Source organism: Saccostrea echinata, unplaced genomic scaffold (assembly GCF_033153115.1).
Source record: "Saccostrea echinata isolate AGI-Se365-2 ecotype Australia unplaced genomic scaffold, CSIRO_AGI_Sech_v1 ptg000022l, whole genome shotgun sequence".
In the NCBI taxonomy this organism is placed as follows: domain Eukaryota; kingdom Metazoa; phylum Mollusca; class Bivalvia; order Ostreida; family Ostreidae; genus Saccostrea; species Saccostrea echinata.
The window spans coordinates 15,963,241-16,018,498 of NW_026889771.1; the positions used below are offsets into that span (position 1 = coordinate 15,963,241).

General features: G+C 33.6%; 4 protein-coding genes and 1 non-coding gene across 6 annotated transcripts in view; 1 reads left to right on the top strand and 4 right to left on the bottom strand.

The window, feature by feature from the left end:
- The window catches only part of LOC133190543 (uncharacterized), a 15,636-nt gene extending 14,194 nt beyond the window's left edge, over positions 1-1,442 (top strand). For both annotated transcript variants that reach the window (XM_061326228.1, XM_061326227.1), the window contains one exon: positions 382-1,442. In XM_061326228.1, coding sequence (XP_061182212.1) covers positions 382-1,248 — 867 coding nt within the window. In that variant the 3' untranslated portion in view covers positions 1,249-1,442. The remainder of the gene's footprint in view (positions 1-381) is intronic.
- A 12,085-nt stretch (positions 1,443-13,527) lies between these two features.
- On the bottom strand, positions 13,528-14,436 carry LOC133191001 (uncharacterized). The gene has a single exon (XM_061326667.1). The coding sequence runs from the start codon at positions 14,434-14,436 to the stop codon at positions 13,528-13,530; it is 909 nt and encodes a 302-aa protein (XP_061182651.1).
- A 2,970-nt stretch (positions 14,437-17,406) lies between these two features.
- On the bottom strand, positions 17,407-20,731 carry LOC133190969 (uncharacterized). The gene is made up of 3 exons (XM_061326650.1): positions 20,178-20,731; positions 19,057-19,921; positions 17,407-17,815 (listed from the first exon to the last, which is right to left on the bottom strand). The coding sequence occupies exons 2-3, from the start codon at positions 19,908-19,910 to the stop codon at positions 17,569-17,571; spliced, it is 1,101 nt and encodes a 366-aa protein (XP_061182634.1). The 5' UTR covers positions 19,911-19,921; positions 20,178-20,731; the 3' UTR covers positions 17,407-17,568.
- Positions 20,732-25,890: 5,159 nt separating this feature from the next.
- Trnag-ucc (transfer RNA glycine (anticodon UCC)) lies at positions 25,891-25,962 on the bottom strand. The gene has a single exon. It is a non-coding gene; the product is annotated as a tRNA-Gly (tRNA).
- Positions 25,963-35,336: 9,374 nt separating this feature from the next.
- LOC133190544 (L-sorbose 1-dehydrogenase-like) lies at positions 35,337-50,439 on the bottom strand. Its single transcript, XM_061326230.1, has 12 exons — positions 50,330-50,439; positions 45,621-45,760; positions 45,149-45,357; positions 44,830-45,019; positions 44,586-44,720; positions 44,356-44,477; positions 43,589-43,756; positions 43,307-43,454; positions 42,917-43,071; positions 39,828-40,005; positions 38,224-38,446; positions 35,337-35,518 (listed from the first exon to the last, which is right to left on the bottom strand). The coding sequence occupies exons 1-12, from the start codon at positions 50,404-50,406 to the stop codon at positions 35,383-35,385; spliced, it is 1,881 nt and encodes a 626-aa protein (XP_061182214.1). The 5' UTR covers positions 50,407-50,439; the 3' UTR covers positions 35,337-35,382.
- Between the last annotated feature and the right edge of the window lie 4,819 nt (positions 50,440-55,258).

Below are 55,258 nucleotides of genomic sequence, written 5' to 3' on the forward strand. Positions count from 1 at the left end.
CACCAAATGGTTCTCTAAACATATATTATGTATGATCATTAAAGTTACTACATTGCACAAATCAAATATGGGAAAAATATATTTTCTGTTCCAATTAAGACAGTATGTATGTGGTATGTGAGCATTATTTAAAGAATGCATTGAAAAACTGAATAACATGTTACTAAGTAAAAAGATGGAAGTATTCATTGGTTGATACTGAGCATCAATGCACATAATGGTACTATCTACATGTATCTATTGAAGTCTGTAATCGATTACTTACCACTGTGTGTGGCTGTATAGTTAGTGGAAAACTTGTCCCGTGACCAAAAAAAAAAGCTATTGTATCCATGGTATTACTATCTGCTTCTTTTAAAGTATCCTCTGTTGTGCTTTCAGATGCCCAGGATGCACTCCAGCTCCACCCAGTGCTGCCTGTGTGTGGTGGGAGTCTTCATGTTCCTCATGGGGGTCATCATGCTGTCAACTGGAGTATGTCTTATACTTAATTATGGCTACTTTGACAATGCATTGTTCCCCCCTGAATTACAGAGCCAGGAAGGCAAAAGAACTGTTGGTATTATACTAACTGTCTCAGGATTTGCTGCTGTTTTTATAAGTGTCCTTGTGAGTTCCATATATTTGTGTTCACGGAGTAAGACACCATCTGTGCATTCAGATGAACTTAATAATATACCAAGTTCTGGTAGAAAATCCTCTGCTGGAAGTAGAAATAAAGTTGCTTCTACTGATGCTGCAGCTCCAGTGAAGCAGAAACCATCATCCAATGCTGCACCAGCAGCATCAAAACCTCAAAATAAGGGCAAGGACATGCATTCCACAGCAGTGCCTCGTGCCCGACATCCAAGAAAACGCAAAAAGCAGAGAATACTCCAGAAGAGCAAATTAGAAGGCATCCAGGAGGCAGATGCCATTTCCAGAAAATTCTCAGAAAAAGACATCAATAGTTCTATTGATGCAACAGCCATCGATGAAGTGCACAGCGAAAAAAACTCTCAGGAAGAGAACGTAGAAGCCATAGCAATGCCAGAAGTGTTTTATAGTGCAAGTGATAATACTGTGTTAGTCTCATCTTCAAATTCCGTAGCATCTAGTGATGACTTGCCACAAGTGGACAATCCAGCATATACAGAAGAAAAAATCAGGAAAGACTATGACCAGTCTTCCACATCAAGTGGATTTACTGGGTCAGAGAAAACAGACAGTCTCTACAAAGTAGAGGCAAGTATTGATCACCCTATGTGATTGTACAAGGCAAGGATTTAAAAAAAAATTAAGGGGGAGGGGGAAACATAAAACTTCACTTCATGTAGTCTACTGCAGATTAAGAAGGACATTTCTTCATCAGCAAGGAAGCTGGTCTTCCTCCCCATAAATATATATAAAAGTAGTTCATATTTACCAAATATATATGTTTGAAAACTTATAATGTGATAAAAGATATCAGTGCTATTACATGTACATGCTGCATATTGCTTTATATGTGATAGAAATCCCAGTCCACTTGAAATGGAAAGTGATAATATGATGCTGTGCATTATAAGTAGTGTTATAAACTTCACATTGTTTTCTTATTGATATGGCATTTACAAAAAAATCATTTTTTATGGAATTAATATAAGCTGGCCCCAATCTTTTCTGCTATTTTTTCAAATTTCAATATCAGATGAACTAGGTAGATATTTTCTGAAGAGTTACTTGTCTGTTATTGATATTCTAGTGTAGGCAATATTGGAGGATGTATTATTTTAGAAATACTGCTTATTTTAAGTGATTTAGTAGATTTATTTATTATTTTCTTTTTGACTTAATTCAGATATATTTTTCTTTGGTTAAGTAGAAACGGTTAAGTCACCGTTAAGTGTTGCATTCTGTACCATATTATACTCTCTGTGACTCAAGAAAAGGGGGATGTGAACTTCCTGTCATTTTTTTTTAAAATGATAATTGAGGATGCATCTTCCAATCATGGTTTTGTCTCAAAATAATGATACTAGGCTGTCAGCATGATTTGGCATGGAGTTGTAAGTATTTGTATCTATATACTGCTGAAGACGACAAGGTCACTGCCAAATGTAGTTGGTGTGTTGTAAATCCAGTTGTTCATTTTGTTTTGATGTTGTGTACATTTCTTTGATGTTTGATGTCATTTTTGTTTTTGTTGTATGTTGGTGAATCAATGTGTAATCAATTCTAATAGAACTTTGTATACACTTAACATACTGATGAGAGAGAGACTCCATGTTAAATACAGGTCCTGGAAGCAAATTTTTTTTTGGGGGGGGGGGGGGGGCAACCTAACAGAAATTCCTTGAAAAAAAGGTAATCAGGTGATAATATTAGAGGGGACACAATCATAAATTAGTTTTTTTCTATTGTGTAGTATATACCATACTTTAAAAATTATTATGGGAAGGGGCACAACCCATACCCTAAAGGCCAGACAAATATCTCGAGTATGCCTTTGAAGGGTGTAATCTACAGATGCATCTGTCCACCATGTTTCAAAACGGATTGATTTTCTACTGCTTCTTTTCCTGCTACAGAATTAAAACCTGTATTTGATTCATTATCTTTATAATCAAAACCAACATTCTGCTGCAATGATCCTGTAAAATATGTAGTACATGTCTAAAATGTGTTATATATGGTTTTAAAACACATATCTATTGTACCTTTTTCTCTAGATTAAAGTATTGCAAACATTTTTTTTTGTTTTAACACTGAGAATCTGATATGCTCCACATCCTTATTGTAAACTCAATTTATTACTTTTGAAAATTTTCTCGAGCATTTCAAAACAAGAAAATATTGAAAATTCATTAAATTCCTAAATGATAAATACAAATACTGTGGTTATACAGGGATAAAAATTATATAATTACATGCTTTGTTAAATTTTTGTTCTTTGTTTAATGTTTTTAGTTTTGTTTCAACAATGAAAATCATAGATTAAGTTCTGGACACTGATTTGCCTATGACTTTGTCATGAATATAAAAAAAATTGTGATATTTAAAGTGGACAGCCATGTCAATGCAATGTTTCATCATTTGAAAATTTTCCCTCTACACACTAGTGACAATGCATGTTCCAATATCAAAACCTTTGTATTAGCCATTTTCAATGATACACTGTATGAAACATTAATCATTTATTTTGCAATGTCTTGACAGGGTTATAGAGGCTGATGTATGATTGTTCTGTCTACAATTAATTTTTTTTTTTTGTTTTATTTATTTTTTTTTTGGAAATGTACCTTTAACAGTGATAATGTTATTGTTATTATTTTTATGAAGGAAAATAAACTCGAAATACTACATTTTGTTCAGTTCTTAACATGCAGGGAACATTTTTAATAGAGTTCAGTATGTTCATAGATTTGCAAGTGTTGTTTGAACTAAGAGGAAAAAATACAGTAAAACATGTTTATTATATAGTGCAAAGTGTCATAGTTGAACAATCTTGATCCATTATAATAATAATTGGTTATATTTGATGTTCATACACATGTAATAATAATACAAAGGGAATGGAAATCGCTTCACTGTCCATTGAGTCAAAGGCTCAAGAGAGCTGTTTCAGTAGAAGAGTGTCCGTACTTCCATTTGTTGTGTTTTGTCTGTAATCTTTTCACATTTTCAACTTCTCCAGAACCACAGGACCATCTCAAACAATTTTATCCTAAGTATCCTCTAGCAAATAAACAGCTATGCCCTTCAAAGGAAGGTAGAATAGATAGAATATAGTGGAGTCATTTAAAAATGTTCATCTCAAGAACCACTAGACCAGAGAAGGCAGGGCTTACTTAGGGATATCCGCTTCTCAGCCAGGAATGATTGAAATTATTATTTAATTTAAAAGTCTCAAAATGAAGCTAGAATTGGAAATCTTTTCATGCAAAATTTTAATTTCATGTATCTCAATGGGATCCAAAGTTTCTTGTAAATAAGTTGAGATTTATATCCCATATAAGTACAAGTAAAGCATATATTTTAATTAGGAAAAATGCATAGCTTGTGCTTTTATTTGCGTTTCCTGAAAATATACCCAAGATTTGATAATTTTTCCTATATAATATGATTAACTATAGTGATATACTATGAAAGAATACTATATATATATATATATATATATATATATATATATATATATATATATATATATATATATATATATATATATATATACTTTATGAATTCAGAGACATTTCTGTGAACATTTTCAATCACTTAACTGCTGATTTTCAGTACCTGAGGGTCGGACTCCCTGAAGTGAAGATTCAAAGGATGACTGCACTTAACGCCTGTTTTTGGGTCTTTTTCGGTTGCTTTTATATCTAAACTTTATTTCACTTTTGTATGTTTATGAGAGAATCCTGTCAACTTGAAACCAAATTTAAATCTTAAAATGATTTTATACTGTGATACAATAAAATTATTCAATGTTTTTTGTCCTTAGTGTTTTCCAAATATAGTGAATTTACAGTTAACTGCCCTTGATTGAACATTTAGATATGCATGAGAGGTGGAGCTAACATTGTAAATATGGGTCTTAAATTAGACTTGATAAATAACAATGACATGTTTGAAATAAAGAACATGATCACTCTTTCCAATCTCCCTCTCCATTCTGAATGGCACAAATACACTTCTGACAAAGGTTTCAAAACGAAACTAACAATATGAGCACGTCAATGTAATTTAAGCAGATTTTATATCAATGCCAGATGACTTAACGTGTTCGAACACAATATCCTAGTTAGCACAAAACATGCTACCTTACAAGTCACGTGACGGAATTTGGTATTCACAAAGTTACCCGAGGCAGGACATCACGTGGTGAATTATAATACTCAACATGTCACAATCCTTGGTTACAACACAGAGAGCGAGTGTAAGAAGAGGCAGTTTTTTCTCTTTTTAACCATGAGCGCATGTTTGTCTATTAATCTCCTTTTGACACATTATTATTTATGCAAATATACAACTACTGTGAAACGGAGAACAATAGACAAACATGCGCTGACTATGTATAAAGTCAGTAAAAAAGTGGGCGTCCTCATTATCGTACGGAGATTCAAGAAATTGTGATGACCCCTGCCTTTGAAAACAGATTCAAACTTCGTAAATACACACTTTTATTAAACGTAATTACATAAAGTTGTAGATTGGATGTTGACCATTCTTGCAATGAAAAGGAAAATGCTTGTTTTGAAAGTTTATTTTGTCGCTAATTTCGCATGTCCTTAAGTGCAGTCATCCTTTATTCAGTTCATGGCCATAGGGGCTAGGATGGGGCCACAGTAAGGGGTAAAAGTTTATATAGGAAAAAATCGTATATCTTCATAGGAATATCGAGGGAAAAAATCTCATGGATAACAGGCACAAGGTGATTCATGTGAGTGATGTGGCCCATAGGCCACTTTTTTTCTTTTCAAAAAATCGCACACACATCAAGAATTCATTAGCTTGTTGAACTTATTTATGCTCATCAGACCTTTTCTTTATTGATTAATTTGTTTATGTGAATGAAATGCCTGGAGCTTTTTATGAAGTATTAGATAAATATACCCGACTCAAAATTATGGCAGGGAATTTTACCCAATAAAAACTGATGTATATTTCATTAGTCAAGGATTCGCCTTGTAAATGGGTAGAGATCGTGGGTTACACATATAGTTATTTTATTGCAAAATCAAGCACTGTTGTGGTGAATAATTACACTTGGTTGATCATTGCTTCACTCGTGTGGCTATTCGTAATATTGACCTGGGTATGTTGATAGGGAGCGTCCCTGACAACGGAAGTTCTGCACGATGTGTTTAGCGTTTTGATACTGTTCGTACAGATAGCAATGATAACCTTTTGCATTTTTACGGTTGAATTAGTTTTTGGCTGTCAGCAGTTTTACAAGGCGGTGGTCTAAAATGGTGCAGGTTTGGGTTTATCCTTTTTAAAAACTTGTAACATTACTTAAAGGAATAAAAATATATACATGTAACAAGTACATATTACATGTATAATTTTAATGAATTCTTTTTTTCTGTATTTAGAATTAGTGAAAAATACAACTTACCCAAGTTTGTTACTATGGTCTCGATTTAAAGAGAAAAAAAGATTGTAAATTTTAATTAACAATAGCTTCTAATTTTGTGGCAGTACCTCATAAGTATTTATACATGTATCTGTTAATCAAAAGTTTGAAAAAAAATTTTCTCTCTTTTTATCCTAAGACAACTACGTATCTATACAAAAGGGGGTATCAACAAACGCAACAAGATACCAAGATTATTTGATAACATTACTGAATAGTTCCTTATGAGACGAAAAACAAAGAGAATGTTAAAGTGAAATAAATACTGCAGTGGAAAATGAAGCCCTATATTATTTAATTTGCAGCTCTCCACTGGCAAGTGGTGGCGTCTCCATATGAGTGAAAACTTAGGACGTTAAGCAATAAACAAACAAAAACAATTCACAAAATAATTTACTGAAATCCAAACACCGTAATATTAAAATATAGTACCAGATGCTGTAAAGTGCCTCACTCATTTTATGTTTGCTCAAGAATTAAGCGAGATATATATGTACAATTGACAATATTTCATAGGTAGCTAGGGATTCATGAGATAAAACGGGATGTGTGTTTCTTGAAAGTCTTTGTGTTTACAATAGAGGACCTCTGAATCTAGAGAGTGTCATAAAACCAACAGAAACAAACCACAATCCGAACTAAGAAAGGCAAACAAGACTTAACCTTTCCAAAGTCAAAACTATATCTCCCAGAGTAGTGACTAATAGTGTAAATAATGTAAATAATTGGAACTTGTGTATTTAAGATATATTGACCCAATAAACTATAAGTTAATGAGGAAACATATCAAGGACTATACAAGACGGACCAATCCGGCAGCTGCCAACTGCAAAATTATCTTTAAAAAAAAACAAATGCAGAAGAGAGTGTCCACAATATTTTTAAAGTCATTCATTTAGCATACTGAAATATAATGTGAAAATTGAAACATGCAGGACTAGGTTAAAAAAAACATAATTATGTTCAAGTAATATTCCTTTGCTATTTCATATGCACTTAGCTTAATTGTAACAAATGATATTTATAAATAATTCATAGAAAAAATGTTAAGGATTTGATGCTGGAATTTCAGCAAGGTGTTTGTCTCATTTTAAAAAACGGAAATTTAATACAGCTACCACGATAAACAGATAATCAAGCGTCATGACGATAAAACGCATCAAAACAAACTTTGGAAAATCCAATTCGTGAAATCGCAGCGAGGAACAAACGCAATGCAGAGATCATAAATGTATAAATATAGCAATGACTTTTAGTCCAGTTATATTTGCCTGTGCTATTTTCGAAAAGTGGGCGTCAAGCTTATGAAGTTAATCCAACTGTTATTGATAAAATTTACTACTTTGACTAAATAGGAGAATAAAGATACGCAGGAGATTGGTTTTGATTTGAGCATTTTTTTAATACCATTTTTATTTATTTCAAGTTCGAAAATAAGTTGAACATAAAAAGAACTTATAAAAAGTATTTGCATCCATTTCCTGAAGTCTTGGAAAAATTTACTAAAAACTTAGCAATCGACCAAAAATGACTTCCCTCATCTTCAGAACCCACGGGTTTTCTCTCCGTGGGGTTCCGACGATGGACTTCCCTGTAATTACTAAATTATACAGTGCTGTGTAAATGAACCCCTTCTAAACCAGCTAATATTTTTAACAATTCAATTTTTGTTAACATTTTTATGAACAAGATGTGTTTGTGAAACACTGATGCCCCCGTATGGCAATTTATAGTGAAGGTTAAACTTTCTCAAATGCAAATCAAATATGTTGGTACCCAAAGTAAGTTCTTGTCCCGAGGAATATACCTGTGAAATATGAAAGCCCTAGCCGTAACCACTGAAAAGATATGGAAAAGGTTTTAAATTTTCAAAGGTAAGTCAAACATCGAGGTCAAGGTCAATGATCAAAATTAATGGTGCCCAAAGAAAGGCCTTCTCACAAGAAATACACATGTGAAATATGAAAGCCCTAGCACCAACCGTTCAAAAGATATGGCCAAGTTTAAAGTTTATCAAAAGTAGGTCAAGCTCCAAGGTCAAAGTTGTTGGTATCTTTAAGTAAGGTCTAGTCACAAGGATTACATATGTGAAGTATGAAAGCCGTAGCACCAACTGTTCAAAAGTTATGGCCAAGGTTAAAGTTTTCCAAAAGTAGGTCAAACTCCAAGGTCAAGGTCAAAGGGTCAAAGTTGTTGGTATCCAAAGAAAGGTTTTGTCACAAGGATATGAAAGCACCGATCATTCAGTAGATATGGCCAAGATTAATTTTTTCAAAAGTAGGTAAAACTCCTAGGTCAAGTCAAAGGGTCAAAGTTGTTGGTATCTAAAGGAAGGTCTTGTCACAAGGATTACACATGTGAAGTATGAAAGCCCTAGCACTAAATGTTCAAAAGTTAGGACCAAGGTTAAAGTTGGGTAAAATTTTGTAAAACTGGGTCAAACTCCAAGGTCAAGGTCAAATATGATGGTACCCAGAGAAAGGTCACAAGGAATACACATGTGAAAGATGAAAGCCATAGCTCCGACCAATCAAAAGTTATGGGCAATGTTGAAGTTTTCGCGGACAAACAGATAAACAGACAGACAGACGGACGGACATGGCAAAAACTATATACCCCCGAATCTTCGATACGGGGGCATAATAAAAAAGCTATCATTAAATCAATTACGCACTATTATTGAGAGTGCCCTTATTGTAATTTACAACACGATCTTTTTATGAGTTTTTAATTTTAAAATCAGGAATAGGCCTATAAACCACAAAGTATCATAATCACATAGAGCTTAAGTATATGTATAAAACCACTCTCTTGATAAAATAATTGCAGAGTTCTTGTCTTTTTACTTAGACTGTATACAGGGAAATTTCGTACCGTGTTAATTTCGCCCTTTCACATTTGCAAGCAATTTTGCCTCGTTTTAAATTCTCCCAGTCACAGTTCTGTTAAAGAAATTAAACTGTTCTTTGAAATCGCTCGTTTCAAATTCGCCCAACTGTGAATAGGGCGAAATTGGCGAAAATAAAACTTGGGCGAAAATTCCCATGCATATAATATTTATCTAGATAGCAATGCAAAGTCCATGCTAAAGCAAAATCGTCTATCACCTCTGTGTTCCAGTTTATTTTAAGATGTATGTTATGTCATTCGATAAGCAGGGATCAATTATATTGACACATTCTACTATTGCTAACCCTGTTTTCTGTATCGTCATTTGCAATCCATGCAGAGCACGCTTATTTTACCTCGCACCGATGTTATTTTGGGGACTACTTTGTGCATAGGCTGTCATTTCAAAGTCTACGTTACTGAATAAGTGGCTTCCACTTGCAATATCGTCGTCTTCGCAGATGTATATATCGCTTATCCCATAAACCCTTTCGTCGTCCACGTTGTTACGGAAACACCAACAACAAATATTTCTCTTGCGTCGTTCACGCTGGTAAATGACAATAGATATACATATAAGAGTTCCTCCAAATAATATCAAGAGCGCACCACTGGCGACCAGCGTCTCCAAGGACACAAGATCAAATATCAAAATCTGCTTCAGTCCGTATATAAGCAAGAAAACACCAACATTTGTAAAGAAGATTGCAAGTAATGCAAGACAACCATATACCTCCTTTGAGAGAAATCGAATTGTTTTCTTGGCGATTGTTTCAGACCTTCGTCCCCGGGGAAAAGTTGAATGTATCATATTTGAATAACTATGCTGTTGATTTTTTCACGTGCCTCATGTATAATCTCATTGTTAAGTATATATACATATGTATATTGTAGACTGAGATGTATTTTTATATGGAATGTGAATGTACTTGTGAAGAAACAGCTGTCACCCTCAAGATAGAAATCAATGGAATTGACACTGTGACTAAGCCCATTTGTCAAAAGATATTTGAAAAAAAAATAATGTCTAAGTCTGCATGTACGATGTGTAATAATGTCTATTTGAATGGAGTTAGAAATAACTACATTTATAACAAGTTAAATTAATGCAAAGCATCAATCGGCCGCAAAAATATGTTTGGCATTTTAAAGTATTTCCACAAGAAAGAGACCAAAGAAATAAATTCTAAATAGAAAAAGTGTATGATATATTTTTACACTTACCTTGCATGTACTTTTCTGTGCATTTTTTATACTTTAATTTTCAGTGATCAATTGTTAAATATTCACGAAATAAATAAATTCATGGATATGAAAATTGGACTGAGATAAAAGATAGGAAAGTATAATCTATTAAATTATTTGATTCAAAGACAAATGCAACAAATATCTGAAATGACTGAATGCTAACAAAAAAAAACTTCACGTACTGATACCATGGATCTTTCTCACGTGAGAATACCGATCAATGTTGTGTTAGATATGTATCAAAGTAAATGTGAAGTGCAGAAAGAAATTTCATTGTGTCATTTGCAACTGCAGTGTATTCAAGTCAAAATTCAGTTCTTCTTAAACTTTTTACAATTTATTTAATTACTCTTAGGCACTGTAATTCATATCCGGAAACTCAATACGTTTTATTTTATATCTTTCGCTAGCCCATGTTGGAGAACAGTTCATGTAGCAACTTTTTTAAAAAATCATAAATTGATAAATATCTGATGAGAAATGAAAAACAAATGGAAAGTAATAACAACCATTTACACGTAGTATTAAGCAAATTTTTAGAATTTTTATTCCCAACTTTTATGTATTTTATAAATAAGACATTATTCCAATGAAGCAATGAAAAAAATAACGTCTCCTTTCCCCATGTGCACATTCTAACACAAGCACAAATAGATTGGCCGCTGCTGCGGCCGATAACAAACATTCTGTCAGCGATGCGAATAAGTAATATCACTTATTCAACGTACATAAGTGATATCAATTATTGAACCTAAATAGATGATATCACTTATAAAACATTTATAAGTGATATGTATTATTTAACGTGAATATTTGATATTACTTATTCACATAAATCTATTAGATGATATCACTTATTGAACATGAATTAATAGATGATTGAACATTATATAAATATTGCATGTAGTTGAGTGTAACGTTGAAAATTTTCACCCCAAGAAAACTATATTATTTGACGTGAACACTTGATTCACTCATCGAACACGGAATAGTTAATATCATTTATTGGAATAGATTGTCACTTATTCAACATGGAATAGATGGCATCACTCATTCATCAATAGGTGATGTCACTCATTTGAAGCGGTATGTCACATATTCGAATAGGTAATATCATCTAATCATATTGAATTGGTGATATCGTAGAAAAGAGGATATCGCTTAATCCAATAGAATATCATTGAATACATAGAGAATAATACATACTCTTTTCCATATCACATCCTGTATCACCCCGAGACACCGATATCAGCCACCAGGCCCGAGGGCTGATATTGGTCGAGGGCTGATACAGGATGTGATGTGGAAAAGGGTATGTTTTATTATGTTTATTACATACTTAGTAATAAAATGCACACATCAATTCGAGAGGAAAAAAACAATAAATAATCATGCACTGACTTCTGACATGTACATAGCATATTGTATTAAAGAACAGAAAGTACCAAAAAATATGTGTATCACCACAAGTACTGTTTTTAAGGTTTAATTTACTAGGGGTGTGATATTGATCCATATCGGCCCTGCAGATCCATATCAGCCCTTCAGGGCTGATACGGCTATTGTGACGTCAAGCATATCGCATATACAAAAATTCCTGTATTTATTTACTAAGTATGTAATAAATAGAGAATAATACATGGCAAAATCTGTATCACACCCTATATCAACCCGAGACTCCAATATCAGCCCGAGGGCCGAAGGCCAGAGGGCTGATATTGGTCGAGGGTTGATATTGGGTGTGATACAGATTTTGTCATGTATTGTTGTTTTTATTATATATTTGAAAATAGTGTCAAAAAATCATATATAAACCTGTAAATTGATTAATTCTTAATAATTGAATATGTTCTTTTTTTTCGTTGAATTTCCTTTCTCATTATTTTTTTCCAAAGGCAATGTTTACAGTGATAAGAAATGAAATAATTATAAATTAAACAAAGAATTATTTTGAATAGCATAAAATATCTGATGAAAATTTACAATTTAAATAAACTTTATAAACAAATAATAGAAAAAGATCCGAGGTACTCTGAATGAAAAATACAGAGATGTTCCGGAAAGGTGTAATAAAGGATGTGATAAAGGGTAAAATAAAGGGTGTTGATACAGGGTGTGTAATACAGGGCGCGTGCCTGTGTTCATATCAGGGATGCAAAAATCCTGTATTATTGAACAAATATATAATAAAAGAAAATATCCAAAAAAGCACCTGAGAGTCGTTAAATGAAGTATAGAATGGAACCTCTGTAAATGCAGGCACGATAATGCCTCGGTTTATTCATCTCGATTTCGTATTTTTTATTATTATAAAAAATGAAGTTAGAAATATGATGTCAAAGAGAAATTTATTTCCTCGGTTGCAAAAAAATGTTGCTTCGATAATGTAATGCTTGATTAACTTCATTCGAAAGGCTGATGAATCACTGGAATCGATATTGAATTACCCACTGCATATAGGAAGCATGCATGCAAAACCATGGATGAATTACTTTAACTAAATCGGCTTTGAGTAAGTACAATTGTACTTAATAATATGCGTCATTTGCATGGTCGGCACCCGTATACGCTGCCAAAAAATGAGGTTACTACAAGACGTTATAAATGATTAGTATCTTTATTGTTCCGTAGAAGCATTGATTTTAACTGAAGTAATAAAAAAATCTCACGAATCTATTCTCTGGGCATTATATACTAGATGTATGTTTAGTCGACTTGAAAGACCAAACTAAAATTCGTTCACCGAATGACACAGCTAGAATAAATGTTGACCAACCTTTGAATTCTATAGCCCAAGAGTTTTAAGTTCTAAAACACGATAGGCATTTAAGGGATGTGTGAATGGTTGGACAATTTAACGAACCAAGATCTATAAATACTCGTAATTAAAGGTGAAAATCTGTTTCAAGGAGGATGCCAATTTTACAGTAATAGACTTTCGTTGATGTATAGGCCCTTTGGTTGTGTACCAATATAAGACTGATATGGAAAACGATTGATCAGAGCGATCTTTAAACAAACACAGTTCCGATCTTTGGCGTTCCGGGTACACTGTGTTTGATTTGTATTTGATTTCCCCTGATACGCAAACATAAACTTATCTTAAATAAAAAAAAGATTGAAAAGCAAGTCTTATTAACTTTTAGATTTAAAAAAAAAAACACGTACATTAGATACAAATCAAATTTTATTTTCCATGGAAAGTTTGCATTTGAAAGTAACATGAAGCAGAGAGAAAGACTTCAAAATAATGACAAAATGCAGTTCTGGTAGCTAGCTCTAAAAGTTATTTCTCACCATATATGTAAAACCCCCAACTTTATAGGGTGTGAACAAATCACGGTTGTGTTGGAGGGTGGTGGTAGTTTTTGGGAAGCACGGCGGTTGTAGGGTGGTGACAGTTTTTGGGAAACGGGGTGGGTTGAAGGGTGGGTTGGAGGATGGTGGCAGTTTTTGGGAAACACGGTGTATTGGAGAGTGGTGGCAGTTTTTGGGAAACACGGTGTATTGGAGAATGGTGGCAGTTTTTGGGAAACACGGTGGGTTTGAGGGTGGTGGTAGTTTTTGGGAAGCACGGTGTATTGGAGAGTGGTGGCAGTTTTTGGGAAACACGGTGTATTGGAGAGTGGTGGCAGTTTTTGGGAATCACGGTGGGTTGGAGGGTGGTGGTAGTTTTTGGGAAGCACGGTGGGTTGGAGAGTGGTGACAGGTTTTGGGAAGCACGGTGGATTGGAGGGTGGTGACAGGTTTTTGGGAAACACGGTGTATTGGAGAGTGCTGGCAGTTTTTGAGAAACACGGTGTATTGGAGAGCGGTGGCAGTTTTTGGGAAGAACATTGGGTTGGAGGGTGGTGGCAGTTTTGGGGAAGCACGGTGGGTTGGAGGGTGGTGGCAGTTTTTGGGAAGCACGGTGGGTTGGAGGGTGGTGGCAGTTTTTGGAAAGCACGGTGGTTTGGAGGGTGGTGGCAGTTTTTGGGAAGCACGGTGGGTTGGAGGGTGGTGGCAGTTTTTGGGAAGTACGGTGGGTTGGAGGGTGGTGGCAGTTTTTGGGAAGCACGGTGTATTGGAGAGCGGTGGCAGTTTTTGGGAAGCACGGTGTATTGGAGAACGGTGGCAGTCTTTGGGAAGCACGGTGTATTGGAGAACGGTGGCAGTTTTGGGGAAGCACGGTGTGTTGAGGGTGATGACAGTATTTTGAGCATAAATTACCTGCCACTGAACAAAAAGAATATCAGTAATCTGGTAAATTGAATTCAAAATAAATTTCCTAGCACAAAGAAAATGTACTGTATTTTTTTTTTCAAATAAGTCTTTGTAATCTGCATGTGAATTATATATTTTTTTTTCTGTAAGTTCGCTTGTCCGATTATCAGGTCGAAATTAAACTATTTTAATTTTTTATGAACAGATTTCGAATTTGTATATTTTTGTCTAAAATAGAATCAATATAAACTGATATATCGAAGGATTTATTTCATATACAACAAATAAAGCTAAAGAAATCCAGTGGGCCCAGGCAAATAAACCCCCGCAGTTTGGGCTATTTTCTACAGAATTTACCGTTTAATAGGGGATCAGTGGAGGTATGCTATATAGCTTTACATATCATTTTAAGTTAGGAAAAGTAAAATTCAACCATCATAAATCAGGTGGTATTTTATTTCATAACTATTTATACGCAGTTCTTATGTATTTTGCAACATCTCCAATCCTGCCTGGTTTCTTAGTAGTCATAAACAGTGATACGCATTACAAAAAGTGAAATATTGCAAAATATCAGCGTTTAAAGATCAATTTCTATTTTCAATACAATACTGATTGCAGTGATGCAGAGTATTTCATCCAATCACTAACTCGTCAGTACATAGAGACTTAAGAACGATAACTCTAACATAGCTACCTTTTTAAGAATCTCCTCCGTCCCCTTACTTTATTTTTGAGATTTCGTTTGGTGTTTTGTTTGTTTTTTGCGTGTGTGTGTGTGCGTGTGTGTGTGAGGGTGTGTGTGTGTGTGTGTTGACTTGCAAGTACAACAGGGCATTTTTTTGAAACCATGTAACAAGAGTATTTTAATACATGAAAATGTATGTGACAAAGGGGAATAGTCGACATTAAAGAACAACAGGCACTTGGCATTTTTTCTCTTCTTATTAAAATTTAAAAAAAAATCCATACTATTATAGTAAATTAATTATAGAATGGAATTTATTTTCGGAGGAGAAATTATTTTTTTTATTTATGAAGAGAAATGTGCCTGAGCATCAAAGGTCTAGTTATTAGGATGACATGCCCGGAAGTTAATACACTTGGCAATACATCACACTCACTTTCATTCTGACCATTTAACTGTATAACCACCGAAAGATCTAAAGCTTACTGGAGATCAATTATTCTAAAAATGAGAAATGAGAAAACAAACTGAAATGTACAGAAAAAGATCATGTTGATGTCAGCTGTGTTCCTTTTCAAGGTTATTCGTAAATAATTACAGACACCATTTTAGAAACTGCACTTAAGATCACAGTATTTTGTACTTTATAGATATTAAAAGCTGATCATGAGATTCAAAGAAAAGAAAAGCATCTGAAAATAAGTCGATACTTGGTGTGAGTTAAGAGAACTGAGAGAATATTTACTGTTTTGGCAAAAAAAGAAGAACAAAAAAGGGGTGAATCCTCAATTTTCTTATTGTATATACTACCCATATATATTAGTTAAATATCAGATTGGTCAGCAAATTTATGCAAAATAATTAATGAATGGCCGATTTTTGATGTAATGCGCGTCTCTAACACACACTCTCTCAGAGTCAGTCTATGTGACTATACCAGTAAGATACACGCCTCTTGACCAAAACGGTGTGCAATGGATAACCCATTTGTTCTCTTACTTGCATTGGTGTTTGAACATTGATACTGATTTAAAGACAAACCAGAAGAATCAGCTAATATGTCCAACTTTTTCTGCATCCTCACAACGTCAGGGGTCGCGAGTTCACACGTGATCCCATGACCAAGTGTGGACTCAGGACACCTGACTTATATGTAGATTGACAGCAAAAGCAAATACAACCAACTACTCAAAGATTAAAAGTATAAACCATTCTGTCCTAGGGTAATAAAAAGCTTTTTCAAACTTTTTTTCTTCTATGCTTTGATCTCAACAAATGCGAAGGATAATGAAAAAATCCGAAGAAGCTGGTTCTCGTTAGATTGCACCAATATTGATTAATTGATTGATTAATTGTTGTTTTACGCCGAATCGGCAATATTTCAGCCATATTTCGGCGGTATGAATTTAAATATTGTAGGAACGGTTTTGAAAGTTTTAGGGTTTTTCTGGCGGCTCCAAATGAGCCTACTCTTTTTGGAAAACCAGGCAATTGAAAAAAAAATGGTTTAAACACCAACTGAATCGATTTTTTTTTTTGGTTGGTTGGTTGGTTGAGTGTAATTTTCAGTTTTGGTTGTGCAGTGATCCCAATTTCGTTATAAAACAGGGACGCAAATGCCCCTATTGTATGTAAAATCATCCTTTTTAAGGGAACTTCTAAGAGACTGTCCAAAATAAAATGTGTATTTTCGTATACTAGCTGTGGTAAATATTTCAATTTGTAAACTAAATTGTAGTCCAAACGACATGACAACAAAATATCTGATTTAAAAAAAAAATAGGCCAATCTTTTGATCCGCAATATTCCTGTCCAGTTCTCCATCAGGCCAACCCTGGTCCAGGTATATAAATGAAACCATTCCAAATGTTTTTTGAGTTATTGCCAAGAAACCAAAGAAAGATGGAAGGACATGGCTGATCCTTTGTGATGTGATTGACTAATTTTTTTTAAAGAGAATTATGAAGCTGCAGGACCCTCGAGTTTTGTACTGTTTTCGGAACCTTATGATGGTATGTTGGCCAGCTATCCATCAGAATCAAAGTTCAGGATAACAAAGGAGTTAACTTTTATAATGGAAATATTTACTTTAAAATAATCAGGAAAAGGTTATATTCTTTAAAAGCAATTATACTAGTATTCACTACATGTGTATAAATTTAAAAAATATATATATAGAAAAATCTATATTAATATATATATATAGAGAGAGAGAGAGAGAGGTAGAGATTTTGTTTATAAGACATTTAGAAATTTTTATTTACAAAAACAATCATTATGGCATGTAAACAACAGATATATCACAGATTTTTTCAAGTACATGTACATGTCTGTTGTGATCAGGACGGATGAAAACTACGACGAGTGCGTCATTTGAAATGTCACCATGAGATAAATAAAATTTCTTTGGTTTGTGGACAGAGCAATTTTGGCTGCATACAGTTCAATCAGAGTCAACCGGATGGCCGCTATCCGAATCGGATGGATTGCGATTCATGACGTCATCATTGACTGGTGATCCGAATGACTTGGAGCGGCTATTTGATTGGTCACCTCCAGTATCCGATTTGTCGTGAGATTCTTGTCGCATGGCACTCAATGTTTTTCTTTTCTTTCGTCGTTTTCTTTTCTTTATTGAATCTGATGTCTCCTCATTCAGCAAACTACAGTTTGAAGACTTGACCGACTCTCTGTCAATAAAAAGGAATAATGAAAAATGATGCATTGACATATACCAGTAAATCATAAATCGTTATATAAACTCAAAATTTTGATTCATGTATACCTACATGTATATCAAATATTCTTATAGTTATTACTCAAAAACTCAAGAATTAACAATACTTACAGCTTACAATATTAAATGACTTAAAGGGTAATATGTTGTGAGAAAGAGAGAGATTAAACAGAATGATGCTTATCAGGTGCAACTATTGAAATTCATAATTTTCCTTTAAATGACATATTTCAGGCAGAACTCAATGTTGCAGAATGTGTAAATAGTGTTTATGCAACTAAAGAATTTCTATAATAATAAACAGAAATATACTTATAATAAAAATCAATTAACACATACACACTCTCTCTCTAATTATATATGAATAATTATATATAGATACATCCACCAAAGTTTCTTTCAGTTTATTTCTTTATGAAAACTTACTCACCAGATTATAACTTGTAATCTTTGGTGTTCTCCAATAAAACATGTATTTCATTACTAAACATAATCTTTGATTTAACACTGAAAAAGCTTATATGGTGTACTATTGGTCTGCAATATTTTGTTAAGCAATTCTAATTCATCCCAAATTCATATATATATATATATATATATATATATATATATATATATATATATATATATATATATATATATATATATATATATATATATATATATATATAAAAGAGGACACACGGAATGGAATCTTAGTTCAAACAATAAATTGCGAACTTTGAATCTCTTTCCATGCGTATAAATGCGTTAGGACAAGAAAAATATTTATTTTGTTTTATTTTCTGACCCTAAAACTTAACCAGAACTCAGTATGACCCGACCCAAGAGGACACACGGAATGGAATCTTAGTTCAAACAATAAATTGCGAACTTTGAATCTCTTTCCATGCGTATAAATGCGTTAGGACAAGAAAAATATTTATTTTGTTTCATTTTCTGACCCTAAAACTTAACCAGAACTCAGTATGACCCGACCCAAGAGGACACACGGAATGGAATCTTAGTTCAAACAATAAATTGCGAACTTTGAATCTCTTTCCAAGCGTATAAATGCGTTAGGACAAGAAAAATATTTATTTTGTTTTATTTTCTGACCCTAAAACTTAACCAGAACTCAGTATGACCCGACCCAAGTGCTTGTATCAGCTATAAATCAGTGTTGATCAATGTTGTGGTCATTGCAATACTGACCCTGAGGCATTTTCATCCACTAAATGCTCTCTAGCTTTCTGTAATTTTGGCAGTTGGGGTTCCTTGGCAGTTTTCTTGGTTCTGTCCATCATCTCATCCCCTCTCTTCACACCCTCTTCTTCGTTATCCTCTTTCTTATGACGCTTTCGTCTCTTTTTCTTTTTTCTACAAGTCTCCATTTCGCCAGTAGATCGGCTTTCCCTGTAAATGCCCTGTCCATCATTATCAGAACAGGGTCCACGACTCCGAGACACGCCCACTTTATCCGTAGTTTCTATCGGTGGTAAACGACCTCCCCGTGGGGATGGGAAAGTATAGTCTTGCAGAGGGAAAGCTGATAAATTATCATCTTTTGTATACCTCACTTCATCTTGTTCTAAATATCTGATTTCACTTTCATTTGAGTTTGAAACATCGATCGATCTAACCATTTCTGGATCTTTCTGAGAACACAACACAGTTTCTCCGGTCTCTGTAGAACTGTTTTTCCGCTTGCTCTCCGTCACCTCTTTCTTGAGATTTTCTCTTTGTATTCGTTCAATTTCTTTCCTGTAAAATGACTCACTTCTAAAGGACTGACGAGGAGACAATTGACGTTCAATGTCTGGAAGTATAATGGGTTTCCAAATAAACTTCAAGATGCACCCAAAAACGATCAGGAAAACTGAGATAACTAATATAATGAGTCCAGTTATGTGCAGTGGTCCATACACCGGAAACGATTTTTCATCACTAAACGCCACGAGTGTTATAGTTAAGCCAGGTATGGTAAGGGGAATCGAAAAGGTAATCATACATGGTCCAACCATACTTTTGATTTGGTCATTCCAGTACTTGCTCTGTACCACATCCATATTTCTGGAGCCTGAAACACAAATTCAATACCGAAAATGGCAATCTAACGGGGCAAACTTTTGTAGACAGTTCAATTAAAAGTAGGAATCGAAAAAAAATGTTTACAGTTCAAAATCTAGATCCACGTATTGACATTTTAACAACACCGGATGTCATTCAACGACTGGGTCCTGGTATTGCGTGACCGTATTTAGCATTACGTATACATCCTATTTCTCATCTACAGCTCAGAAATCGAACCTTACCGCAGAAGGAAGCGTGCTTACCTGGACTCTCTTCGGCACTCTGTTCAATTATTCATTTCTTCCCGGTTAAAATTTGGTCAACACTGCTGTAAAGATAATCTAGCATATCGTAATAATTTCCATCGTGGACGAGGGTACTTAGTTCTTTAACATTAAACGTAGTCACAATGTCATTCGATCAATAGAATTTTTTTAGCTGTTTACACACAGCTGAAAAGCATTTAAAAATGTTGGGTGGGTGGTCCATTACACAGAACGCAACACTCTGGTTCGCAATATTGGTTTGTCTTTGAAATATAGGAAAGATCTCGTTTCTCCATGCTATTTTCTCTTAGTTCGATATACTGCAAAACAAACTGTACTTGCCTTGAAGATTTTATCCAATATGGAAGGTTCTTTCTTTGTAAGACTCCATGTTTGTTTTTATTTGGCGTAGAATCCATAGACCATGTCTATCTATTATTAGGCCTGCGTTGAAAGACGTCCAGGTGAAACGGTGTGCATGTTTAACTTCACGTCGTCATAGGAACTATTATAATTCAAAACCTGATTGAAATCTGTCGTTTTGGCGGGACTTCATTCCAAATAAGTTTCAAATGTATATCAAACGGTCAACTGATCCACAGAAGGGGCGAGAGAAGCTTGTGTATTTAACGGATGTACTTTAATATTCTTAACAACGAATTCGTCTTTGTATACAACTCTCCTTGCAGGATTTGGTCCCTTATATTTACATTTATCCCCCAGAAGAGAAAAATACGGACTGGACATGAAGCCACCTATGAAGAAAAATACAGCGGAGAGTGTAAGACATACAGGTCCGATGATCCGAAATGATAAAATAGAATCCGTCGGATCTTTTTCCGTGTTAATTACAATTGTCAGTATCATGCCTATCACAAACAATGGTTTACAGAAAACGAAGATGACGGAGCCAATGGTTTCAAGAAGACGACTTTCTGTACGCACTCTCTGGGAAATGTCCCTATTTCTGTTCCAGCGCTCCAAAAATCCCATTTCTATAAAAACAAGAGGACTATGGGTCACAACGCTCACCCGAGTCACCCAGCTGTAGATTTAAATCCCCCATCTTCATTCACAAGAAAATTTCTGACCCCATATTGTGGCCTAAACGTAGCCCCAAGGGGTCCTGGCATAACTACCTTGAATTCACCCATTCTTGGGATGGTTAATTATCAATATGACTAACATGGCCTTGCTGTTCTGGAGAAGAATATATTTCTTAATTTTTTTACTGATGCATGCTTTGGGTAATATTTCAGTATTCCAACTGCAAAACATAACATGCTTACATATTGATTTCATTAACCATGTCTGTCATTAATAATAATCATTAATAATGCTGTTCAGGAAAAGAAGATTTTCCCTATATATTCCCACGTAAAACTTTGATCCTCTATTGTGCACCCTAACCACCCTCCCCTGGGCTGGGGGCACAATTTGAATAAACTTCAAATTTTCAATCTCTACTGCCTGAGGATTCTTGCACTAACCGTGGCCCTTATCTGTTCTATAAAAAAAATTAAATCATTTTGGAATGTTTTCTTATATATTCCAATGTAAATAAAATGATCCCTTATTTTGGCCTGACACTAGTCCCAGGGACATTGATTTGAATAAGCTTGAATTTACACGGCCTGAGGATGCTAGAAAATTGATATCACTAATCATGGCACTGCTGTTCTTTTGAGAATATTTTTAAAATCCTTTTCGTTATATATACCCATGTAAATTATTGATCGCCTATTTTGGCCCCACCCTATCCTAGGGGGTTATGAATTGAACAAATTTCGATCAGTACATGATTTGAATAAATTTGAATCTCACTACCTGATGATGCTTGCATATAAGATATCACTGACCTTGCTGTTTTCAAGAGAAAGATGTGAAAAGATTTTTTCTATATATAGCGTACCCTAACCGCAGGGGTCATAATTTGAATAAACTTGAACATACACTATGTCAGAAAACTTTCATACTAGTCCAGTGGTTCTTGAAAAATATTTCAAATGATACCACCAAATATTTCCTTATTTCTTAAATTACACGCATATCCCCTTGAAAGACTGCATGGTCAATATGAATCCCTTTTACCTAAGTATACTTTATGCTAAGTTTGGTTGATATTGAATCAGTGGTCAAAATGTAAAGAGTTTACAACGACATCGCCAACACCAACAACAACGACATCAACGGACAAATTTTCAATAGAAAAGCTCACCTGAGCCTTAGGCTTTGGTGAGCTAAAACTTTGATAAGAAAGAAAAAATATACGTTTTCTTCGGATTGACCAATCTAATCTAATTTATAATTATGGATTAATAACCCCATCTTCATAGGAAATATGATTAGATATGAATCAGACACATGGCTAGCGAGGATACGAATCGAACACTTGGTAGTGAAGATACGAATCAATCCTCTAAATATGAGATATCGTCTTAACATAAACTCTATACTAAATGGATTTTACATACATTCTCCTGGATTTTGTTTATTTTCAAGCATTTCTCTCTTTACATGAAACAAATTTAAGCTTGGCTCTCTTATTGAAGAAATCAAATGCCATTACAATTAGACATTAACAGATTAACAAACCTCAAATAAATAAATAAACAAATAAATAAAAAGGAAAAAAACGAACAAACATGATATCAAAGTCAACATCAATTCAACTATACAGAAATCTTTAAAAATCATTGTATAATCTGAAAATCATTCCTTCAATATTGCGAGTTTTCTGATAACTTCACAGTAAATTTAAATAAACAAACTCTTTTTTACATATATCTACCAACTGTTCATGTAATAATTTTTTCTGACTGTCAATCGGGTTCTTATACATATACATGTTTGGATTAGCCATGGATTCTCATTGAAATTTTAAGAAAACCCAATCATTTTAAGTGCTATGCATAACTCAGTATTAAAGTTAAAGTCCGTGCAGCAGAGGGGTAAATCTTTGCAAGTCATTATAATGACTTTATTGACTAATGTGAACTTGTTGCGTTTAAAGGCATCAGTTTCATTGACTTTGTACATTTAGAAGTTTAAAAATTATAACAAAGAATTTTACATCTTCTACACCACCTAAATGAATTATGATTCAAAAATCGTATCTTTCTAAGGGTCATATCACAAATAAGATTTAAATGCCTCTACCTGTCATAAGCTGAGTGGTGTAGTGGATCAAAGAATGAAAACTGATACTCAGGATTTTTATCGCTTGAGTTCAAATCCCCAAAATCTTCTTTTTTATGTCCCTGGATCGAAAGATCCCGGGGGTATATTGTGTTTGTCCTGTCTGTCTGTTTGTCCGTTTGTCTGTCTGTCTGTTGTCAACTTTAACCTTGCCCATAACTTTTGATTGGTTGGAGCTATGACTTTCATAATTCACATGTGTATTCCTTGTGACAAGACCTTTCCTTGGGTACCATCATATTTGACCTTATGACCTTGACCTTGGAGTTTGACCCACTTTTGCAAAATTTTATGAGACATTAACCTTGGAAATAACTTCTGAACAGTTGGTGCTTGGGGTTTCAAACTTCACATGTGTATTCTTTGTGACAAGATCTTTCATTTGGATACCAACAACTTTGACCTTTTGACCTTGAACTTGGAGTTTTACCTACTTTTGAAAAACTTTAACCTTGGCCATAACTTTTGAACAGTTGGTGCTTGGGGTTTCAAACTTCACATGTGTATTCCTTGTGACAAGACCTTCTTCTGGATATCAACCTCTTTGACCCTTTGACCTTGACCTAGGAGTTTGACCTACTTTTGAAAAACTTTAACCTTGGCCATAGCTTTTGAATTATTGGAGCTAGGGCTTTCATACTTCACATATATAATCCTTGTGACAAAACCTTCCTTTGGATACCAACCACTTTGACCTTTTGTCCTTGACCTAGGAGTTTGATCTACTTTTGAAAAACTTTAACCTTGGCCATAACTTTTGAATGGTTGGAGCTAGGGCTTTCATACTTCACATACGAATCCTTGCGACAAAACCTTCCTTTGGATACCAACCACTTTGACCTTTTGTCCTAGACCTAGGAGTTTGACCTACTTTTGAAAAACTTTAACCTTGGTCATAACTTTTGAATGGTTGATGTTAGGGCTTTCATACTTCACATATGTAATCCTTGTGACATCACCTTCCTTTGGATACCAACCACTTTGACGCTTTGACCTTGACCTAGGAGTTTGACCTACTTTTGAAAACCTTTATCCTTGGCCATAACTTTTGAATGGTTGGAGCTAGGGCTTTCATGCTTCATATATGTAATCCTTTTGACAAGACCTTCCTTTGGATACCTCAACTTTGACCTTGACATTTACTTACTTTAAAAAAAAACTTTAACCTTCGCCATAACTTTTGAACAGTTGCAGCTAGGTCTTTCAAATGTCACAGGTATATTCCTCGAGACAAGACCTTTCTTTGGGTACCAACATTTTTTTATCGTTTGGCCTGGATTTTGACTTGCATTTGAGAAACTTTAACCTTCGCCATAAGCTGCCATACGGGGGCATCAGTGTTTCACAAACACATCGGTTTATCTTTTTTTTTTTATCTTTTTTTTTTTTTTTTGGCCATAGCATAATTATTGCCGAGAGAATTTTTCCGCAAAAATTTTGATTGTCATAATTCTATACGTTTCAATAATTAGAACTTTGCTCCATGTATAGATATATGATAGTATATGTATCTACATGCATGTTTCTAGGTATTCACCACTATCGATTTCTTAAATTTAACACATTTAGCACTTGAACCATAGTAATATTGATTCATTTCATTCTGATTTTATTTCTAATTGTCAGGTGTCCAATTTAGATAATCATCACCGCTTTTATTTTCGGGAGGTTCGGATCGATATCACCCGCGGTTTATGATTTACATAGACCGAAATTTAATCGTAAGATACACTACTGAATTACTTGGTATAGTTTGTGATTTTATTTCAGTCTTTAATACACCCGAATCTCATTAGGTAATGAATTGATATAGATATAGTCATATTTAAAAAATCCAAAATAATCCTCAAATGAAAGTAGAAATTATTGATCTAAATAAATTCTCGTCCTCCATAGAAAATCATAGATTATTTCCGCGTCTACAGACGAAAAGAAAGCAATTGTTTTAAGTGAAATGTGAAACATAATTTAAATAAAGTAAAAATTATGGCTAAGTATACGGGAATAATGACATACCTTTAGCCTGCAGCCATGGATTGGACACGATCCGATAGGTACAATCCAGGAATTGTGTGATCGATTTTGTTATGTACAATCGTCAATAAATGCTGGTGATGTTCAAATGAAGCGGGTACAGTACTGTCGCAGATCTAGAGATGCAGAGTCAACAGCAGACAACTTATCGTACAAAAAAAAATATACAGTTTTTTTTTTTATTTATTTCATTATATGATTAAATAACTCCCATCTCTCTGATTGGCTGAGATTCACATTGTAGAAAAAAAATATTCACCTGCACGTGACCTTCCAGGTGAAGGGCGAGGTGAATATTGAACTTCAATGACAGAGAGAGAGAGAGAGAGAGAGAGAGAGAATTTTATTTTAATTTTAATACTTACACAAAGCAGTAGCGATTGCTTTCTGAATACAGCATATACAACATGAAATCACTAGATTGCTTTCAGACTCTCCATCCAGAGCAGGAAACAAAAGAAAACAGAAAAAAAAATCATGCGTCGGCCGGGAATTGAACCCGGATCGACTGCTTGGAAGGCAACCATGCTGACCATTACACCACCGACGCTCATGTACCTTGCGTTCATCTGGTAATCTTATTATCCTGAGGGAGAGATAGATAGGGTGATTTTTGAATATCATGCAAAAACATTATTTTTTTCATCTGTACAATCTATACAAAGAATAAAAATTCTTCACTCAATCAATGGATCACAAAAAAATCTTTTCTTAAGTTAATGTACAACGAAAGATAACTCTGATTGAGAATGGCCCAAGAGCCCTCACAGTCACCTGCTGCGTGCCAATTTTTCTGAGTCAGTTTATTTATTCATTATATATATATATATATATTATATATATATATATATATATATATATATATATATATATATATATATATATATATATATATATATATATATATATATATATATATATATATATATATATATATATATATATATATATTGTACATGAGAGCCCCAATGCCTCTCCTCGGCAATTACATGTATCTAGACAAGAAGATATAACATAAAACACATATATAAATTTGCTAAGTGAAAATTTATGAAAATAAACAACCTAACGGATTATTTTGGATTTTTAAACAAACTTCCCATCAATCTGTTTTTAGATTAAAATGAACAGTTTAAATCGTCGTGAGTATATTCTTTTTATGGTATGTTATAAAACTCATTGGCCTCCATTCTGGAAGTAAAATCAAAGGACATGCAGTTGGTGTCAGGGCTTTCATATTTCATACGTGTCTTTTCCATAATTGTGACAAGACCTTCTCTTGGGTGCCAACAATTTTGATCTGTTTCATTGACCTTGGGATTTTGACTTGCATTTGAGAAACTTTAATCTTCGATTACTGGGACATAAAAATGCTATTCAAGCTTCACCACACATAAAAGAATATTTATTGAAAAATTAACTTGACCGTTCAACCTAAGAGAATTTATTATTAATACATATGTATATAATACAAATTTGAAAAATAATATAAATCATGAAATAAATTAAAGATAAAATAATTGAGTAAATAAGTAATATCGTGTTATTTACATCCATTTACATTTTTCCTACACATAATTTTCAAATGTGTGCAAAATGAAAACAAATCAAAATAACAATTTCCCACATCAATTCTGATTTTGGGGGCGTCATGATCCTAAAGCTCTGTTATTTAAACCCTTTATATTTATATAATAGTACAATTCCACGTACACTTTCCTCTAATGTATACTATATACTCTTGTAAACATGTAAATATACCCGCACTTTCTAAAGAATATTACAGTCCTTCAATCTGGACATCACGTCAAACTCTTCTTAAATTTAAAGCAGTAGCCAATTCATATTTGAAGTATGACTGGTGTTGTCCTGTACATGTGCAATTTTAATTTTCATCCTGGAAGCCAGTATGGGTCGAGAATGTTGTTTTTCTACAAAAACCTGGTTCAAGAACTCCTCTTACATTTTACGCAGTAGCCAATATATGAATGATATAGTGTCATGTAGCTGTTCAATAAAGGTTTCGAATTCATCAGTAACATAATTAAGATAACACACATAAAATTTTGTTAACTATAAACAATTTGAAACAGATTAAGCATATTTGTATGGATTCTATGATTTTATTTATAGTAAAAAACAAAACAGACATAATTTTCATTTAAAAAATATTATTATTTTTTATTGTAACTTTCAAATCTGATAATAAGCTTAATACGATATTATCCAAAATGCTTCATTATTACTGAGTATATCACGTCAAAGAAATGCACCTCATTTAAAAAGAATGTTTAGCATTTCTTCATAACCTCATTAGAGAGTGTGTGTTAAATGTCACGTAAATAACGCATGAAGATAACAGATATATTGGCAAAAAAAAAAAAAAAGAAAGAAAGATGTGTTTGTGAAACACTGATGCCCTCGTATGGTAACTTATAGCAAAGGTTAAACTTTCTCAAATGCAAATCAAATATCTTGGTACCCAAAGTAAGGTCTTGTCTCCGACGAGAAATATGTCTGTGAAATATGAAAACCATAGCAGCAACCATTGAATAGATATGGAAAAGGTTTAAGTTTTTCAAAAGTGAGTCAAACATCAAGGTCAAGGTATGGTAAAAATTAATGGTGCCCAAGGAAAGGCCTTCTCACAAGAAATACACATGTGAAATGGGCTTTCACATTTCACAGGTATATTTATTGAGAACAAGTCCTTTCTTTGGGTAATGTTCAACATATTTCATCCCTTGACCTTGGAATTTGACTTGCAATTGAGAAACTTCAACATTCGTCAAAAGCTGTCATACGGGGGCATCAGTGTTTCACAAACACATTTTTTTTTTTATTTTTTTTTTTGGATAAAGCATTATACATTCTGCATATAACGTAAATATTTATAGTACCTAAACAGCATAGACGCATTCCATCTGTGTCTAAAGAACAATTTTAATTAAAAAAAATAAAATTAAAACAAAAATAAAACAGGTGATAAATTAATACTTCTTGAAAGCAATAAACGAAATGGAATAGATTCAATTTTGTCCCGTTTCTAGGCATCCAACTGCTCAAGAGTAGGTCAATTTGCGTCATAGAAAACAGTGTTGTTCTCTTAATTTGTGAATAAATACTAAGTAGATATCAATAATAACAGAAGGGCGGGGGGGGGGGGATCTTTGATAAATACAGATAAACAGTGTCTTTCGTACCATTACATTGTTCTTGGTTTTCAAAATTTATAAATAATCATATCGTGTCATTTTAGCAAAGCTACAAGTCCATTTCACTACACAGATGGGAAAGTACATGTTTTGAGGCGACATCAAAATTCGATCATTAAATGATTTTTTTTTTAAATTTGTGTCACGCATATGTATGAAGAATGTGATATTCGTGTAATATAGCTCCAGTATAGGACAATGTTGCTAAGAAAGAGATCCGAAATCGATTTCAAGCTATTTCTCAATTCAAAATAAAAGCGATCGGCGACAGTAACGTAAATATCGATTTCTGCTATAAAATGTGATTTTCCTCTAAGACAGTCGATGAAGTTACAACAAACAAATGTTGTATTTTAATCAGTAACCAACAATGGTTCATATAACTGACAAAACAAAAAATAAATAAGATAAAATAAAATAAACATTCTATAAAATCATTACAACCTTAAATTACTTTGAGAATCAGCGTACTTGAGTAGGAGTTTGGTGAATCAGAATTTCGTAGAAAAACAGTTTTCGAAGCCCCATTTGGCCATCAGGATAAAAATGAGAATTCCGAAACCTTATTGTTCAGCTAAATGACACCAACATTCATAAAATGGCGTTTTTCTACAAAATCCCGGTTTCCAGAAGGTGAACAATTGTTACTTAATATTTTTTTTTTTTGCAGCTGTATGATTTGAGAATTGAATTGACATAACAAGTAGAATTGTGATTTTTAAAAAATCTGAGTGTTTCTATTTTGAGCAGTATGTTTACTTTATGAAGTTTTAAGTATTATCGTTATTAAGCGTGTTTTTTTTTTCATTTTCTCGATACAAGGAAAGAGAGAAAGAGACAAGCTCCAGACAGCTCAATATTATATATCATTATTTGTAGGAAATGTAGTCCCGGAGAATCACCAATGGCACTGTATGGAGAGAGAGAAAGGACTACCACGTCGGGTAAAAAGACGGCTCTGGATGCTGAATGCCGAGAAACGGGTCAAAATGTAATCCATTCCCTTTCTATTGCTTGCAAGAAAATTACCAGCACCTGTACAATGGGATTACGTGTAACAAGTATTCACATTCTGCTTTCCTGGTTTTAAAACGAAACAACAAAGTCAGTATGATGCTACGTCGAACAAGGGTTCAAAAATCGATACATGATTATCCCAATTTCCCAAAAATACTTTTAGTAATATTTTCTCAGTTGTACGTATAAAACACAATTTCTTCTCTAATACTTTTCTTACCTTTTTCCCATTACATAATATATATTATGTCCTGCAAGGTGATGAAAATAAATACTTCGTTATCTAACTGGACAAAATTAAATTTGCCAACACCCCTCCTCCTTCAGAATGATATGATCATTGCAACGTCATGACATTGTGACGCTCCTAAATATTTAGAAGACGAAGCAATGACGTCATAATACATTTGCTTTACAACAAAAGGAGAAGAGTAGAAGGTAAGTTTTCATAAGCTAAGCCAAAAAGAAATATTTAATGTACGTCATGTTGGCTTCTGTAAATTTATTTTCAAAAACTGCATCTTAAAACAAATATATAATGGGAATTCGGGGTTATCGAATCCTTAATAATGAAGGTTTTAATTGATAAAACAACTTGTGTTTGATCCTAAATTTATGTAGACCTATAAGGCAATATTCTTCGTAACGTCATAATATTGTGACGTCTCAAAGGTCTTTGACGATGACCTAATGACATCACAATATCATTTGCTTTGCAACCAAAACAAAAGAAAGGCGTACAAAGTGAGTATTACAAATGTGAGATATGCAGCAATTTTACGAAGTTGTATGCTTACAGCTAAATAATGTCGCTGTTTGCTTTCTCAAGGGAGCTAAAGCTGGCTATTTATTAATTGATAAGAGTCCTTAGTACGGTTCCGTACCATGCATATACATTAATAATTTAATATTGTACGGACAACGTCTGGGTCGCTTAAGTTTATAACTTACTGCGTATACTGATACAAGGCTTCAGTTATTTATTTGTATATGTAGTTTAAATATTTCGTGATTGAATAAAACTAAAAATAAAATAAATTAAAAAAAAATAAAACTTAAAATAAAACTTTGACTACACGAGTAGGCAGATGCCTGGAGTGGTATAAGCCCTAGGGTCTGCTAGTAAAGCTGAAATTTTAGTGTTTAAGTATTAACACTAAGGAACCAAACCCTATGTAAATGAACCTCATCCTGAAATCTGCATCCACAGGGTAGACTTTGATATCAATGCTATTGTTATGAACGTGACAAATGTAATAAACAAATCTGTAACACTGCAAATAATTTTTAACTACAATAATATAAATGCCAAGAAAAAAAGGCATTTTTAAAATAATCTTTTAGCATGAGACAGTATGGCATTAAGTATAATGGAACCATACAAGGTAAAAAAAAAAAAGCAAAGGTTTTTTTATCTATGTGTTACAAGGTTCTGCTTCATATCCATATTTTATAATAAATTATTGTGTTTATTGACAATAAAACAGCAATTACTCACGAATTGTCAATCTTTCTTGTAGATTTCAGAATGGCATTAAAAATAGATTACGAAGAGGTACTAGATTTTGGCGAGGAGGCAGCGAAAGATGTAGGAAGATTTTTTAATATTTTTTACTTGTTTATTTATTTAATTTTATTTTTATGTTGAATCGATAATCATTCACGGAAAAAGGTCCCTCCTCCCTCTTATCGTTTCATACCTTTATAAGATACATATACGTATTTCATATACGATTTTTAAAATAATTAACAATAAAATCTTAATAATCTGTAGAATATTATCAAAAAAAGTATTGGATCTAAATCAGTGCTCCAATGACTCCCAAGTTTGCATTTGTACGTGCATCATACAGTTGCTGCTTTCACGTTCTGGGGATCTTTTTAAGGATTTAAGGAACATGAAAAACTTGTAACCAATTGATACTGCCACAGTACCCCAACATTTTCTATCTTATCTCTTTTCTAGGACGAAAAGATGAAAATATTGAAATTTGAATACAGCTGGGCGGATGTGATGGAAGAGGCAGTGAAGCAAAAAGAGGTATTTTAACAGAAATAATCGCAACAGCAATATACATTACAAACATTTTTTTTTTAAATTACAATGTATTTATCTTTCAATGGTGATCATCAAATTAAGGAAATTAAATTTATTTGCAGACGAAAGTTGAAGTGATAAAAACACGTGACCCACAAAAAATACTGAAACGGAATCACGCAAAACGACTGGTAAGAAAAGAAATTCACACATTTATCTATGTCATTTCAAAACAGTCTCCCGTTCTGTTTATGAAGTGGTGAGGTTTTAAAAGACAAAATGTGTTGTTGTTTATTGTAGAGAGAAATTGAAGACAGGAAAATACATTCCTTTGCATTAAACCAAGTCCATAAGGAGTTGCTGGTAAGCATATAAAATATAATATGGATATAAAAAATTATGTTTAGAAAGTTGTTAAAAAATACTTTTGTAATTAAACCGGTGTTTTTCAGTAGAATTAAGTCCCATTTGTTCAATTACAGGAATTATTCAATGCTAAAAAGGAACCAAAAGCAAAAAGAGACCATCAAAAAATATTGAAGGACAAACACGAGTTACTACTGGTGAGAAATAATACTCAGACGACCTTTTATAAACATTTTCAGAAAGAGCAGAAAATAAGCTTATAATTTATTTAAAATCAAGCTGTGTTGCTTTTTCCCTTGCAGAAAAAGATTGAAACAAAACGTGAGACTGAAAAACTGCTCATCGCTGCACATGAACAACTACTGGTAAGAAAACGAATCTCTCGATAAATGTACGCAAAATACTCACAGTAGTTTTGGAAAATTAATAATAGCAACTGTGTGGTTTTTCTCTTGTAGAAAAGGATTGAGGCCAAGCAAATACATAGAAGTTTGCTGAAGAATGTGCACAACCAGCTACTGGTAAGGATACATTAATATTTACGTTTGACATTGCTATAGATGGTGTAGTTATAGTTTGCTTTATTTAATATCTATCCTTGATCGAAAACTTCTGTAGATCATATATACCGGTATATATATAGTATTAAGTTCCAAATTCCAATCTTGTTAGCTTCAAACGTCTCTTTTATAATTTAGAATGTAATGAAAAAAGAAGATACGGTAACAGCTTTATCTGGAGGAAGGAGACCGCTGTTAAGTACCTTAAAGGTAAAATTTTGATACAGAGAATATAAATTATTGATGTATATTTTTTCTGACATTATTGGATTTATCTATAGAGGAATATATTACTTTTTCAGGTACTGGCAGACAAAGGAAGAGGGATGATTTACGGAATAATGAAGTATTTTGGATTCATATGAAATTGCTTGCATCCCTGGAGACATTATATTTTATTAGCCTTTAAATATACTTTTTTTGATTAAACATAATTAACTTTAAAATGAGTTTTTATTTTTTCAAGCATTTGTTTGATGTGTTACGAGAGAATTTCTATTTTTAGTGACCATGGCAACATCGTTCATTGAAATCAAAAGCTGTCATATAGTAGTCTTCTTGTGTGCCAAGTTTAACTGAAATCAGAAAAAAACTGTAGGAGTAGCGTTTTGAAAGTATTTTACAGAAATTTTTATTTTTAGTAACCATGGCAGCATTGTTCATTGAAATCAAAAGCTGATACACAGAATGCTGTATCTTAGTGTAGTCTTCTTGTGCCAAGTTTAACTGAAATCAGACCAAAACTGTAGGAGTAGTAAATTGTTTACAGACAGACAAACAGTAAGACGAGCGGAGAGCAGACATCTTACTATCGCATAAGCTCTTCTGGTCTCTGACCAGTAGATCTAGCTAAAAAAAATAAGAATGGGAGGGGGCCCATGCCAAGTGCCTTTGGCCCTTGCTGCTAAGAGTAAGAATTTCTAAGAATTTTCCTACATGTATCTACCTTTTCTTACGTAAAGAATTGAATTTTATTGTGGTCCTGGAAACAGATGTTGGAATGTGTTCACATGCAACTATTATAGCTCTGTGGCTTTTTTTGATAAAAGGACAATTTATAACATTATCATTTTTATCTTCATTATTTCAACGTAAAGACTTGAACAAGATTACTGAGCAATGAACTTTTGACAGGGTGTTTTGGACATAACTTTAGAAATCGATTGTGATGAGTTCAAACTTGAGTATGTTGATGCTTTTACCAAAAGAAAATTAAATTTTTCTTCTAATTCATGATCAACTATTTGAAAACTTCAATCTTGTTTAAATAAAGATGTTTTTATTTTAACCGGACACATTGTCACCTTAATATAGTCATATGTTTATCTTATTATTTTGAAAAACTTTTTTTGATAAATAACACAATTACTATAAATATTCGTATCAGTATTTGTGAGTTCAAGTTTCATTTAAGCCAGACTAATATTTGGATTTGAGTTCTTCTAGATTCTCAAAATTAGTCTGCAAATTCTTGTTGTCAGGTACGTCTTAACTCGCTTAATTATTATATTTGTGTAAAATTGTTGCTTAGACGCAGAAGGAATGATTATGCTTTAAGGTACTAAATATTTACATGTAGAGTGTATATTGCTGTATAAAAAATACTCGTAACATGCAATTGTAATTATTGACAAAGTAGATATGTTTTTAAAATTTTTTAAATTTATTTATTTATTTATTTTGAGGGACTGGGGGCGGGGTTGAGTTTTTGATAAAGCTTTTACAAGCAGTTAATGGTGGAAGGAGAGACATAGATTAAATCAATTTTCATTTTAATTCTTTGTGCAAGAACACATGCATAGAAAATGAAATTCAAAAAATCCAATTCAATAACTTCTTTTTGGCCAAGATACTTTTTGTTTGTATCTATGTGTTATATTTACGTGAAATTTAATAATCAGTTCAGTTTTTGTAATAAGGTAATATTGAAATATTTTACTGTTTTGGTTAAAATAATATGCATTTATTTGACCTGATAAATACAGAATCAAATAATGAAACATTTTGGAGAATTAGAAAATAACTGTACTCTTATTTGTTATTTGCGACCGTTAAGGCCTATTTAACGGTAGGAAAATGAGTTTTACCGGCGACGCGTAGGCAAAAAGGGCGGCGTTTTTCCCACTAAAAAACGTGGTTTACAGAAATTACATATTACGCTTTAGCCATATCAACTTTTAGAATATTTTTGTATATCTAAGGGGCACCATAAATCATATATTAAAGGATGAATTGGCTCCTACCTCAAGTGTAAGAGGAATTTGAGGAAGGATATTGACAGACAGACGGACCAGGATAACAACAATATACCCGAAATTTCAACAGAAAGTACAACTAGTGCAGTATACTGGCTTGGAGGGTAAGTGTTTAAGTTGAATACTTGTCTAGCAATATATCATTTATTAATTATAGTTAACCTTGGAATTTTTGTTTTCCCTTTTTTTTTTTAAAGAGAATCATCTTCAGAAATATTCCAGCATATAGAAAACCTCCAAAAATACCGGTATAAGACAACATTCAATCTTTTTTTTTTTTTTTTTTTTTTTTTTTTTTTTTTTTTTGAACCAGGAAGGAGATTCAAGTTTATTTTACTGTATTTATCATCGATGCTTAATTTTTATAAATATTATGTTAAGATTGTTTATTTGAATACCTCATGCAAACAGCATCATTGTATTGGGTTGAAAAATGATTTAACCATCATAAAAAGTATTGGAGAAATTATGAAAGGATTGCATTTTATAATAAAAATGGGCTAAAATTTATTAGTAAATTTATGCTTTATAAGCACTAAGTATAATATCTGCTGCTTTCTCTGCAACCATTATGACTGGAGCATTGGTGTTAGAGGCGGGCACAAAAGGCATTATGGAGGCGTCAACAACTCGTAGTCCGGCCATCCCCCTTACTCTGTAATTAAAAAAATATATAAATTATAAATACTCATTTAAAACATAGGTAATCAAAGATTACAGAACTCACTTCGACGAATGTCATCTATAAGTAAGGCAAATCTCAAATCATATTTTTTTTCTAGTTAGTGTACATCCCAAGATCAATATCTATGCAAGTTTGGTTTAAGTCGGACTTATAGTTATTTGGAAATAGACCTGCTCAAAAAACTTTTAACCTGTTTACTAATCAAGAAAATTTTGGTCAGTTCCAACATCCAAAGCAAGTCTGAAAGTTTTCATCCTTAGATACACCATCTATGCAAGTTTTATCATAACACTATATAATAATACTATATAGCTACTCCAAAAACATTACCCTGCTCACTCATCTGGAAAATGTAGGTCAGATTCAGAATCCAAAGCAGATTGGTTAGTGCACATCCCCAGATGCATCATCCATGCAAGTTTGATGACTTTGTAGAACAATCAAAGACGCTTTTCAATACTGCTTAGCAGTACTTGTTTAGTGAGATAAGCTCATACTAAGTGCTTTAAACGCGATATTACCGTTATTTACCCTGACTAACACATGCTCATTTGTGAATGACTCTCTAACGTCTTTTATATAGTATACAAACCTGTTACTCGTTAGCATTGCTTAAACATTTACATAATATAAAGCAGAAATCAATGATCGTTTTGTCTACGTTGTTCAAAGGGACATAATTTGATTATCGAACTTTGAAACAAAACTTACATTATGCAAATTTCCAAATAAACATTCAATCACAAGGACAAATTGTATCTAAAGGCTGTCTTTGGAGGGTGGATGGTGGGGAATATTTCTAATACATTGACAAGTAAAATAATTGTGCTTGTATAAATACAAGTAGAATTGCACCATACTGCAATCTGCTGCAATAAAATGCGATACATTGTGATGTCTGCCACATTGTCCAATCAAAATTAACTTAGTCAATTTTTTTTCCTTAATTGAATTTAAAAAAAACCGATTGAATACAAACACTTTTTTTTTCATTTTATGATTTAAAAAAAAGGTTTAAAAAACAGACTAGAAAGCATTTCTTTTATTCTCACATTCTTAAATATTTGTTTTCTTCGATATGAATCAAAATTAACAATCAGTAATTAAGTCCAAGGACTTTCGCAAAGTTACATGTTGAATTTAACTGCCTTGTATTACACTGCACTACAATGCAATGTCAATCAATAAAATGAAGTCCATTTTTGTTTTACATTATAATATTGAAAATAAGGTGTAAATTAACATATTTTCTAAAAAAAAAATTATTTTTAAAAAATTTTTGAAAAACAGACTGGATGAAATATTTTCATTTACATTTTCTTATATGATTGTTCTCTTTCATATGAATCTAAATTAACAATGCAGTAATAATGTCGAAGTATTTTTCGACAAATTTTTCATTGCTGTTTATTATGACTTGGTCAGGGAATGGACCTGCTCCAAAAACTTTAACTTGGTCACTCATCTGGAAAATCTAGGTCAGATCCAGCATACGAAGCAAGTATGGTAGTGTCCATCCCTAGATGCATCATCCATGCAAGATTGGTCCAGGAAGGGCTTATAGTTAGGTACCCTCTTCAAAAACTTTAACTTGATCACTCATCTTCAAAATCTAGGTCATATATAGCATCCGAAGTCTGGAAGTATCCATCCCTAGATAGTAGATACATCATCCATGCTAATTTAGTTAAAATGTGGCTAAAATTTACTCATGTGGAAAATTTAGGTCAGATCCAGCATCAAAAGCAGGTGTTGTATTGTCCATCTCTAGATGCATCATCAATGCAAGTTTGGTCCAGGAAGGGCTTATAGTTCCTTGGGAATGGACCTGCTCCAAAAACTTTAACCTGGTCACTCATCTGGAAATTTTAGGTTAGATCCAGCATCCGAAGCAAGTGTGGTAGTGTCCATCACTAGATGCATCATCCATGCAAGTTTGGTCCAGGTAGGGCTTCTGGATACTTGGAAACGGACCTGCTCCAAAAACTCATCTGGAAAATCTACGATAGATCCAGCATCCGAAGCAAGTGTGGTACATGTAGTGTCCATCCCTAGATGCATCATCCATGCAAATTTGGTCCAGGTAGGACTTAAAGCTGCTTGGGAATGGACCTAATTCAAAGCCTTTAACCTGGTCACTCATCTGGAAAATGTAGGTTAGATCCAGCATCTGAAGCAAGTGGGGTAGTGACCGTAGTGTCAATCCCTAGATGCATCATCCATGCAACTTTGGTCCAGGAAAGGCTTATAGTTAGGTACCTGCTTCAAAAACTTTAACCTGGTCACTCATCTTGAAAATCTAGGTCAGATCCAGCATCTGAAGCAAGTATGGTATTGTCCATCCCTAGATGCTTCATCCGTGTAAGTTTGGTCCAGGTAAGGCTTATAGTTACTTGGCAATGGACTTGCTTCTAAAACTTTAACAGGGACGCCGACGCTTATGCTGACACCGACGCCGGGGGTGTAGCATAAGCTCATCACGACTGCGTCGAGTAGAGCTAATTTTTTTTGTTATTATACTTACAACTCGTCACATATATGCATAATCACTTGAGGTTTGCATTCGTTGAAAAAAAATCGTGTTGAGGTCATCATTTTTATTTCAGAGATCATAGCGAGAAAAAAATACATAATTTACACGTATGTCTTAAAGAGTGATGTTCAATAAATCATACTTTAAATTTGGATCCACCACTGCTGACTTATCATTAGATGCGCCCATTGTACAGGTGCTGGTGGGATGGTAGTTTGTTAGAGCGTAGTGACGGACGAGACACTCCCAATGTTCGTCACTATCCTGATCCTTCGATCGACAATCCTCGTGCTTTATCTGCACGATTTTCGCTTCTACCGACTGGAAAGATTTTGTTGCAACAAGATCTTGGAGTTTACGAATTCCTGCAAATTTAGCCAATGTCGAAATTAGAATTTTTATTCTAAATCTACATTTACTACGTATCATAAGAATGAAAAAGGTAGATGTTTTGAGGCAATGCTGTTCCAACGCTTTTTAGCTCACCTGAGCCGAAGGCTCAAGTGAGTTTTGTCCGTTGTCTGTCGGCGTCGTCGTCGTTGTTGTCGTAAACTTTTCACATTTTCATCTTCTTCTCCAGAACTACTGGGCCAATTTCAATCAAACTTGGCACAAAGTATTTTTGGGTAAAGGGGATTCAAGTTTGTTCAAATGAAGGGCCACGCCCTCCTCCAAGGGGAGATAATTATGAAATAGCAAAAAATTAATGGCATTATTGAAAAATCTTCTTCTCAAGAACCAATGGGCCAGGAAAGATGAAACTCCTGTGGAATTATTATCAGGTAGTGTAGATTCAACTTTAATCAAATCATGCCCTCCGGGGGTAGGGTGGGGCCACAATGGACGATCAAAGTTTTACATAGGTGTATATAGGAAAAATCTTCTTCTCAAGAACAGCAAAGCAGTGATTGGTAATATTTATGTGGAAGCGTCCTCAGATGGTGTGGGTTCATCTTTGTTAAGATCATGACCCCCGGGGGTAGGGTGGGGCCACAATGGACAATGAAAGTTTAACAGAGGACTATATAGGAAAAATCTTCAAAAATCTTCTTCTCAAGAACAGCAAAGCTATGATTGGTCATATTTATGTGGGAGCATCCTCAGGTGGCGTAGATTCAAGTTTGTTCAAATCATGACCCCCGGGGGTAGGGTGGGGCCACATTGAACAATCAAAGTTTTACTTGGAATATATAGGAAAAATCTTTAAAAATCTTCTCAAGAACAGCAAAGCCACGGTTTGTCACATTTATACGGAAGCATTCTCAGGTGGTGTAGATTCAAGTTTGTGCAAATCATGACCCCCAGTGGTAGGGGGGGGGCCACAATGAAAGTTCAAACTTGAAGAGAAAAAAGTCACAGTTAGTCAAAAAATTATGCAAGCATCCTTAGTTAGTGTAGATTCAAGTTTGTTCAAATCATGACCCCCCCCCCCCCCCTCCACTCACTTTTAGGGGTAGGTAAGGACCACTTATGCATATAAGCTTTTCAATACTAAACTGATTTTTCTTTTTTTCCTAGCCACAGTGCTCAGGTGAGCGATGTGGCCCCTGGGCCTCTTGTTTTAGTTTAGTTTTAATTTTTATTTGAAAAAAAAAAACCATGTACACAAACCTTGGTCAGTATGCATTATACATCCCCAGTCAAGATAAGAATTTTATATATTATGTGTACTTTAAAATTTATATAACCTTTTTCTCTTTAAAATGTTTTTTTTTAGTTTGATTGATAAAATTTTCCACAAATCACCTCTTATGAAACATGTGACGTCATCTGGATTCTCTAGATAATGCGGATCAATTATTGGAAAGTCAAAAGGATCGGAAGAACGTAGGCGGATCTCTCCGACACTTTTTGGATGTTGTGGGGCCATAATCCCAATAGTGAAAAGTTTCCCTTTTTCAATAACGTTTCCCTCTGTCAGGGCCTTGTAAAACATTGTATTCAGATTACATAATTATATCTAATGGAAGTTCGGGTACATCGTTGTTATCCCTGTACGTCTATTTGTCACACAATCTTCTTCCATTTTGAACAGTAACCATTTAATCTTTTGGAATATGATTGATGGTGTCCTGTAGACGTGCAATAGGGTTTCTAAGTTTTCAGTTTTATCCTGGGGAAAACGGAGGATTAAGAAAGACCTTTTTTCTACCCCTCCTCCCCCCCCCCCCCCAAAAAAAAACCCTGGTTCCCCTTACATTTTACGCAGTAGTCAAATCATCTTAATTTTGGAATATTGTTGGTGCATGGTTTTACGACTGGGCCCAAGTATTGAAATTTTACCGACCTCTGAAGGGAACCACCAATCATTTTCCAAAAAATTTCGACTGCATAAAATTTAAGAGGAGTTCTGGGAGCCAAGTATTAGTTAAAAAAAACCAGAAGTCTCTGATGAGACTGTAGCTCTACTGGTCTGTTTGTATAACAAAAGAAAAGTAGCACTTGGATTTGAAACATTGCAACATGCAACAATAAATAGAATTATGTATCTTAATGTAGTCTACTTTTGTGACAAGTTATATTGAAATCAAATGAAAACTAGGAGTAGTAGCGTTTTGAAAGTATTTCACTAAAATTTCTATTTTTAGTAACCATGACAACACCATTCACCCAAATAAAAAAAAACAGAAATACATATTATGTATCGTAGTGTATTCTAACTGTGTGCCAAATTAGATTGAAATCAGACCAAAATTGTAGGAGGAGTAACGTTTTAAAGGAATTTCAAAGAAATTTCTATTTTAAGTAACCATGCCAACACTGTTCATTGAATTCAAAAACCAATGCAATAAATTATGTATCTTAGTATAGTCTACTTGTATGCCTAATTATATTAGAAGCAGACTAAAACTGTAGCAGGAGTAGTGTTTTAAAGGAATTTCACAGAAATTTCTATTTTTAGTAACCATGGCAACACCGTCAATTGAATAAAAAAACCGATGCAATAAATTATGTATCTTAGTGTAGTCTACTTGTGTGCCAAGTTATATTGAAATCGAACCAAAACTGTAGGAGGAGTAGCGTTTTAAAGGAATTTCACAGAAATTTCTATTTTTAGTAACCATGGCAACACCGTCCATCGAAATCAAAAACCGATGCACTAAATTATGTATCTTAGTGTAGTCTACTTGTGTGCCAAGTTATATTGAAATTGGACCAAAACTGTAGGAGGAGTAGCGTTTTAAAGGAATTTCACAGAAATTTCTATTTTTAGTAACCATGGCAACACCGTCCATCGAAATCAAAAACCGATGCACTAAATTATGTATCTTAGTGTAGTCTACTTGTGTGCCGAGTTATATTGAAATCGGACCAAAACTGTAGGAGGAGTAGCGTTTTAAAGGAATTTCACAGAAATTTCTAGTTTTAGTAACCATGGCAACACCGTCCATCGAAATCAAAAACCGATGCACTAAATTATGTATCTTAGTGTAGTCTACTTGTGTGCCGAGTTATATTGAAATTGGACCAAAACTGTAGGAGGAGTAGCGTTTTAAAGGAATTTCACAGAAATTTCTAGTTTTAGTAACCATGGCAACACCGTCCATCGAAATCAAAAACCGATGCACTAAATTATGTATCTTAGTGTAGTCTACTTGTGTGCCAAGTTATATTGAAATTGGACCAAAACTGTAGGAGGAGTAGCGTTTTAAAGGAATTTCACAGAAATTTCTATTTTTAGTAACCATGGCAACACCGTCCATCGAAATCAAAAACCGATGCACTAAATTATGTATCTTAGTGTAGTCTACTTGTGTGCCGAGTTATATTGAAATCGGACCAAAACTGTAGGAGGAGTAGCGTTTTAAAGGAATTTCACAGAAATTTCTATTTTTAGTAACCATGGCAACACCGTCCATCGAAATCAAAAACCGATGCACTAAATTATGTATCTTAGTGTAGTCTACTTGTGTGCCAAGTTATATTGAAATTGGACCAAAACTGTAGGAGGAGTAGCGTTTTAAAGGAATTTCACAGAAATTTCTATTTTTAGTAACCATGGCAACACCGTCCATCGAAATCAAAAACCGATGCACTAAATTATGTATCTTAGTGTAGTCTACTTGTGTGCCGAGTTATATTGAAATCGGACCAAAACTGTAGGAGGAGTAGCGTTTTAAAGGAATTTCACAGAAATTTCTATTTTTGGTAACCATGGCAACACCGTCCATCGAAATCAAAAACCGATGCACTAAATTATGTATCTTAGTGTAGTCTACTTGTGTGCCAAGTTATATTGAAATCGGACCAAAACTGTAGGAGGAGTAGCGTTTTAAAGGAATTTCACAGAAATTTCTAGTTTTAGTAACCATGGCAACACCGTCCATCGAAATCAAAAACCGATGCACTAAATTATGTATCTTAGTGTAGTCTACTTGTGTGCCGAGTTATATTGAAATCGGACCAAAACTGTAGGAGGAGTAGCGTTTTGAAAAATTGTTTACAGACAGACGGACAGACAGACAGACAGACAGACAGACAGACGGACGGACGACGGACACCTTACTATCGCATAAGCTCTTCTGGTCTCTGACCAGTAGAGCTAAAAACTAGTTGGTTTTGACCCCAAATTGGTCTCAGGGTGAAAAAGAAAATTCATTGTACATCTACAGAGGACACAGCACAAATCGCATTCCAAAAAAAATATGGCTATTGCTTTTAAAAATGTGAAAGGAGTTTGAGGTTTTTATGGAAGTGAGCGGATGGGTGGACCGCCCGGGATAACAACAATATACCCGAACTTTCTTTTGGAAGTGCATGTTTAAAAAGAAATACATTCATAGTACAAGAGATGGAAAATAATTTGATCACTGTATATGTATAAGGCTAAAAACCTTTGGTTTTGCGAAGTCCAAGAAGGAGAATCGCTTTTCGTACTTTATATCAATACTGTGTAATTGGTATTGTACATCTGGTGAGATGTCTTCTGGAGTTGTCTTGGTCCGGAAATACGCAGCTGCCTCGCGCATGCCCGCCACGGATAATGGCCCTTTGATTTACCATGATAATATCATTTTTGCATCAATTTTGATGAGAAAGTTAACTTGCATTGATATTAATTTCAATTGACATATATATCTTATATATAGGCAGACCTTAAGCACAGTTGTAATGAAGATTTATTTTGCACTCATAAATCACCCTTTGTTTAACTAAAAATAAAATATAAATAGATCAGCATGGAGTGGCTATGCCTATAAGGGGAAGCTAAGACGCTATCTTACCCGACCTAAATAGTGAGTACTGTAATTGACTCCACCAGCCATAGACCCAGTCCGACCCGCTGATGGACTCATTCACTTGGATCATTACGGGGAACATCATGTGGTCCTGAAGGTTCTTCCCAACAGGTAGATCCGCCACCACAGGGATCTGTAAATAATGATACCCAAGCAATAGTCTAGTATGTTCTCATGGCCTCCGGACACTGTCTACAACTAAAAGTGATACTGTATCATAAATCAGTAAATTTAGCAACAACAAAATTAACCTGAAATAATACCAACTTTTAATTTTTCTAGATCTGCTTTGGGTCCGATTCCGGACAACATCAGTAGTTGTGCTGACCCTACTGTCCCCGAAGAAACAATAACCTCTTTTTTAACGTTAATTGTAAATTTTAGACCATTTCGAATAAATGAAACACCTCTTGCCGTTTTCCCTTCAAAATGGATCTGAAATTGTATTAAAGTTAAAATTGCATACTTTCTATAGAAAACATTTTACATTTACTGACTTGGTTCGGGGACGACGTACATGCTTTTTGATGGACATTTACTGACTTGGTTGGTTCGACGGTGCGACAAAACGCATTCTGTCCGACAATCCAGTCAATAAATGTGTGTTATACCTTTAAAATTTGTTGCCTACACAATGCGGTTTAAACTCGGACATTTCCGTAACTGTCGAACATCAACTAATGCAAACTAGACTGTTGATTCGTGATTCTGCCTAAGCTAATCGAGTGTGAAATAAAACTGACATAATCTTGATAATGGTTCATCATCTCAACGACAGCTCCATCATTGAAGTTTTGGACCGCTTAAAACTTTGGAAATATTAGACCTTTTTGAAAGCATAGCTTCAATATAGGAAACAAATTTTAAAGGTATTACAACTTTTTCTTTCATCAAATTAACAAAGTGAATACGCATTTTACTAACAAAACTAAATGTGAAACTAAAAAGCATTGTCATACTTAAATACATTACCGGCAAAATGAAATAAAATAAAATATAATATGAAAACAGTGTTATTTAAAGCTTTGTTTTACCTTTGTCACATGAGAATTTGTTGCTATGTGTAAATTTTCTCTATCAGAGGCTGGCAGTAGAAAGCTCCGGGCAGTGCTGGACCGTAACCCGTCTCCAATGAAAGTCTGTAGTCTACAAAAACCTATCACAACATCGTACTTTTTTTTTAATCAAAGGAGACAAAACTAAGTCTATTCAGCCTCAAAAAGTTGATCAGTTTTTAAGGTATGTGGAAGAAAGAGGAATATACCTTCTTGGTCACCATCATCTCCGTTACAATCATGGATTTTATAGCCAAGCTCTTTTCCGCCATTTAGAAAGACCTCTGATATTGGTGTAATTGTTGTTTCCGTTACTTTCATTGGTCCGTTTGTATTGTGGTATTCTTAAAAGAGTTTTTGAGTATGTTTGACATTCATTTATTTTATGCAAGATCGTTGATTAAAGCCGGATACAAGTACTGTATATCGAAATATTGTGAACCAAAAACTTACTACTATTTCTAAATGATGGTGATTGGAAGGACTCTGATTTTAGAAAGTATGGTAACACACTATCGTAGTCCCACCCTTTAGCCCCAAGCTCCGCCCATTTGTCATAATCACCACGTCCTCCTCGGTGATACACAAGACTATTGACTGTACTTGTCCCCCCTAAAGTACGCCCCCTTGGCCAGTAACTGACCTATAAAAATATCAGACGGTAAAAAATTCTGAGAGAAAGGGTACAGTTTTTGGATGTTTTTAGTCCAGATATATTTTTTCTACCAAGAATATCAAGGAAATGGTTTTTACAGATACTATACCTCGTTACCTCTTTGGTATATGCCTTGTAAGCATGCTTTTGGGGTTCTGTGTGATAGCCCCAGTCTGCGTGTGTTCGAACGGCTTTGTCGGTGTATCCGGGAATATCGAAAATGTAGTTCCCCAAGTCATTTGCTCCCGCTTCTAACAATAGCACGGATAACTTTCCATTTTCTGTCAGTCGGTTAGCTAGCACACAACCAGCGGATCCAGCACCAACTGGAATGATATAGCGATGCACTGTGAAAATGTTGCTATTTTCGGGTTCGAAAATGTAAGACGTGACTGTCAAAGTTATAAATGAAAATTTAATAAGGTATTTCTCATACAGAATAAAGTACAGTTGCGAACTTTATAATATCATTTTATAAAGTTTTTATCTATTGGGTGGAGGTAAATGCAAAATTTACAACATGGTAATTAGATAAAATAGTATATCTTGAGTCAGCGCACTTTAAATGATTGTTCTGAGTAATCCATACCTATGACGAAGTCATAAGTGTTGTTAAGTTGAGCTGCTATTCGAATGGTGCTTTCTTTGGAAAGAAATCGGTACGCTATCACAGACAAAATCAGAATACACAGTGGTAGCATTCCCAATAAATTGTTCATCTTTCGAGGTCTGTAAAGTGAGGATTGAAATAGAGATTTAATAAACATGTATTCAGATTGTGTACGTGCAGGAGAATATTTTAGAATATGATCTGTTCGGCCTGCCCAACCTTTTCAATTTCTCACTTATGAATTTGATATACTAACACCCCCCCCCCCCCCGCCCCTTCAGCACATATGGCCATATTGAAAAAAGATATCCAAAATATGGACATTGCCTTTACTAAAGAGAGTCAAGTTCATGTCACCTTCGTTCAATTTTACTGATGATGAAGTTCCCCTAACCTTCCAAAGCAGTGTTTTGTTTCCTTTTTTGTTTTGTTTTATTTTTGATTGTTTTGTTGGTTATAATTTTTGTTTTTGTATTGTATTTTTTTCCCTCAACATAGTCAATTTTGTTTAATGAAAAACATAAGATTTCCTCTCTCGATCTTTTCATCACTCATTTCTTCAAGTGAAAGTGGCAGAAATTATTTGTCGGTGTAGAAAACAGACAGAGCTGGTTTAAGAATAAATTATCTGCCAAATGAACTAGGAAATGACTTATCGTATATAGAAATTACTCGAAATTTGAACAACATTTTTTAAAACCAATTTTTACACCCCTTTTTTCAAAATTCAGTATCAATCTTAAAAATTCACAATGAAGGAACAAATCATCATCGCAAACTGCGGCCAAAATGTACAATCCTCTCCCATTCTATATGCGGACTCTGGACCATAGCTTGAGATGATTGGAACAGATCCACTTCGCCACAACACTTTTTATAAATAAAAAAAAATCTTAAGATAATTATTCTCATAAAATACTCGATATGGTTGAATTAAGTACAAACTAACTAGTATAATATTGAAGGGTACCCATCTCTTATCCGCAACTCCTCCTATACCACTGAATAAAATTCTTTCTAAATCACAGAATCTTTGTTACATAGCGCCATTGTGAAACTCATATTTTACTATTTGGGGTCTCTCATAGAAAAAACATGGACTTTGCCATTATTCAATTCAATTCACTCTATTGACAATTACCATGTCGGCATACAGTCATGACATAAAACGAATTAACAAGAATAATACATACATATACAAAGTGACAAATGTGAGTTGAACAAAATAATGTAGAGCATATTCACATATTTCTAAGTATTCATTGCTGACTTTCTTTTCTGGTGTCAAAGCACTTTTTCAAAAAACAACATATCCTTCTAGCAGTTGTAATATTTGTAGGATTGACAATTTTTCTAATGGGATTATCACTAGTATATGTGTTTACATTAAATATATCAGCATAATTGCATCTAAATTGGTCATACTTTGAACAGTATAGAACAAAATGTTTTTCATCTTCAATAAATAATTTACATGAATAGCATAAACGTTTTTCTCTAGGAATAGGGGGTTTACAGTATCTGCCCGTTTCAATATACAATGGATGGGCACTGATCCTTAATTTTGTTAATACAGATCTAAAACTTTTCTTTAAAGGCAGCTTTAAATAACTTTGCAATTTGTATTCATTTTGAATTTACAATTTTACTATCAAAAGCTAACTTTCCAGAGTTTGATTTGCTTATATTTTTCAGTTGTTCATGTATCTTGTTTTGGTAATGCTCTTGTAATTTGTTTTTCAAGGTTGTGTGAGAAATATCCAAAGAAGTGATATTTAATTTTTGTAGTAATGAAGACAGTTTTCTTTGCCAAGATATTCTAGATACAAGTTTTTTGTCTTCTTTAAATGCAGAAATCACTAAATAATTATTATAATCATGTTTGTTTTCCACTTCCTTAAGTCTCTTAAAATATTTAAACATATATTCATAACATAAATAGTACAAAGGAAAAACGACCCAATTCACATAAAACAGCAAGATTTGATGCCTTTCTAGTATGTGTTTAAATATTAAGTGTTGTGTTTTTTCAAAAGGAAATTGGTCTGAAGACATTAAATCACATTTGAAGTCAGTTATCCATACTTCAGATCCATATGTAATAATTGGTATTATCATTGACTGGTATAATTTTAACATAATTTCAGCTGAAAAATTAATGTTTGCAGGAAAATTTGATTTAATAGCATAATATGCTTTCCTAGCACGTTCTGATAGTTGTTCAGCTGCAAATTTCATTTTTCCATCAGATCTGAACACAACACCCAAATATTTATATTCATTCGTTATGTTAATCATTTGGTGATTGTAATAAAATCTAAATGATGTTTCATCATCTGTTTTTCTTGAAAAAATCATAACATCTGTTTTATCCATATTAACACACAATTTCCAGTCTGAACAATATTTTCCTAAAACATCTATACAGTTTTGCAGACCAACTTCTGATTCTGATACAAGGACAAGATCATCAGCAAAAAACATATGATTTATTGGCATCGTATCTAGATATGCAGGATATGTGCTTACATTTTTAAGATAATTCACAAAATCATCAACAAAGATATTGAAAAGTGTTGGACTTAAATTATCACCTTGTTTGACTCCTCTATTGGCTTTAAAATTTTCACTCATCAAATTTGGTCCTTTTTACAAGAATAGTATGTATTTGTATACATGTCTGTCAAAAGTTTGAGAAAGTTACCACCAATACCCTTTTTATTCAATTTGTATAAAAGTGCAGATCTCCACACAGTATCAAATGCTTTTGAAAAATCTACAAAGCACACATATAAATTCTGTTTCTTTGTATAAAGATATTTGTTTACAAGTGTTTTTAGTACAAATATATTGTCAGTGGTCCTATGACCTTTTCTAAATCCAGATTGATATTGACTTAGTAGGTTATTATTATATTATTATAAACACATGGGAGGCGGAGGTATCATTTTGTGATATTATGACGTCACAGTCATACAGGATGATTGTGACATCATAATTGTGTAATCCAGGCCTTGAGGTTATAAAATTTTTTGAGTACATACTCCGTGCTCAAACTCATACTCCATTCTCCAATACCATAAACATACTCAAAATTTATACACAACTTAGAGTGGAGTTTTGGAGTATGAGTATGGTTTTGGAGCACGGAGTTTGAGTTTGAGCACAGAGTTTGTACTCAAAAAGTTTTATAACCTCCAGGCCTGAGCTCAAAAAGAAAATTACTTGTTGCATTGTTACAGAGGAATCTTAATTAAGGTAAAAAATTAAATGTAGATTTCATACATGCATGTATATAAGGATGTTTAGGTTCATAATAGTACATGTATTTCGGTTGAGGTTCACGACATAGCCGAGACAATATAATTCCGGAATCTTTCCTCCCTACTGGGACTCTTTTGCACTAGACTGGGACTGATTTTTTTATGAGATGAAATACAATAAAATTATGTAAATTTTCTGATTGTATTAGATTTGGGGCATGCTGATTTTTTTTTTTTTTTTTTTTTTTTTTTTTTTTTTTTGTATACTGTATTGGGTGTGTGTGTGTTAGGCCCTACACTTGACTTCCACCGCTCCTTGGTGGTTTTATATACATAGATCTTAAAATTTGAATCGATACTGGCTACTCAAAGTTATGCATTTTTAGTAAGAATATATAGCAAAATTTAATATGGTAGTGACATCTTGCTATTTAGATGACCCCACCCCCTGTATATATGTGTCAATATTCAGTGATCAAACATATGTACATGCATAGTTAACGTTCAAATTCATTGTAGGGAAGTATACCATCTGTTACTTTTATTTTTCATGTTCTAAACTATCGATATAAAGAATTGATAAGAGAATTGTTTCTCAAATTTTATTTGTTCATAATAAAATTGTCATATTGCACATACAGTCATTTATAACCAACATGCATTTGTTTGTAATAACTTTTGATAGTTGATATCGTTCTATTTAAAAAAAAATATTCACATGTCAATGTGCCTGATTTACATGCGCCTGTAGAATGTCTTTAGAATGAACTGTTCTCTTATTTTGGTGTCACGCATCACTTAAATATATGTAGGGTCAGACATTCTGGCAAATAACGACCCTTTTTGCATTTAATGAAGTAAACTAAATAGAAAACCGTCATATATATATATATATATATATATATATATATATATATATATATATATATATAGACGCATGACCAGAAATAAATTGCGGTCATCTCTATGGTAGGGGTATAAATTGATATCGTGATTATATAATTAGAACTGTGTTCTTAATGAAGGTCATCTGAAGCTCTATTTTGTGTGGCGTGACATTACTAAAGGTACATATAATTATATATATGCAATTTGATGGGAGGTCGGGGTGGGATTAAACTTGTTTTTAAAAACATAATATTTCATGCTATACCTATTAATGGCAACCCAGACTTTCGATAATGTTGAAGACTATGCACGAAATCGAATAATCAGACACCTTCAGCATATAATTGCCTTCAAACAAAATCATTTTATAACATGATTCATTCTCTATGTATTTGCAAAATCAAAAAAAAAAATCTTTACTGGTTGTAACTTTGTTGTGTTAAGATAAAGACCTTGTCAGCTATGTAAAAATACGTACAAGTAAGGAGATTTCATGGACACAAAGATGAAATAGAAAATTTAAGCATTTATATTTACCCTCTTTCTTTGCCCTCTTTTCTGTGAGGACCATGTTTGGACGCTAGCAGAGTACATATAATATACAGATTCCTCATTGGTCCAAGTCACCTCATACTATAGTCATTTAGGGCAATGAAGGTGAGTCTTATCTATATATGACTGTGTTCCAATCTCTGTGCACATGTGACAAATACATGCATGGTTAGCCTTAGAAAGTTTTAGGTTGGAATCGAGAGCAAGTTAAGAGAGTAACTGTAGTCGAAGCTAGTCAATTCAAAATGCTTGTCATTGAGTGATTTACCGAGTATTCCGGACTCCATTAAGTATATATCCCAAAACGAAGCGCTCCAAATCAAAATAAATCATTATAGTTGTAAAAATTAAATTCTCTGTAATAAACTTAAGAACTTTTAGACAATATAACCTCTCTCTCTCTCTCTCTCTCTCTCTCTCTCCCTCTCGTACTACAATCAGGGGAGAAATGAATAAATAAAAATACGCTACTACATATATTTACTTCCTCAAGTAGTACTAGTATGCAAATTTCGAACTACTTTCCCTAACATGATACGGAAAAAAAATCAGATCAAGTCACAGGGCGGAATGTATGGGAGAAAATTAATGTAGATCCAACTACATTTTCACCACGGTTATAGCTTCATCATGGCACTTTACTGTGAGTTCATTCGATTTAAACACCAGGTTTTGCATTTAATAGACTAGATTTATTAATTGTGAGGTATAATCAGATGTTACTGTATTCATAATATATGCTATTGCCGGCTACTCTGTAGCTAGTCTAAATTTTATAAACATACAGTGTATAAACCATAAAATTCAGAACTATATTAATCGCCCATTTAATTCTTGTAAAATTATAGCTTGAAAATGAGAGAGGTTTATTAATTAATAGTTTGATATAGTAAATTATTTACAGTTTACTATAATTTAAAAAATTGTTTATAGATGAAAAAACTTTATTTAAAATTAATCATTAGGTATATTATTCTTTTAAAAAAATGTTCAGTGATTAATCCTAGTCTAACTGTTTCACTCATAATTGTGAATTTAAATTTAGCATGTACTTTCCAAGTTTCAACTTTAGGTGAAAAACCCATATGGTAAGAGCCCCCCCCCCAAATTTAAATCTCTATCGTATCAACTTTTCTTCGTATCATTGTTCGACATTAAATTCATTTCTGGAAAAAAAAAAGCAGTCACCGTCTCATACTTCATATACGATTTTCCATTTGAATCTAATGCTATTGTTGTTGTGAATTAAAAAGAAGTGCAGCACGAATCATTACACCTTAAGTGAGATTTTTAAAAAAAAAAATCTTGAAAATACACTTTTATAATTATTATCATTTTTTTTTTAATATTAGGCACTATTCAAGGCTTTGTCATATCACACTTTCTGCAAACAGATTTTGAAATAGTCCCTTTAATCTACCGGAAGTTTTCAGAGGAAAATCATACGCGAAGACAAAATCATGTTCACTGTATTTAGATTAGTCTTTTTGTTTATTTCTGTTCATCTTTTTGAAGTTTAATAAGAAATAATCTCAGGATTATTTGTTTTTCCAATATATCTGAAGAAGAAAAGCTTTTTTTTTAAATGCACTATTTGTTTAAGCGTTGGCTGTAGTTGATTTTACTTCATTATGCGATATTTACCTGTGTTGTAATCGGTGGGTGTATGATTCAGGTATAAACATGGATGAAGATGTGTTAGAACGACTAAAGACAGTGTTTGATGTTTGTGATGAACGTAAGGAGGGGTACATCACTGTTGACCATTTCAAAGATCTTGCCAGGGAACATTTCGGGCAGTTTGGTGACGATGAAGTAGGTATTTTGTTTAATATTTTTCATGCATTCAGACTGTCAATGTCATGCTTTGACATATTTCACTTGTATTGAATTTATAACGATATGAAGTGTAGTAAAAATAAAGAAATATTTTTGGGATTATAACATTTCATCATTTGACACCAAAATTTTACAGGGATATACAAATATGTAGTCCACTCCTCAGGTGTAAATGGGTTATTTGTTTTTAGGAATCGGTAGAATTCTATGTGAAAATACAAATCTATAGATTATATTTACTTCCTTCATATTGCTTTATGGCTAATCCTGTAAAGAGTGCATACTAGTACAGTTTATAGACACTAGTAAACCTTGGTAACAATGGTATACATGCATATTATATATATAACCTTAATTCAGAGAACACAAAAATTAATTTGGTAGTTACTATTTCAGATGTCAGACTTAATCACGTTCTATTTTTCTGGGTTATGTGCATGGTGATTAAAAGTGTTTGATAAGTCACTTGTGTACATGCCCAGTTCTACAGATAGTTTTGTAGTGCTGCATGTGGAAAGTTTTATGAGAATTTCTTTAAACTTTCAGTTGTAATTCCATCCAGTTCCTAGGGGTGAAACGATACACCTCCTTCACGGTTTGATACGTATTGTATAATTTTGTCTCGGTTCGGTTATTTTCGATACGATACATTTTGATAGAAGGAAACAAATTCAACGTTGTTTTATGCTTTCTTTTTCTAAATCTAGTCACATATTTTACGAATTTTATTTGCAAATTGACTAAAAGAAATTGATTAAAATTATTTGACTGTCAAAAATTATTTTACAAGCTATCAGTCATAAAAAATTTACGTTTTCTATACTTATTTATACTGAGTAACGTGTTTTACCTTATGCCAAACCCGACTGAATAACGATCCCGACCGAAAAATGAACCGAACCGAAAATTAGAGATTTTGCACCGTGTATCAAACCGAGAAAAAATACCGCGGTGAATCGATACCGCGGTGAACCGTTTCACTCCTACCAGTTCCTTCATAATCCCCTCTCCCAGTTTAATCAATTTATTTTCTCATCTAGCTTTCATCATTTTTAAATTATTATTTCATGATTCCATCATCCTCCTAGCTCACAAAGTTTGATTTATTTTACAACATACTCTTGTTTACTTTAGGCAGCACAAAGTCAGTGTCAGCTGTGATGTTATAAAATGATTTTGATACAGTTGATAAATAAACAACTATTCAAATTATTTCTTACAGAAAATCGTTGGAATTATTCAAATATTGGACCCTGAAGGGAAGGGGAAAATCAACTTTGAAGATTTTTGTGAAGGTGTTCAGCAGATCAACGAACTTCAGGTGCCACCTTCTCCCAGTAAGTATGCAGACAACACCCCCCCCCCCCATCCCATCCATTAGATTCTCAAGAAGAATTTCTCTGGGTACTGTAGACATTATATTTTTTCATGAGGGGTTAATTTCTGTATGTATGCCGTCATAAATTTTCCGCAGAAATTTGTCACAGCATACTTAAAAATGCATTTATAACACATAATGGGAATCCAAGAAATCTGCAGAATTTTCTACCCATGGATTGAACAGTTTTTCCACTGAATTCCACCCCATGAAAAAAAAAGTACATTTACAGTACATGTATTTGAATGTTTTGTTCCAACTGCATCACTGTTCACATTACCACCTATTCATAATCTTCTTCCCCATTATGTATATCAAGATTTATTTACTGGTATATCATAATTTATCATCCTTAATGGATATCTTTAGTAATTTTAGTCATTGTTCAACAGAAAAGCAGCTCATATTCTCTTTAGGCCAGGTAAAATTAAACTTTAGATTCTCATCCCCGCCCGCCCCTATCAAAGTGCCCCGCCCCGTTGTTTTTCATTTTGGTTTTCAAAAGTATTTACATGTATTTTTTACTCCGCAAGAATCACAGTCAAAATCTAAGAGTTATCTCCCGTCTGTATTAAAAGTCGCGTGACGCTATTTATAGCACAAAAGCGGCAGTAAAAGCAGTTTAAATATGTAGGGAAAAGATAATTTGCCAGGATAGAGAAGGCAGAGAAGCAAAAATAACATAAATACATCTAGAAACCATCACTGGCATGAGCAAGTTTTTAAAGAGATTTCAACCAAGTAAAAACAGACGAAGAAAATGACATCTGGTCAAGTTATAACTTAATAATCGCCAGTTGTATGTGATTTTGTTTTTTTGTTTTTTTAAAAAAAAAGATCGTCGCAGACTTTAGAGGATAATAATGCTAAGGAAATGGTAAATCTTAAAAATGTTGAGCATACACTTCTCAGTAGAATATTTTACAGTTTTAGACATCCTGTTTTGCAAAAATGACATATTTTAATGTTGAACGTGTTAAGTCTCAAGAACGAAAGTATGAGGACAGTGGAAATCTGTGATATTTCACACAAAACAAAAGGAGTTGTTGGTAAAACTAAAAGGTATTTGGACAAAGGCTGATGAGAAGTCGTGACTACTACATACAGCATATGCAATTTATTGGGATCCACACCCCATTTTGTGTGACGTGTGCCGTATCTACATGTACTTGAAAATTCATTAATAAAAACTATAAATATTTAATGTTCTATAACAAGAATCTTCTGTAGATATTTAAAAGTAAAATATATTCTTATTGGCATTAACATAATATGAAAATTTTGTGTAAGAAGAGCGTTATGTAAATATTTTCAATAATAAAAAATAAAATCCACCCACCCGCCCCAATTTTTTTAGCAGATTAGGATGAGAATCTAAATTTTAAATTTATGTGGTCTTAGTTTGGTTTTTGGTGACAAGACCTAGATTTTCACTGTTTCATAACATGGTTAAAGGCTGTTCAAAATAAAAACATTATGTATAACATTTTTCTGAACTAATATCCTGCAGGCGGAAAACCTCTTGAAACAGTCACCTTTTAGCTATAACATTTCACATTTTTCCAAAATAAACATAACAATCAGATGTAGTAGACAAGGACATATCAGATATTACAAATAGGAGCATATTATGACAATATAGATACATGTATTACTGGTATATGTGCACAGAATTCAAAGCATTATTTAAGTAATGT

Coding starts and splice junctions, on each gene's coding strand:
- LOC133191001 (XM_061326667.1), bottom strand. CDS start 14,436: ATGCTCAAAATACTGTCATCACCCTCAACACACCGTGCTTCCCCAAAA.
- LOC133190969 (XM_061326650.1), bottom strand. CDS start 19,910: ATGGATGTGGTACAGAGCAAGTACTGGAATGACCAAATCAAAAGTATG. Junction 17,816..19,056: donor GTGGATGAAAATGCCTCAGG/GTCAGTATTGCA, acceptor TTTTATTGACAG/AGAGTCGGTCAAGTCTTCAA.
- LOC133190544 (XM_061326230.1), bottom strand. CDS start 50,406: ATGAGGAATCTGTATATTATATGTACTCTGCTAGCGTCCAAACATGGT. Junction 40,006..42,916: donor TGGACTTCGCAAAACCAAAG/GTTTTTAGCCTT, acceptor ATGTTTTACAAG/GCCCTGACAGAGGGAAACGT. Junction 35,519..38,223: donor GTGGTGGATCCAAATTTAAA/GTATGATTTATT, acceptor TTTTAATTACAG/AGTAAGGGGGATGGCCGGAC.